Here is a 72,089-nt window from a genome sequence, read left to right as displayed (position 1 = left end):
AAAAATCTCCGATCTAGATATTGTAGTTCTCTAGAAACTTCTAATGCACGCTCAGTCTGGAACACCCTGTATAACTATTGAAACAGAAAACTTCAAATCAAAACATTTAATTTTGTTAAACATAAACATAATAAAATAGCCCATAGAGCAAATTTTATTCTCCCTACATTTTTTGGCCGCAATAATACATGATACTGAGAAAATAAAATAGGTTTAAGACCGTTCTTAGAACGGCATTGCGTCGCTGGCTGCACAGAATGAAAGTTTTCGAAATTCAGGCAGTTTGAAATGTTCTCAACTCTCATTTAGTTCTTTCAATTGTCGCAACTTTCAACGACACAAAGGAGTTCTGAGACTGGACTTTAAGATATTAAAACTATTTTGTTACAAAGTATTCTCTCCTCAAATATTCTCTCCTGGTACTCTACACATTAACAAATAGTGTAATTCATTGAATGTTACTATACAGGGTGACAATTTGAAAACGAGCAGTATTTAATATTACCTCTACCGATGATAGTATGAAAATTTGGCGAAATATATCAATTTCAAGGGGGACAATTTTTGAGGCATTTGTTGTCGTGTTACTTTCAACCCTTTGACCCCCAGGGCACCTACCCTTAAAATTTTAAATGGCAACCCCTATTTCTTTTACCATTTTTGTGTTCCTTATAAAATTCTCAAAATAATTCTATAAGAAACCTGGGGGGTCAAGGGGTTGAAAGTAACACGACAACAAATGCCTCAAAAATTGTCCCCCTTGATATGTAAATTGACGTGTTTCTCGCCAAATTTTCATACTATCATCGGTAGAGGCAATATTAAATACTGTTCGTTTTCAAATTGTCAACTTGTATGTTGCTCTGATAATATCATATCAGAGCCCATTGAAAATTGTCATTTTTTTATATAGTGCAATTAAATAAAAGAATACATCGACACCCAATAATCGGAAGAGTATAAATAAAACTGTTTGGATGGTTAAAGTCACTAAAAATCAGACACACATACCATAAAAAGGCTTCAAATGTTTACAATGCAATTTTGATTACTTTAGTTTAATTTTATTGATAAGTTTAGTCCCAATTTAGCATTAGAATCACGCGATTTCCTTCACGATTCATAATCATACTGCCAGTAGATTGTAGACGGTGTCATACTATTCATTATATTTATGGTAATATTAATACTTTTTGTATTGTTTTTTAGTTAAAATATTAATTTGTAAGCCAGTTATTTTAACGAGAAAATATACGGTTTCATTTTGTAAGTTATTCGAGATTTACATAATAAACGTAAATAATTAAATCATGTTTTGTTTTATTAATAGTGTATATGTTACGGTTAAAGTCCGATGTCCGGTTAATGTCGACATTAACATGTTAATGTTTGGGTTAGATTATGTTTTTGGTTGTTTTGTTGTGTGTTATTCTCGAGATTAAAAGGGTAATGTCAACATTAACCGGACATCGGACCTTAAGGATGATTCATGGTACACCGGGCCGTACCCGAGCCGGGCACGTTCCGTAAAGTAGGCACCGAGCCACGTCCGGGCCTTCAATATATGCTACACCGAGTGGACAACGGGGATCATGTCCGTGCCGATTATATTCTAGAAAACAGTGTTGCCGCAGTGGTACATTTGTACCAAATTTGATACTTTTAATTCTATTTGGTACAGTGGTACTACATTTTCAAATCCAGGATGATTTGAAAATGAATAGATATTTAATAATTATTGTCGTTGATATTGCATTAAACGCGCTTACCGATACCATTCGGAGACAATCCGCATTAATTAACGACGTATTATAAACGTTGTAATGTCTATAGCGTTGCCTATATTAAATAACCCGAAGAAAAAACTTGAAAATTTACTGTTTCTAACATGCTTCTATATTTGCGTTTTTTTTTAATAAAATTTAAGTTTTCCAAGTATTGTGTGTAGTATTAGAATTACTTAGATTTCTTCAACCTATACATACTTATAATTGGGTTTTCTGAATTTCTATTTCATGTTTTTCGTCTCGATTTGTGTCTTTCTCCAGGAAGTTTTTTTATGTAGAAATTTATGAAGAAATTCACAACGACTAAACCGGTTAAAGTCATTTGCAGATGTATTTTGTTGTGCTTTAAAAAATTGTACCAAAGTGGTACATTTTTAGTTTATAATGTGGTACGCGCTAAAAGTTGGGTGCGGCAACTCTGCTAGAAAACAGTCGCTATAGGCCCGTAGACAAACGAAGTATTTAGCCGCGGCGGCTCATTTATGTTTGCCGCAACGGGGCGGGACCGTAGCGGATCCGAGGAAAAATGTACACCGACATTTCTTGGACGGGGCACGCACGGGTTCCGGCGAAGCTCGGACCGTGCTCGGCTTAGCGTGAATGTATAAGTAAAAATAACATTTGACAATGTTTGGCCGTGCCTTCACCGTCGCACGGCCCCGGCCCGTCACGGTGTACCGTGAATCATCCTTTAACCGTAACATATAAATTCTTATTCCCAAAAATGATGAATGTTAAATATTACTTACACTCTGTATAGCTTTTCACTTCAAATTTAAAGTGTATAACCGGATTAATATAGGAAATCTGCCCCCGCGGCTTTTTTGACTCGCAAAAGAATCAAAATAATTCACCTAAATTTTTAGCTCTTTAACTCAAACGGTTTTCGAGATTTTCAAAAAATCTGTTTTTTAAATTTTATTTTTCCTTTTATATTAATAGTAAAATTCAAAATTAATGATGATTTTTTGATGATATTCTTAGCAGTCTAAGACATGAAAAAATAATATGATCATGATTCTTAAACGAAAAGCCGATTTTTAGCGGAGGGAAGAAAATTAAAATCTTCATTGTTTTACCTTCGTGAAATATGTCACTCACTAAAAATCGTCAGAAAATGTCTTTTATACTCTTTTACGTCCAGGAATCTTTTAAAGTTTTTTGAAGTGGTGGAACCATATGAAACAATATTCTATATATACCCCGCTGGCAAGCAAACCTTTGGGTCGGCGTTTACATGTATAGGAGTGAGTCGTTATGGCAATCTAGTAAGTCAGAGTGCGCAAAAATACGAAGTATTTATTATATAATTACTTAATCTGGCGCTAGATTCCATGCGCTTGGAAAAATACTCGCCTTCTGTCTTTATTCAATACATCTTATTTTACTAAGCGTGTTGACCATACTCTTCGTACACATGAAAACCGGCACCCAAGACCAGAAATGCCGACCCTTAGTATTATCACAGATTAGGTATCCTATAAGTATACAGATAAAAATCTTGTCCCTAATTCGTGGTACGAAAATTGTTTTTTATGACGATGAGCAAACGAGTATATTTTCTTGTGCGCAAAAATAAACTCCCGTTTAAACAGCGTAATAACGGGGCCGGTCACAAGGCTGGTCAGGCGCTGTGCACAATTTTAGAGGCCATAAGTGGGCGTACTTGTGCCCAAACTAGTAACCTAGTAACTAGTGCGCGACTCCAAAAATTGGAACCACGAAAAACAATGCTTTTGACGATAAGTTTATAATCTGTATGATCTGTGGTATTATTCTGAAATTATTAAAGGATTAGTTGCAATTTAATACATACAATGACATCAACAATGAAAACTAATTTATTGTTAGGTTACCTAAATAAGCGAAACTTTAGAGGAATATGATTGGCTGGTTACTGAAAATCCCAGTAGATGGCGTTATAATACGTCAGCTTGACGCGAATTTTTCAAAAAGTCAGCCTTTACGTAATCATTGCGTAGAAATATGATTGAAAATATGTAATAAGCAATATCATTATAAATTTGAAGTAAAAAATATTTTCTACGCACTTTTTAAACTAAAAAAATATGTTAGTTAAAACAGAAGATTTTAGAAAAAAAAGAGTTTTTAATTTTTTTCATATTGTTCCACCACTTCAAAAAATTCTAAAAAATTCCTGAGTGTAAAGGAGAATAATAGTTATTTATGATATAAATAAAAATAAAATTGAAAACAGGTTTTTTGAAAATCTCGAAAACCGTTTGAGTTAAAGAGCTAAAAATTTAGGTAAATTATTTTGATTCGACACCAAATCGATCCCCTGAGTGCGAGTCAAAAAATCCGCGGGGGCAGATTTCCTATATTAATCCGGCTATACCCTCCGGTGTATCTCTTACCAATTATTAGATACTTTAATTGCATACATACTTTAGCTTTATACAGGGTAAAATGTATTTTATTTAGTAAATTTACTCTAGAAACTAAAGTTTAGAACGTCAGGGAGCAGTAGGTAATTTTAACTAAAACGAGGTTATTGTAAAAAATAATTTACTTACCATTTGCAAATTTACAACAAGAAGCTTAAAATACGTCTGCTTTTTTATTTTATTATGTTCTTTCAAATTGAACTTAAATGAGTATTTTGGTTTGATCTGAGACAGATTTATCTTATTATCTTACGTTTAAGAAATTGTATATAATAAATATTATTTAAAATAAATTTGCGTCTAGGATATGGAATGAATTAATATAGAAAAATGAAAAATGGTAATGCCTATTGTCATAAGTTAAAAATTTAGTACATGAAAGTACTGAATTACCGTAAAATGGGGGGAATAGAAACATAGTGGTGAAAAGAAACAAAATTTCTGAAAAAAATCAAATCACGATTAAAAATATTCAAAGTAAAAAGAGTCGACATATCTAATTTTTCTATCATTGGTAATATGTACACAATAAAATGTAAAAACTATATTTTTGTCTGTGGAGCACTGTTTCTGTCAATCACCTGATCAATAAATGTGAGATTGATTTATCACCTATTTTGTATGGCGCGAAAACTTTATAAATAAAATATTTATTTTTAAAGTAATACATAAGCTGGTACATGTAAGTTGTTATATTATATGCATTGTTAATGATTGTTAAACCTAGTTAAATATGTAATAATTTACTGTTTCTAATCACCTTGTTGGAAGTAGAATAGATAAAAACCTTAACATCAATGTGTGTTTCTATTCTCCCGAATAGCAGGCGAATAGAAACACAAATGTTATTTTTATTTAATATTTATACGCATATTTTTCAAAAATCAAATTATATGTAGACGCAAAGAACAAACAAAGACCCATGTTTTAAAATATTCGGGAAAATAATACCACATTTTTATCAACCGGTATATCGCTAATAGCCTACGAAACTGTTTCTATTCACCCCATTTTACGGTACTTCAAAAATGCTATATTTATTATCAAATAAAAATAATATATCTTTAAACAGGTTATAATTGTATATTAAAACATATTCCATAGAACAAAAAAAGGTACAAGTTACGTTACAAAGGCATATTAAGGGCTGGCAAAGATTAGTCTTGGGTCGAGATTTCCGTATGTAAGAAGAGTACAATGCGTTTATAATGTACTGAACAAAGAGAAAACAGTAAAAAGGTTGTCAAACGTATGAAATAAACCGAGAAACTGTGCATTCCTAGGAGACGTGGAAGGAGATATAGCAGATTCGTCGCAGTCGATCGGTCGACCCAATCACTACCTTTGATCAGTACTTAACATTCTAAGAAAGTGTGTACATCGTGCGTTCAGCTTCACGATTTAATTACGTCTCGTGATACTTTATTTATTAACAAGTCGTAACTTTCCTTATAGGTTGTAAATTTTTAAGTTAGAAACACTTGCACTTTTGGTAAAAATAATTTGGTTGGTGTTCGACAGTGGTCGCGCTATTAGAACTCTGAATTCAAAAATCGATATCACGAAATCCATTAGAAACAATTGATTGTAGTTTTTTTTTCAAAAACCTTCTTAATATTTCCGCTGTATTTTCTTCGCAGACAGTATGTGAAAATCTTTATAAATAAAAAAGTAACATGATGCTGAAAATTGCTATGCGCACTAAAAGTAAATGGATGGATTTTTTAAAATTTTTGAATGGAAAAAAACAAGCCTATCGATTTTTTCTTATTTAAACATCTTGTAAAAGATCCGAACTTCAAAATAAAAAAAAAGTTTCAATATCTAAAGTGGTTCTTGAGTTATAAAAGTTGAGTTTTTAAATTACCGCGATTACTGACGTTTTCTCGTTATAAATATCGCTGTTTTGGCAGAACAACGAAGCAACTAATACAATGCGATTTTATAGGCATGGCGAAAAATACATGAATAATACCGTATGATCGAAAAAAAAACGGCGTCAACGATGGCTTTGAAATGAAGATCGCTGTCATTTTATATGTAAATTTATGGGAAATGCCATCGATCGTCATTTCCCAGCCAACTGGACGACGTTTTTTTTGCGATCATACAGTATCAATTTAGTGATATAAAGTTGATTAAATAGATTAAAAAATCGCATTTTTGCTAAGATATCTTAAATTCGTAAACTTCTATTTCAATCATATTCCGATCCAGTCAATATTTTAACATAAAAATATTTGAAAAATATAAAACCCTCCTAAGCTCTCACAATACAGGGTGAGTCTTAAATAAGTGCAAATATTTTTAGAGAACGTCTATGAATATTTTTTCGAATTTGTTGTGTTTTTGGGAAAAATAGGATTTTTTATAAAATAAGTTTTTCATTTTTTTTAAATATGGACACCCTAACGATAGCTTTATAATTCCATTTCAGATGGTCAGAAACATATCTAATGATTTTATATAGTTATCTTTTCGAAAAAAAGTCTTTCAGAAATAAGCGGTTTACGATCGTGCTTTTATTTGGTAGGGAAACTCTTTACTTGATAGGGAAAGGCGTACCGAAGAAATGTGACAACGCCGCAACAGCACACCGTCGCATTTCTCTCACTCCTACTTAATAAGATCGCTATGCAATTTACTTCCACACATGTAAATACCGACCCAAAAGTAAGAGCTGCCAGCACCGTATACAGTAATGTACACAAATATCACTTTACAGATATTAAGAAAAAAGAACTGCAAGTACCGTATGATCGAATAAAAGCGGCGTCAGCGATGGCTATGAAATGAAGATCGCTGTCATTTTATATGTAAAATTATATGATAAATGTCATCGATCGTCATTTCCGAGCCAACTGGACGCCATTTTTTTTTTCGATCATACGGTATAATATAGATAGCTTGTATACAGACATATTCTGTATAAAATTTGATTATAAAAAAATAGATTTCTAAATGTAAATTTAGAAGATAAGTTAATGCTGCCAACGAAATTGTTTTCTCGGTACAAAATGTACTTTCAATAAGAAATAGGTTTTTATCTACAGAATATACAATCTGAGTGTCTGTGTTATACATAAATAAATAAAATATAATCAAAATTCATTTACAATAAAAAAATCATGATATAAAGAAAATGATGCTTCAAATAAGTCAGTAACTTGTATTTTCGACTATATTTTAGATCTCTATTATTTGATAATAAAACAGAGTAAAATAACGATTGCGTCAAAAACACATCTTAAAAAACTGCTCAGATTTTATGGCAAAGTTGATAAGCAGTTTACATTTTTTAGTATTTTACTGAGTAGTAACCTACTAATTAAAATTAAATAGTTTGATCATTTTAAATCAAAAATATTTAACTCAGAATATGCATTGCTTTGCATTTTCTATCGTCATCTACAGGGTGTGCCAGAACAAAACGCAACAAATGGCTAATATTTTTATTATTGAGTTATTTAAAGAAAGTTTATGGCGGAATTTCTCTATATGGGTATTTCTATACAGGGTGTCAAAAAATAAGCGTACCTAACTTCGGTGGGTGATTCTACAGATAAAAATAAAACAAAAACTTCCTAAAACATATGCCCCAAAATGCTTCCCGAAGAAATGACTGCCCTCGAAAGATTAAATTAAAATAATATATTTTGTTTATTTTTAAAAACATTGGTAAACCGTTTTTCTTGAAATTTTAAACAGATTTTAATGCCAAAGCGAATGGCGATAGTGTAACATTGTATAACACCCCTAAAAGGGTACTTTCCACTATGATAGATAGTACTACTGGTGGTACTTCTTTTATCCTTATGGATATAGTAATTTTAATAAATGAAAATTAAAGCTGGGACTCTTTTATGTAAAAAAAGTGCTCTTAGAGTTCGAAACTGTGAACGGTTTTCAAGATATTTGCGTTTAAATGTTCCGATGCATCGATATTAGCATTAGCGAAATCAGATCAGTTTATTTAAAATTTAATAATTTACATTTTATTATTTATCATTTCACTAAAAAATCTCAATAATAAAAAACGCCACTATGACTCGATTGGTGGGCAGGGACACATAGTAAAACATTCATCTCGCTGTGTTCAGGAGTGGTTTCAGAAAAACAATGATTGGGTTCGGCGGACAGCACTATCGTTAGACCTTAATATTTATGATCCTGTATATTTATAAATTATATCTTATAACTATCAAAAACTAAAGTTTTGTCATATAAAAGTACTATACAACCTTTTGCACTTAATAACACCACTATTGACGTCGTGGACCCTGTGAAATTCTTAGGACTTGTTGTAGACAACTCGTTAAAATGGGACTTTCACATTGAAGCTCTATCAAAGAAACTAAGGGCTGCCTATTTTGCGCTAAGATCAGTTTCTAAGGAACTTAACTTCTCAACCTCTAGAATAGCCTATTATGCCCTTTTTGAGTCACATCTTCGGTATGCCCTTCCATTCTGGGGTACTTGCTGGGCAACAAAATTTGATCGTGTTTTCAGACTTCAAAAGAGAGCAGTTCGATATTTATTGGGACTGAACAGTAGAACTCACTGCCAGATTTTTTTTAAAAATTTGAAAATACTGACTCTTCGTTCTTTATTCATTTTTGAATCCGTTTGCTTAATCCGCAAGCACATATCTGCTATTCCCGAAAGGCCATCTCATAACTATCCACTTAGGAATGCAGAGCACGATCTTTATCTGCCAACCCCGAGCTCAGAACTAGTTAAAGGTTCAATACTGTACAATGCCAAAAAAATGTACAATCATCTGCCTTTTAATATCAAGTCGCTTTCATTCTTTTCCGCATTTCGCAAAGCTCTAAAATCATACCTACTGGAGAGACCCCATATGCGGTAAACGACTTTTTTGTTGATGTTTAATTATGAACAATTTTGAATTTTAAAATTTTGATCATCTCACACACTGGTCAAAGGTCAAGTATTTAATATTTTATAACTCTAAAATTATATCTATTTACTGCATACTGTTCTAAAATTGTCCATGTATATTCTTTTTGTAATTTTAAAGACTTACATTTTTTTGAATTGTATTATTTGTATTGTGTATTTTTTGTTGTTAGTATTTTTTTGTGATTTTGTTGTTTGTGAGTGCTTTGTCGATGAAGCTGTTTTGGCTTTTTGTACAATAAAGCGTTGTTTGTTTGTTTGTTTAAATTTTAGTATTTCCTACAAATATTTTTAACTAACCCGCCTTCTGCATATATGTTCTGAGGATTTTTGCTATTTGCCGCTATTTCTTTTTTCAAGGTGATAAAAATTAATCCCATTTGTTGCGAATCATTTTAACACACCCTATATATTATTATGAAAAAAAAATGTCAAACGAATAAATTGCCAACATAGATTTTACTATACTTGTGTTAAATAAAGACTACAGCTTCATTCACAACCTCGCAATTAGTGGAATACTCGTAAATTAGTGGTTTCAATTAGCGTAAAAGGTTGTTCCTTTAATTTGTATGTAAAGAATTTTGACGTTCTGAATTACATTCAGAACGTCAAAAAATTAGTGGTAGTAATCTGCAATTAGTGGAAACATTTAACAAACTTTTAACTTTTCCACTAATTATACTTCAAAAGTTGCAAGGAATCGTGGTGCGAATAATAAATGAATTTGCGATCGCTCTGCGCATTGCGTCAGCAACGGAGATTTTTCGCGCTGAGATAGACGTCGCACAGTGGGGCCGATTGCCATTTTTGCGGCCAGAACCTTATAAAACAGAAGTTGCTTTTTCAAAAAGTTTTGATGACCATAGAATACAGAAAAGACCGAAATATTATATTATACACAGAAAAAAATTTTGGATGCAGATCTGTAACCATTGAAGGGCAGTAATTTCGAAGGTTTAGTTCTACCGTGTATAATTGCAATTTGTAGGACCCGAATAATAAGTAAAATTTCTTGGTTAATTTTTAAATACAATTAATTTTTTGCATTTTTTATAAAAGTACAATACTACTTGACTATTTCTAGCTATATTTTGAAAAAAAAACTTTTTCACTGATGCATACTAAATTAATTAATAAATTAGTATAATATAAAAAATAAAATACGCTATTTAACCTTGAGTTTTGTTGAGTGCCCAAAGATGCCCAATTTATTGGCTGATGTTTTTTGAAAGATTGGACATTACCCTTCATGTATTTGTTACCATCTTGCGTAACTTTGCGCAATTTTAAAAAAAATATTTTTAAATGTAAAGCATGTCCCTTGTACTTTGAGTAATAGATACTATAGGTCTTTATGATGTATTTAGATTAAGTTCGTGTGATTTTAATAAAATCTGATACTCATGAATCGCCTGTAATCAAGCACATAGTTAGGGGGTCCAAGAGTCCTAGACCCTTCAGTCCCACCCCACCTCAAATCTACAAATTTTGTGGGTTTTAACCGAATTAATGCTTAGATCGAGGCTTAGATAATATACAATGTCCCCACTCCTTTTTTATCTTTTTAATGGAACAACATGGAGATTTGAAGTAAGACAATATGTTTAAAAATATTACGTTTTAGTCTAAATATGACAGTTTAAAATTTCAAGATGGCGGCTTAACTTATTAAAATATCCGCACGTAAATTCAAATTATGATATGTACTAAAATAATGAACCGATTTTAAAAATTTAAGCATTTAAACAAATTATTTTTAAACACATTACATTACGCTAAATTTAAAACCTTTTAGTTGCTCCAATCCAAAAATAGAAGGAGAAAAAAATTCCGGCACCCCAAAACCACCCTTCCCCCGAAATGGTTATTAAAAATTTTTGGAACCCCTCATCATCCGAAATTAATTTTTAGATGCTTGCCTGTAATAGGTACTCGAAAAATCTAGCCCATACTTTCTTGATTACGTGCCGACTACTCATTTTGAGACATGTGAGACCACGATTGAAAATAATTATTTTTTTACTTCTTCAAAACTAGAATCCAAAAACAATATTTATTTTTTTATCAAAGTTGTTGGTTACGTACGGATAAAAAAATATATCAAATAGACCGATAAACAGACAGACAGACACACAGACATCCCACAAGACAACAATATTCGAAATGGCTTGCAAGGCAAATGTATAAAAGTTTTGTCATCCGGGTATTTTTTCTCACATTATATTGATGAGCTAATATGCTGGGTATATACGTGAACTATAATTTAATTAACTAAAATTTTGAAGATTGACTACCTAGAAATTCAATTAAGCAAAAACTGTTAAATTCTATATATTTTTGGTTGATTCATATATCTTTGAAGGTTTTGGCCAACGATTCTTCAATCGGCCCCACCGTGCGTCGGTTATATTAGTCGCGTATTTAGATGTTTTTTTTTTTATAGAATCGCTAGGAATTTTGTGTAATTAAGTGTTTGTTTCTTCATATTCTCGTAATTATTTTACAAATTAGCATTAAATATTTATTAAAACTGATATTTTTTATTACTTCCGCATTCTTTCAGGATGGGAAGTATAGTATCGGCAAAATAAAATCAATTTTTTTTTCCCTTAAATCGACTTAAAATGTCTTAAAACGTAAAAATAAACCAATTTCGCAAAAAAATTGTGTCTGTCTGTTAGTTTACGCGATAACTTTTGAAGTTGATCTATCGACTTGAAATTTGGTATACAGAGTTTAGTTCTCAAGACTTTGGTTCGGATTGTTTTTAAATAAAATTCACCGACAAAAATACTCGTTGCTGACGTCACAGCGTGCCGGCTGCATGCGCGTGAGCACACCATATTATTTACACTATGCAAGGAATGTCATTTTGGCCTTTGATTGTCATCCCTCAAGAGAAATTGTGGTTAGAAATCAAAAGTTTATTGTCTAATAAACTAAATATTAGGCTTTCTCTATAGATACAACTGACTACCGCAAGCTGTTGCTAGAATATTCTATTAATTTTAATTGTGTTTGATCGTGACATTGTGAATTACCGTAAACTAAAAAGTATAAAGTGTAATTGAAACCACTAATTTATTCCACTAATTGTGATGTTTTGAATAAATCTTAACTGAAACCACTAATTTATTCTACTAATTGCGAGGTTCAGAATGAAACCTACCAGATAAAAAAAATATTACCAAACAGAGATATAAACATTTAATTTTTTAAATATCATAAATACTATAAAAAATCACAGACATTAAACAGAGACGTATGACAATAGTACATAACACATTTTTGGCGAACGATACTGACTGAATTGTATAAAACATAAGTTAAAAATCAAGAAATAATTTATAAAAATAAACAGGTTTACATATATTTCAATACGTATATTTTGTCGTTTGTACTTTACTCTTTGATCCACTAATTTTCCGGAACCTTCCATTTAAGCTGCTCGCCGATTTCGTACAGTTCGGCTAGCGCGTCGCCGACCTTGTTGTTCTCCTGTAATTCTTTGTATTTCTTGTAGAGTTGGAGAGCTGCCCTCGCGTCTTCGATGGAGTCGTGAGTTTCTGATTGAATTTTTATGCCTACAATTGAAAAGGAATAAAAAATAAATTGAAAATCTAAGCCCACGGCCACACAGAAAGAGTTTTTATCGTGAAGCGTCTTTTGCGACTAAAACAAAATAACAGGATTATATAGGAGTGGCCCGACCAAGAGCGTCTAGCGTTCTGTCTGTCTCGCAAAAAACGCAAATGAAAACAACTCAATTTGTTTTCTGTAGCGTCTTTAGTGATTTTTAAGATGAGAACCCGTCACAGGCGGACGTAATATTTAATAATACAATAACAATAAAATAAATAGTATGCATTTTTGTTTCATTTTAGGGTACTTATTATCTAAACGACGATTAGGTCAAACGACGATCGTGGAGTGTCAGTGCAGTGCCCTAACGGTTCCAAAGCTCAACTGGTTTGTGAAAGTTTTACTTTTATGAATATATTTCAAATTAATTTTGTTCCAAACCTTCGAAATGTATACTTGGATTTGGTATTTAGTCATATGCCAAGTTTAATTGTGATGGAGGCAATTGATTACCTATTGCCCACTAGCCAGCATCATCAGGCGTATTATTTTGAAATTCCTTTGAAACTAAACTCAAGTGTCTTACAATATAAAGAATTCTATTACGATTTTTCGCACGCTGATTATGCTGGTCTTAATAATTTTTTGGCGCCTATTAACTGGAACGTGTTTCTTGATCAGAGGGATGTTGATGGGGCAGTTTCACTTTTATGAAATTCTATTTAAAGCAATATCTTTGTTTGTTCCTCTTAAATGCTCAGTGAATTCAAATTTTCCGAGATGGTTTAGCCATGATCTGAAAAAATGTATTAGAGAGAAGAAGGTTAAACATAGGCTGTATCGGCGAACGGGGAGCAGGGATGCTTATCTGGAATTTGTCTGCTTGAGAGAAAGGTGCAGGGCGTTGAAGCGGGATTGCTACTCTAGGTACATCAGAGAAACGGAGTCTAATATAGCACAGGACCCCAAAAAATTTTGGAGCTTTGTGAATAATAACAGAAAATCATATGCTTGATTTGCCTAGTACAATGTTTTTCAATGACATTAAGGCTGATAATGGTAAGAATATTTCAAATTTATTTGCGGATCCCTTCTCATCTGTGTACTACGAGAGTAATTTAGTTGTACCCTCTTGCATGCCCGACTTTATGAAAACTATTAATGTAAACAGATATCCAAGAGTGCAATATTTTCTGTAGTTTCGGGCCTTCCAGCTAAAGTTAATCCAGGCCCTGACGGCATACCGAATGTGTTTCTGAAGAATTGTATATAGTATATCTAACCCATTACACATAATATTTAATATGCCTTTAAGACTTTTCCTAGGCCCTGGAAGTCTAGTTTTTTGATCCCGACTTTTAAGTGGCAATAAGTCTGATATTAAAAACTATAGAGGCATATGTAATCAGTCGGCAATTCCAAAACTTCTAGATAAGCTAGTTTACGAGGATTTGCTATGGCAATGTAAGGGCATATTAACAGACTGCCAGCATGGATTTTCCCATGGTAAGTCGACTGTTACAAACTTGGTCTCATATCAGACGGTTCTGTTACACGCCTTGGAGAATGGAAACCAGGTGGACGCAGTCTATACGGATTTCTCTAAGGCGTTTGACAGAGTTAATCATGTTGTCCTCCTGTGTTGTGTCGAGTGTTGGTAATTCCTCCTGCTTGTTGTTTGCCGACGATATGAAAATGTATAGAACTGTTTCTAATGTTAATGATTGCAAACTTTTACAGAGAGATTTAGATAGAAAAGTTGACTGGTGTAAGGTGAACAGCCTTTCCCTAAACGCTAGTAAATGTTCAGTTATAAGTTTTTCCAAAAAAAGATCACCAGGGATTCTCTTTGATTATGATTTGAATCATGTTCGTTTGACACGGGTGGATTTGGTCAATGACTTGGGTATAAGCTTTGATTGTTCTCTTTCTTTTAATGAACACATTAATATAATTGCTAATAAAGCTTTAAAAACACTGGGTTTTGTATTGAGAAACTGTAAAGACTTGTCGGTATGGGCTTTGCAGATAGTATATTGCTCATTGGTAAGATCAATTTTAGAATATGCATTTGTTATATGAAATCCTCAATACGATGTATCTAAGAAAACAATAGAAAGGGTTCAAAAGAAGTTTTACGGTATTGTGCTTTCAGACACAATCAAGAATATAGTTACATTATCAACTTAGACCAATTAAATTTAGAGACTCTGGACAAAAGGAGATTAATCTAATTTCTTTTTTTTATAAGATTGTTACTGGCGTATATGACTGTCCTGAGATACTTAGACAAATTTATTTCAAAGTTCCATTTAGGCCATTGAGAATTAATGATTTGTTCTTTATTCCTTTGCGTGGCACTAATTATGGAAAGCACTCTCCAATTCCAAGGGTACTTAATTCTCTGAACAAATTTCATGATGTTGACATTTTTAATGACTCTTACTGGGCATTTAGGAGGAAGATTAGAAATGGAAGTGGTGATTGATGGGTGGGTTAATTCTTCTTTTTACTGTACCGTTCTTCTCTAATAAGTGTTTATTGTTTTTTTTTGTATTATTTTTTAATGTTTTTAAGTATCTTTATACGATGTGAAAGAAAAAGAAAAGACATTTTTTTTTCTTTTTTTTAATATTGTTTTGTAAATTTTGTAATGTAATGGGGTTTCCCGTAAATAAATAAATAAAATAAATAAACATACTTTTATAGAGAACATCTACTGTTTAGGAAGATTCTGTTAAATTCAGAAATTTGAAGGAAATGTTTGAAAAATTAATAAATTAAAGGAATATTTTACGGGTAAAAATTACGTGAAAAGTGTTTTTTACGGGTAAAAATTACGTGAAAAGTGTTTTTTACGCGTAACAAATAGTTCATTAAGCGTAACAAATATTTTTTTACAGGTAACAAATAGTTTTATACGTGTAAAAAATAATTTTTTTATGCATAAAGAATATTTTTTTTTCCTTTAGCGAGTAGTGTTTTATGAATAACAAATAGTTTTTTACAAGTAAAAAATATTTTTTTTTTGCGTAAAAAAGGTTTTTTAACAGGAACAAATAGTTTTTGACGCGTAAAAAATATTTTTTTTACGTATAACAAATAGTTTTTTACACGTAAAAAATGTTTTTGTTGCGTAAAAATGGTTTTTTACCAGATACAATATGTTTTTGATGCGTAAAAATTAGTTTTTACGTGTAACAAATAGTTTTTTACACGTAAAAAATATTTTTTTGTTGCGTAAAAAAGGTTTTTTACCAGAAACAATAAGTTATATACGCGTAAAAAATAGTTTTTTACGTATAACAGTTTTATTCGCGTAAAATAAAAAATTTTGATAAACACGTGGACTGCTCACAAATAGCACGTTTTATAGACGCGTCTCTACGTATTTCTAAACCGTTAACACGGTTCGTTACAACTAGCTCATGTGTCAGGGCCGTCTCGCTAGCTCGTATGTCACGGCCTTGAATTTTTACTTCCAGCGCGCGTAAAGAAGTTTCACTTCCAAAAGTTTCATAAATCATATCCTAAAATTGCGTTAGCAACTAGTGATATTTACTATTCTATTATATAATTATTTATTTTATTATATTATAATTATAACAAGTAAACACAAAACTAGAACATAAGAAAACTATACACAAATAAACTGAAATTCGTAAAAATGGCAAATATTAATTGTTATTTTTACACACACCACTGGCACTAGCAGTAGATTGTGTTTGTCGCCGAATATAATGCCCCGGCCCGTCCACAATTCAATCCCAGCATATCTTTATCTTCGTCTCTTCAACGCTAACCGCGCCGATCTCGCCTATCTCTTTCTCACAGGATTGACTGTTGAACGGGCCGGGGATCCACGTGCTTGCCACGTTATTAATTATTGACATATTGATAGAAACTGCAGATCTGCCGCTTCTTTTGTGTGTTTTAATGGACACAAATCGGAATAAAAGTTTCAAACGGTAAAATCGCAAAAAGCGCTTGACACGCAAAAAACGCAAAACGCAAAAACGCTTTCTGTCGTGGACTAAAGCTGTCTTCGAAAAAATTGTGCTTCGATGAAAAAATTGGACGTCGCTAGAAAATCGCGCCCAGTGGTGTTTATAAAAAATTACGTTTTTATTTTGTAGATTTTCTTTTAGTGGCGAAAACTCCCAAAAAGATTCAAAATAACTATGTAGTGTTTTAATTTTTCTAAGTATGCTCAAGAGCATTCTGGAAATTAAAAGACAGGGTTTTTTACAATCATGACTTGAGCACAAAAACGAAACTTGCAGTGTATCGAGCAGTAATAATCCCCACCATGTTATATGGAAGCGAAACCTGGGTGCCGTACCGCCGGCACACGAGCGCATTAAACAAGTTGCAACAGAGACACCTTAGACAACTTTAAGAATCAAATGGTACCACCATGTCTCAAACGTATCAGTCCTTAAAAAAGCAAGCTGCGAGAGCGCTGAAGTCATGATTACTAAATCTCGCTTAAGATGGGCTGGCCACGTATGCAGGATGCAAGAAAACCGCCTACCGAAATCTCTTCTTTACGGTGAACTTGTAGAGGGTAAGAGGAAACGGGTGGACAACTCAAAAGATACAAGGATGCTGTTCATGAAAACTTAAAGGGGATAAATATGCAGCATCAGTGGGAGGAAGCAGCGCACAATAGAACGCAATGGAGGAGAATTGTAAATTCAGTTAATAACGACAACCAAAGAGTAAAGAGGCAACAAAGTAATGAGATTTTTGAATATCCGGAGTGCGGAAGAGAGATAACATCATGTATCGGGCTTTTCAGTCACAGAAAAGCTCATGACAGAAAACGCCCTGCGTAACCATCTTTTAATGCGTGTCAAATACTCGTCAGCGAGTTAGGGCAGTAGTAGTAGTAGTAGTTTCTAAGTATATGAGTTAAAAACCAATGACCTGTATGCTAATAGAAACAAAATTTTAAATAAACTACTCACCCAGAAAGTGCCATGCCAAAAATCTTAAGGAGACCATCCTGTGATGTTTTAAATGAAACAGTTGTACGGTGTCAGCGACTTGATGAGGCGGAACTACCAAATTTATTACCCTAAATAAAACATATTTATAGTGTTTGCTTGAAGAAGTTGAGATATTTCTTTTTACTTACCTAAAATCGTTTTTTAAACCATGACCGACAAATACGACTCCACTGTCTTGTAAATATCTTAGTTTAATGTACGTAGATTTCAGTGTAGTTAAGTGTTTTGAGCTAAAATTGGCGTCCAAATCTCCAGGTTTAATTCCCGAAAATTTGGTTAAGTAGTCTACCACTTGCTCTTGAGTTGATATATAGTCATCGATGAACGGTGTGCCTTCGCCTTGTCCTTGTCTAAACAAAATTATATATTTTAAAATTCTGTCTAATAATACCAAACTCAATTGTATCCTAGTTTAAATAAAAAAAACATACCCTCTTATGCAAGTAATCCTCGCGACAGACATTTGAGACGGTTTAATCGTCGACATTTTGCCATCGCTTCTAAGTTCGGCTTCTTCTTGATTTAGGGTAACAAATTCTGCATCCATTGCAACGAGGTCTCCCGATTTGAGTACCTCGTTTTCGTGCAACGGGGTAAAAGTTATTCCTTTGGTGCCTCCAGATCGAGCTATACAATTGTCTTCAGTAAAAACTTCCTATAAATGAATAACAATAAATCTTATAATCACACATATATTTACCAATACCCTTGTAGATGTATTTTTAAAGTAGATCAAACTAAGACGATTATGGATGTAAAGCACCAGATGGCGGGGCGTATTTCAAAGTCTTTTACTACAGAAAAATATTTTTGTTACTCTGAATTTTGAAGCGACCAATAAAAACAGAGAAAATAAAAATCGATAATTTTCGTACTGTGTCAATTGGTCGACCAATTGACCAGATACTTTTTGTCTATTAGATGTCTGGTAATTATTCAGTTCGACCATTGTAAATACCTTTTTATACCTTCTTAGTTGTAGTGTAAAATTAGATTAATTTATTAAGTTTGTATTATTTGTTTAGTGTAGAATACCAGAAGTAGTTCAGTAGTGTTTTTATAAGAGTTTGTTTTGGAGTGAAGTAGTAGGTGAAGAGAATTTGGTTATTTTTTCTTTTTGTTTGATTAATTAGTAAGTTGGACAATTTGTTCAGTGCAGAATACAAGAAGTAGTTTTTATAAAAGATTACATTCGTTTATTTTGTAGTTGAGTAGTAGGTGAAGGTATGTATTTGGGTATTTTTCTAATCGTTCACACTCGTTGTTGTAATCATGTTCATAAAGCGCACTTGTACTGTAAATAACTATTATGTTTTCAAAAAAAATATTTTCGTAAAATACTCAATTTAGAATAAAATAATCTAAGAATGAAAAGGTTCTTTTATAGACCTTGCATCAAATCAAATTAAAGTAGGTATGTAACTTTTATTAAATATTAATTAACAATAATTAGCATTATCATAAATTTTAAATAATGTACCAATATATCGAAATCATTTCTTTGTTAATATGGTTTAGAATTCTTAAAATAACAGGGGCAAAAATAATCCACAATCAACATTAAAACAAAAGTTTCGTTTACATTTCTTAATCAGCTGATCCATATTAAACTTCGCAAAAATCCGGGGCTATATTATTACATTACTCTGTGAAAAATAACGAAAATAATGATGTCTTTGATTCCGTCCCTAACCACATGTTTCATTCATTTAAAGTTTCACAATTTGTCCACATCTGGCAGCACATTTTGTCCTACCGGTTGAGTAACTTTAAGAATATATAAACAAGGAGACTACTTACCCTTGATAAAGGATGATATATGTCTGTCTTAGAACCTGATAATTCCAAAGAAGAATAATATAAAACACAAGGAACTTTCCAATCTAAACTAAACCACACGGCTTCTTGTGCTGGGACAGGACATATACTGAAATACACAACTAATTTACATTAAATATATGAAGAATTATTATTTAGTTTACCTAAAATCGTTGAACAAATACCATTTCTGTTCGGTTAACTCCTTATTTCTGTAAAACGCATTTGCCACTTTAATCAGAGCGACCAGATTCTTTTTGTCTGGAGAATGTTGATCGTTAATGTAGCAAACAACAGCACTTAGTTCATATTCTTTTGTTTCATGAACTGGACTTGATCTTGATTCACTCTCTGTAGCATTATCTTTTATATTTTCTTTCTGTTAGTAAATGTATCAAATTATTTTCAAGCTCAGTTTAGGTAATCCTAATTAAAAATCATTACATTATGTTACTATTGAGATGCAAAGAACACATCGTTCGATGGCTATTTTCACAGACAGCTAAGCAGCGCTAAAGGCGCTCGGTTCCACGGAGCTCGATTCTAGACTAGTGTGATATTGTGTGTGGTTAGGTTCGTCTAAATACTTTGGGCGAGCGTAGCAATGGTTGGTTAGCCTGGGTACCAGGGCACAGTATCGGTTAACGTAAAAGGCAGATGAAATGGTCAAGCAAGGCTCATCAATGCCCAGAACCCTTCTGCAGCGTTAAAAAGAAGTCACGAGAATGGCCACTGAACGGGTCTGGGTGGTCAAAAAATCTCTAGAATGACAGAGAAATTCACCAGGGCAGAGACAGGCGAAAAAGTTCATAATAGAACATTCACCAAAATTCACGGCAGACCTATTAAACAAAGACAGAAAGACAGACAAAGCTGTAGGTCTACTAACAGGATATTGAACTGAATGGTATCTAAAGCTGGTGAGATTGACGGACGAAGCCATGGGCAGGTTCTGATAGGCCATTGACAGAGAGACATGGAGGGTTCACATCATTTCATCGTTGCTAAGAACAACCGCAAACAAAATCAGAAATAATTTTCTCTTGTCTATATCTCTTGTCAAAGTCAGAATATTTTTTTTAATTACAAAATCTTTCAAAATCTTAACCGGTCTGATTGAAAAAATTCCGAAAAGTGTTTAAAGCGTCCATTTTCAAAGTAATTATTGCTATCTTGTGAGTTTAATTTAAGTTTTATTTATTCAAACCCGGATAATTGTGAAAAAGTGGCATTAAAAACTTAAAAAGCTGTGCTGTGAACTGCAAAAACCATCGTGGGTCGTGGCATAACGTCGGTTTCCAATGTTTTATAGGTATTTCATACATGTCCTTATATAAAATAAAGTTTCTTGTATGCAACACACTGTATTTTATTTATAAAATTAAAAGAAAATAATAATAAATTTAAATCTACATATATAAAATGTTAATGTTTATCTGTGTCGTCTCTACTGAAGTAACAATTTGCTCTAGAAAGTTGCTTTTTTTACTAAAAGATAGCTAATTCGCTCTTCTAAAAACTGTCGTCGTCGGATTTTTTGTTTTTCGTTTATTTAAAAAAAAGGGTATTTTTTTCCTGATGTCGTGGCGGATGCGCCAGGCTTCAACTAGTAAATAATATTTGGCGATATAATTATAAGAACAAACGACTTACCTGTAGGAAGTTCGTTCTGGATTATATGAGTATCCTCGTCCAAATAGATATACACCCGTAGTATCATTATCCTACTTTATCGAGCACATTTTATTCCCAATTACGTAAAGAATGCATTTTTTGTTAGCCATAGACCTTAGTCATCCGTACCCGACCGTCAGCCTCCTCATAACATTATTTTGCTTTTAAATCAAAAAAGAATTTCTTGGGAGGGCTAGTATCAGTGGGGTCGGGACCTATCTATTTGGACGAGGATACTCATATAATCCAGAACGAACTTCCTACAGGTAAGTCGTTTGTTCTTATAATTATATTTCGTATCCTCGTCCAAATAGATATACACCCGTAGATGTTGAAAGAAAAGAAATTCTTTTGTGGCATATTTTGCTATTTTTTACAACAAGTAATGTAAAAAATACATAATCGTATAGCATTACTATTAACGTATATTTAAATATAAGATGTCAAACGCACAAAACAAAAATATATATAATCTACTTCTACATACTTATTATTATAATATATAACCAAATAGCAACAAAAAATTAATGTAATATAATATGCATCACATAATTATGACTCTAAATTAGTATAAGTAATTAGAAAAATATAAAATATAGTTATTAACATTAAGAGAATAAAGAGCACCTTACTAGAGCAGTTTATAATGCACTTACTTCCTGCCTGTTTCTATAAAGTTAATTTTTTCTTTATTCAGTGGACGATTATAAAATGTTTGAAATACTTTTGATTTTGAGTATGGTATTCTTTATTTGATCAATATATTATTTGATAAATATAATATATTTTTTATACCAGTATTCTTTATTTGATCAATATTAAATCCCTTTCTGTAGGCCGCTGAAGAGGTCGCGTCCTAACCTAACCTAACCAAACTAGTATTATGAGTACTAAACAATTTTGTGTTGATTCCACTTTCGTTTAACACCTCTTTTATCCAGCGACTTATAGACTGAAAACTTGCCACCTTGTGGTGTTTTTTATCAGTAAGAAAAATATAATTCCTTCCCCTCTTAATGATTCAGTCCTTTTTAGGAAAGCTTCTAAAGTGCTGGCAACACAAAGTTCAGGGCTGTCGCTAAATTTGTTTAATTTTAAAACGGGTTGCTCTCTATTGTAATTCGAAGTTTTTAAGATATCTGTAAAATCTGTAATAGAAGAGTCTTCTACTTTATATTTTTTAGAGAAATTTTTGACAGTGTCTGAAGTCTCTGTCCAATTGCAGGAATTAGGAGAGTAGCAAGGTTTTTTTTTGTGAGCAATTCTAATGAATATTTTCGAGTGGATACCATCTTTTTATAAATTCAAGGAGAAGTCAAGGACAATCCACCATTTCCAGATTTTAGTAGTGATAAAATTAAGGTGCAATTATTCTACACCTCCCATTCTATTAGTATATGATATTCTTGGTCTCAAAAACCTCTAGCGTTTAAATAATTACAATAGGTACCCAAACCCGATTTTGATGCATCGATAACCTAGTAAGTAAGAGTATATTTACGAAGCATGACATTTTGACCTGCACATTCTATGTTTCTGAGCAATCAGTCGTAAACTTGAACACAAAGAACGCGTTATAATTTTTATTATTTTCCTTAAGGGCTTTGTATTTAGCTCATTCAAGTCTCTTAGTATCTATAAAGCGAGCTGTATTTATCTGCGGGACAAAAAGAAATTAAAGTGCCTATAAGTTGCGAACAAACCATATTATAGTTAGTATGGATACATACTATCTATATTTTTTTGAAAATTTCAGCACTAACTTTTTAATCTTACATTTCTTTGTGTCTGTAGGATACATTTCCATTAATTTTGTATTTAAGATAAAATCTAAATATGAAATTTCTTGAGCAGGCGTGAAGATACCTTTTTTTATTTTATGTTATCTTTTAATTTATATTTATTTCCAGTACATTCCGCTAAATGTTTATCTAATGAAAGAACAAGATAGTTTATTCGCAAAAAATGTTTTCCTTTAAACAGTAAATTACCGGTGTTAATTACCGGGGTTGAAAAAGATATGCATAGTGCAAATTCCAAGAAAAAGCTTAAAATTCATTCATTTTTTTTTAATTTATATTTTAAAAGTATAAGAGTTTCCGGACGACTATATGGTTTAGGTAGTCAAAAATTTTAGGTCTACTAGTTTCAGACTTCAAAGGTATTGTAATCGCAACCTTATTTATTATAACATTTTTAATAACTAAAAACAAGTTGGTTATGTGTTATGTTCAACCATTGGCTATAAATAATCAATTATACCAGCATGATTATTTTGAGTTCTAACGTGAATTATTGACCTCGAATACATCCGCCTTCTTTGGAATTCTTGCTCCCTCCTGGTTCTTTTTAAAATGACTCTTCTAGGAATTTGTCCCTTCTTATCTTTTCATTATTCTGTCTGTAGACCTTCACCTGGATCTCAAAGCACTCATTTTTAAGTGTTTTGATTTCTGAGATGAGCCTGCTAGTATTTTTTTTCCTGGTATTCTCAAGATTCTTGGCTTCTTTGCATTTTTCACTAAAACTTTACTAAAAAGCATATCATCGCTTATTTGACCAATCGCCATGCTCTTAATTTTACGATTAAAGTGTGAATTTAATAAAAAACCTTGGATGGTTACAGTAGGATGCTCCTAACATAACGGTTTCCCTAAATCTATCAGATTTTAAGGGTAACTGCAACCTGGGTTATTTTATTTGGAAAGTTCCACTAACCTTGTAATTGTTTGGTCCTAGTGGTGACATTGTTTTTCCTAAAAACGTGCTGTAGGTCTATCAAGAAAACATGATTTGGACCTCCGGATTTAACCTCGGTGCTTATAATATACTGCAACTGCTGGGGATGGGAAAAATATTTTAGACTGTCTTTCGTTTCTGTGACTCATCTATAAGAAAGATAAGCATCCACCTAATTTCAAGAGTGTCACGTATTTTAAGTTCAACCAATTGTGGATACAGAGGGGAGGGGAGGCCCATGGGGCCTACATACATCTTTCTCTCTCTCGAATTTGAATTAAATGATTGTTCTAGATTTGATTCCGAGGACGATTGAAATTAAATAAATATAAGTTTATTGTAAGTCATAATAATGTATGTATAATTTTTTAGCCAATTTATGCTATATGGCAACCAAAAGACAATTGCCAAACATGTAATTCTAAGACAAATCCTAATATAAACTCACTATCTGAATCTGTACCTTTAATAAAAGGCAAAAAAAAAAAACATTTTTGGAGAGCGTTTAAAATATTTTTTAATAAAATATTTTATCTCAGCCTAAGCCTTGTATACCCTGCTGGCAAGCGAACCTTTGGATCGGCGTTTATATGTATAGGAGTCGTTATGGCAATCTAGTAAGTCGGAGCGAGCAAAAATACGAAGTATTTATTACATGACATAACTACTTAATCTGACGCTAGATTTCATGCGCTTGGGAAAATACTCGCCTTCTGTCTTTATTCAGTACATCTTATTTTACTAAGCGTGTTGACCGTACTCTTCGTACACATGAAAACCGGCACCCAAGACCACAAATGCCGACTCTTAGTATAAGAATATATAAACAAGGGCCTAAGGTACATTTGTGTAGCAAGATGTTTAGTTTAAGAACCGATAGCGGTATTTACTTTGCATTTAGTCACGTACTCATTTTTGTAAACAAATAGCCTTGTGGTTTTTTATTAAACAGATTCAGATTCGTTTTGACCTGTCTAAAAAAAATAAAGTTCATTATTTCCAATTCAAAACGAACCATAAAAGATTTATCAAAAGTGAGCAAAAAACACACTAGAAAAAGGTAAACAAACAACAATGTTGCGTCACCCTGCCGCTGCGCTGTAGAAAAGCACTCTGTTCGGCGTTTTGTGGCCGGGTATAACATAATAATATATAGTTACCTGTTTGAACACAAGCTTTTATTTAATCAAAACTGCAAAGCAGATTTTTCAAATACAGCCACAAAATAAAGGATCCGAGATATAGATCATTTTAATAGTTCATACATCAGAGACATATTCATTTCAGAGACATACTAGCGTGCATAAGTCAAGAACTATGCTGGGTTACAATGTTTATATGAGCATATGTTTACATCCACAAGGTGGATTAACCCAAGCTAGTAAATATTAGACAGAATCATAATACTTGTCTCACCATTTTCCAATTCCAGCAGGAAAATACAGATTATGTTAAATGTGACCCACGTGTATATAATAATTATATCCACAGGGTGGGTTAACCCAAGCCAGTAAATTGACTAAAGTAAATCTACTTCTACCTCTTGTGGAGGTGGTGAGGAACCACCTAAGATAATAAAAAATATATATAATTACTTACTACTTACGCCCCTTGTTGACAAAAAATAGCTTTAATAGTTATAGCTATTACATGTAATTTGAGACTTAACAGTTATGTCTCTTTTTATGTTTGGCTTTAACATTTATAGCCAGTAACTACGAAAGTATTTAGAACTCACTTTCGTTCTCCTCATCACTAGTACTACTGTACACTCTTATACGCCGTTTTCGATCCAAAAAATCCAATTTTCTAAAGAGATGTCTTCTTTCCCTTTCCAGCCTTTCACTTTTGTCACCACTAGCACTTAAGGTACGTTTCCTTTTATTATATTTCGGCATTTTCATTTCTAACTATACTGTTTACTCGACAAAGCACAATAATGTTATGAGGAGGCTGACGGTCGGGTACGGATGACTAAGGCCTATGGCTAACAAAAAATGTATTCTTTACGTAATTGGGAATAAAATGTGCTCGATAAAGTAGGATAATGATACTACGGGTGTATATCTATTTGGACGAGGATACGAAATATAATTCCGGAAAAAGCCTAACCGCTCCCAAATTTGCAAACGCTTGGGGTCGCGACCGTTGCGAATAGCGTCAAATAGTGTTTACATTGACCTTATGGGCACGATGTTCACAATGGACTAGTTTTTGCCAATATGTAATAAGTAAAATAAGTTAAAAAAGTAAATCAATTAATTACTAAACTATTAGTTATTAAATTAAAAATAAACCGTAAAATATTTAAAAACTGATATAATAAATATATTGCTTGTCCATTTTGAATTAAGATTCATCTCATAAATCCATAACAATCTGGCAGCGCTGTCGCCATCGCTTGTCGTTCAAAATTGATCACGTGCATCGGAAATTGTTTTGCGATTACTCATAGGTGAACAAACTTACATTTTCAGTTGTAGAAATCTTCTTAACTTCCAGTTTGTCATTAACTAAAGACATCTTAATTTTATGTGGTAACCAATTGTTGCTGCAGTAGGGATTGTTTACAGGTACGGGGGGAGGAGTATTATCAAAACTGTGCCTAAATCGACAGCCAGGTCTCGAACAGTGATCGCCGTATCGACAAGGTTTTGAAGATGGCGTATTGGTGGGTGTTGTTGTTGGAGTGGACGGTCTACATAAAAAAAATAAACAAAAGTTGGTGCAATCAAGATGAGGCCATGGGTGTCTGCCATAGATAATAAAGTTTATATGTATATGGTGTCTGCGCTTAAACGGTTATGTATTTCAAATGTTTACTCAAAGTTCATATCCACATGGCGCACATACTTAAATATTTTAAATAGTTTTTTTCTTTATCCTTTGTATTTTTTTGCTTCCGACGACGGAAAGAGATAACTTTCCGAAACGTTAAGCATTTTTATTTTGCTTTGTTAGGCAAATTTGTATTACTGTAAACATAACTTCTGACAAGCAGCGTCCGTTTAGGTTTAACGCAGAAGTGTTTACAAAAAATAATTATTTTATTTTGTAGATTTTCTTGCAGTGCAGTGGCGAAATACCCATAAAGGATTTTTTTTGGAAAGATGAATCCGCCACATAGGTATAGACATTTTTTTACAAAATAAGTTTATTGTATATAATTTACCTCTATACAAAAGAGCTTCGTTTGTCCGATAGAGGGCATCAAACTTTAAAAAAATAAACACATTTTTTCAGATATTTTAAGAACCGTTATTCCGATTTGAATGAGATTTTGGGTGTCTATGTTGTGCTAGGTGCTTTAACATTTGACTTTGACAAAAATCAAGAAAAAAGTACGGAAAGGGTGAAAACTACCCCCACCCCTACATAAATCGAAATAACGGTTCTTAATATATTTGAAAAAATGTGTTTGGTTTGGTTTGGTTTGGTTTGGTTTGTATTTTTTTAAAGTTTGATGTCCTCCAGCGGACAAACGAAGCACTTTTGTATAGAGGTAAATTGTGTCGAAAGAATTTATTTTGATTCCAAAAATATTTAGTAGTTCTATGTCCACGGAATATTGGGACACCCTGTAGAACAGGGGCTTGCATATAATGTAGACAAAAAGGGCGTTGCCTACTACAGAGAAAATCCTAAAATATTTTTTTATATTCTCATTACTACTCAAAATATATAGCCATAAAAAAGTCATCGCAACTTTATTAGAATATTTTGAACGGGAAAGCGACAGTAATGGCTTCTTATGTCCCATAAGTGCTGTTAAGAACGTGAGTTTTTTTTGATGTAATTAAAAAAATATTTATAATTAATTTATTTTTGTTTCCTAAAATGCTTTGAATAAAATAAAATATATAAAAGGGGACAACGCTGTGCCGGTCAAGCTTAAGCACGTGACTAAAAGTTTATTTGGTATGAGTATGAACTGTACTTGTGCGGTTTGAAGTTTTAATCCGGCAACACCGCATAGAATAAATGTATCAACCTCAACGTTTATCTCTCTTTAATACTTTGTATTTTCATTACATTGTCTAGATCATTGCCTGGAAACTTATATGGTGAAATTTTGATAAAATAATTTAGTACTCACTAAAAACACGGTACGTCGCTAGTGGTAGGAAAAATAATTTTTAGAGGTTACTAGTTTATTTGGTTGCCTGTGATATGCATATACAGGGTGTTTCCTAATTAATCTAAAAAATAAAAAATCGTTAGAAAACGGCTTAAGGTGGGCTCTTAATAAGTATATTTATTTTTTTCTCGGCAACCGTTTGATGAACAAGAAAAACTCAAAATATCAATTTTGTTGAAAAAGGATGCCCAGTCAAGAAAAAAATATATTTTCTTTAAAAAAGCAGTAGTGTACCATTTATGTTAAGCAAAATATCGATTTTTTTTAATTTTTAACACCCTGTAGATCAGAAAGGAAGTACTTTAGACCCAATGGTTATATAAAAATTGTTTTAAGAAGACATGAGGAATCACACCACAATTTTTTAGACTAATTAGAAAAAACCCTGTATATTGTCAACTTGACAATGATTGTTGATACATCAAAAATACCTTTTCTCTGAAAAAAGCCCGATTTTCGCAAGAAAAATTTTGGTTTTTATTGAATTTGGGCCTGCGTCTGCAAATACCGGTATGTTTTTTAATATTCCATCTCTCTAAATTTTAAATATCATAGTCAGGAATAGTTTTATTATTTATTAACAGTAAAAATGGTATACTTATAAGTTTTGTCAAATATTGTGATTTACTTTCTACCTTGTAGTCAAAATTTATATTTAATAAACTGTAAAATATATATATCATTATGTTTTATTAAAATTACTCTGATATACTAATATATCAGAGTAACTTTAAAACTAAATCCTTTGAAATCAAATATAAAGATAAAAAATATTTACAGCAAAAAAAGGCGAAGGCGCTGGGTTAAACGTAGTCTCTACTAAGAACACGGAGGGGCGCTTTGACCCAAAATTTTACTATTAAGTTTCATATCTATCTTAATAGAAGATTATTTTCTTTTATCTATGGTCTAGACCACTGTCTTAAGGTGCCCATTCACATACAGTTCGCTGGCAGTTCTAGGACTGTACGATCTGAACTGAAGATCTAAAGTTTGTCAGGCCACACACAATGCAGTTACGTCAATGCGATCTTCAGTTTTGGGACTTTCAGTTTTTGAACTGAAAGAAAGCTGTGCTTTCACCACACACAAGATATGGTCAGTTTTAATCGAATGCTCTTGAAGTGAAAAATGTTTTTAAATACAAAAAATACACTTCTCGTGCTTTTGTTATTGCAAGAGCCAATTACAAAGACTAAAAAGCGTTTCTGTGTGAAAAATTGGTTGTTACAGCGTGATACATTATCTCATATGAAGTGCGAAAATTAAGAACTAGTGAACAGATGACCATAAAAACTACCTCAGAATGAATGACACATGTATTAATAAACTTTTAAAGATGTTTAAGCTCTTAATACCAAAGAAAAATACAAAAACGGTTCACCTGAACGCTTTGATTTTCGCGCTTTTTAAGTTCCATCAACAGTTTTATAAAATTCAAAGAATTTTTCGTAAGTTTTAGTTTTTTCCTGTCTGTTTGATTTAGTTTTCCTCAGACAGGGCAATTGCCTATACAAATCAATAAAATCGGTTAAAAGTCGTATTATTACTTAAATAGCTCATCTTGATAGTACAAAACTTTCAACTTGTCATAAGATGGGAAAGTACGATTAGAACTGTCGATTTTTCGACATACATTTCAGTCGGTCGTGAGATTCAAGCGATCTGCAGATTCAGACCTGTCGACGGCCTGTATATATATGGAGACATTTTAACTTGGGGTTTGAATGGGCACCTTTACAACGCTTTTAGGATAACCCGATCGATATAAAGAAAATGCCATTATGATAAAAATGATTACTTACTTTCCAAGATCAGTAGATGACATTTTAGCTACTACCTTATCCATCTGAGTTTGCCAGAACTGTTTGTGCTGTGAACTATGTAGGCCAGTGTTAATGGAGAGGACTTTTGGTAGAGACTAAAAAGTAAAGGTACTAAGCTTAAAAAGTATTGAATAAATTCTAAAGTACCTGTATAATTCTACTTTGTGAGTTGGGTGTGAATCTGAGACATTTTTCGCACCAAGCAGGCGTGGTTTGTTCAGGGCCCAAAGATCTTGCTAATATGTCACAAAAACTCCATTCGTCTTTTTCAGGTTCGGTGGTCGGATAAACCTACGCAATATTATTTTATTTCCTAACAAGAATAAATTTAAATGTTTACGTACCAAATTACATGCTAATATAACTGTTTCTTTGGGGAGTTCATTGGTACATTTGAGACAGCAGTATTTGTGCACTTGCTTCGAACCAAATAAATTACTGATTTCGGATATATCTTCACGTCGTTCTTCTTCAAGTTCGTCAGTAATTTCGGCAGCTACAACAAATAATAAGAACCACAGTAAGAAACAAGTAATATTGGAGATTTATCAAAGAAAAAAAATAATTTTTTAGCTTCATCATCATCATTCTCAGCTTATTCAACCATTTCCAATTATAGTGTAGCCTCTCTTAGACCGGGTGGTTCGTCTCAAAAGTGGCTCACCTCAAAACATATTTAGATACTCTCTTTGTAGTTGGGCCCACTGTTGTCTATTGTTGGCTATGCGGGCTTAAGTTACCCCTGCTAATTTCTTAATATTATGGTTCCATTTCATGTTTGGTGTCCCTCCAGGTCTCTTAATTCCTCGTGGATACAATGCTGTAATTTTTGAGGTCCATCTGTTGTCCGTCCTTCTTGCCAGATATATATTGCCCATTGCCACTTGAGGGATTTGGCTCTGTGGATGACATCTATTACCTGGGTCTTTTGTCGTATCCACTCTATTCTTTTACAGTTTTTCTTGGTTATTCCCAGCATATTTCGTTTCATTGAGCATTATGCAACCTACAGTTTTCTTATAATGATCCGTTTTTTTTCAGTGTGTCCCATTTTGGTTGAAATCATACAGTATCTCCGTTACTACTGAAGATAGAAAGGTGCGGTTTGCACAAAACTGTCTCACTTTTTTGTCAAATGGAAGATGCCGTAATTGTTAAAGGTATCGAGAACATGAAAACTGTTTATTGTAGAACTTTATACGTAGAATATAGTGGCGTAGTCTGTTATTAAAAGAATATTTTTAAAGATATGTATTAAAGTTATGTTTTCTTAAATAGAACAAACACCCTGTATATTTATAAATTATATGATCTGGCTTGCCATAAGTTTCTCAAAAATATTATATCACTCTATATTTATTTTCACTATTTACTACAATATTTAAAAGTTTAGTTAGTAGGGAAACTTAACTCTTTACCGCTATTTGGAAATCTTGGAAGCTACCGTATCGGAACTTTTAGATCCTAAGGCCAATTAGCTAAGGTAAATTTAAATTAGCTAAAGGAACTTCCCTTAGCTAATTTACGCGAAATATACTGTCAGCAAGATGGGGCTCCCCCTTACAACTTTGAAAATATTAGAATTTTGTTAAATTATTATTATTTCTCAAATCAATGAATTGAAACCAATGGATCCATATGATGGCCTCCCTGATTCCCGGATTTGTCCGTTCTCGATTTCTGATTTAGGCAATTTTTGATATATGAAATATATCGTGGCAACTACAACAATGTCGAACACCTAGAAAATGCTTCAATAATGCAAGCCTTTCGAAAAGCTTTTAGATATTTGCAAACTGTTATAATAAATTCAGTTATAAAAAAAAAGATGTTCAGTGAGTACAGTGGTAAAATAATTCAGAGATTCAGTGGTAACAGTTTAAAAGTAAAATATATCAATCCCAAACAAAATTTTAATGTGTATGACTATTTTAGTAAATACCATTTTGACTTTTTTGTTATTTATCACGGCTTCGCTAATAAAAAAAATGATAATTTTAAATATTGCAATAAATAGTAAAAATTAATATACAGGGATATATATTTTTGACAAGCTCATAGCAAAACGGATCATATGATTTATAAATATACAGGGTGTTCCATTTGAAGAAACATAACTTTAGTTCATATTTTCAAAAATATTTCTTTCGTAGAAAAACAGACTACGCCACTGTATTCTACGTAAAAAGTTCTACAAGAATCAGTTTTTATCTTCTCGATATCATCCCCAATAACGGAGATACGGGGGTTGTCCCAATGAACAAGACCCTGTAGCTCAGAAACGAAGAGAGCTATGAACATTTTGTTTACAGCATCTTCCGTTTGACAAAAAGTGGGAGAGGTTTGTGCAAACCGCATCCTTCTATCTATGATTTCAACCAAAATAGAACGCCCTGTACTTATTTCTATGCAGGAAGAAAACATATAGAATATCATAACAATAATGTACTGTTACGTTTTTCGTCGGTTCCGTGTGGATAGAAAGTAACAATTTATTTAAACACAATTTATTCTACACTAATTCCAGTGGAACTCGATTGTTCTCGAACGTTCGAATGAATCATTACGGTGTCTATTCTTTAAGGCAATATTTAAGGTCATATGGGGGCGGGACATATTAGTTAGGTTATGCCGAGTTCACACGGGTCCGCAACACTGCCCTCTTCTTAGTCCATACGGATCCGCAACAGTACAATCCCAGAGAACCAGATCTCAACTAACAGCCACAGCAGACGAAGATGGAGATCTTTAAGACCCTTAATCATATATAACGCTACCTCAGCTGTGTGGTCCATGGTTTTTTAGTTAATTCGACGCACTGTGTTGCCATAGGGACAAGAAAGTATATGTTAAAAGTAAGTAATAAAATCACAACACCAGAGGAGTTTGCAGAGATGCATTACATTTTTAAGATTGTGATATTATTACATAAAATAAATTAAAAGTTAAATGTTTAATAATGTGTTAAAAAATGTGTTAAAGAAGCTAAATTAAGAAATTTACCCAACATTAAAAAAGATACTTATGACAGATGGATGTAACTGTGACAGTTCTCTTTTTCGATATACACTTAACTAAAATACACTTCACTGTGCTGCTTTACTTGTACATGCTGTAGTTATTATAATAACTACTAAAATAACAGTCCCCATTTTTAACACATTATTTTCATATAGACCTCATCACAATTTGAATCACTGATTTACAAAACACCTTGAAAAGCACACATTACTTTGAATACCTTTCTGAATGAATAAATGTTGCGAATTATTGTCTCTTACCGCCACTTTCCGAACTACTTTCAATCTAAGAAAATACATGTTTCACTCAACAATTTTAAATACGTATTTTGTTTTTATTTATTCTATTTTTTCTATGTATTTCAACAATTCCATCGACAACCCAATCGTCGCGTCGGCCGCCGGCCAAGAGAGCGGGCCATCACTGGTAACTGCTCCTTTGTCGTGCCGCCGTGTCGAGCTTGCGTCATGCGAGGTTGCCGTAGTTTCAACAATCTCAAATTCAAGACACTCGCAGCAATCAAATTCTAATTAAATTTTAAAAATAAAACAGAAAAACATGAAAGGAAACAAACAAACCACAAATGAATTGGTTATTGATAAGGTCACAAAAAAGAAATTTCTAAAATGTTTATCGTAATTCAGAATTCAATACATCGAAAACAGCCCGACGAATAATCAATTCATTTTTGTTTTGTTTATTTCCTTTCATGTTTCTCTGTTTTATTTTTAAAATTTAATACGAATTTGATTACTTCGAATGTCTTGAATTTGAAATTGTTGTAACTACGGCAACGTTGCTTAACATCGTCGTCTGACGCAAGCCCGCCACGACGGCGCGGCGCGGCGACCGGCGACTCAAAGTACCAGTTCACACGCTGCGGTTCTTGGCTCACGGTTAGGCCAGAGAAGAACGACCGGTTAGGCTGTCGATGAAATTGTCGAAATACATCGAAAAAATAGCGAAAAAACAAAATACGTTGTCAATAATTGTTGAGTGAAACATGTATTTTCTTAGACTGAAAGTAGTTCGTAAAGTGGCGAAAAGAGACAATAATTTCTCAACATTTATTCATTCAGAAAGGTATTCAAAGTAATGTACGCTTTTCAAGGTGTTTAGTAAAAGAGTGGTTCAAATAAAACAGAGAAACATGAAAGAAACAAACAAAACAAAAATGAATCAATTATTCGTTGGGCTGTTTTCTAAATTTCTTGAATTGAATTCTAAATTACGATAAACATTTTAGGAATTTCTTTTTGTGACCTAATTGTGAATACTATGAATCATTTTATTAAATTTATTCCAAAATAAAGTTATTTTGCAGCATAACAAAGATTTTCGTAAACGTCATAAACGTAATGTTTTAGTTAATTTTCGGTGGTTTTGTTAAGTTTTCATTGAAAGGGTAAGTACTAAAAATAATTAATGTTTTTTTTCTATAATTATTAATAATGAGCACTGATAAAAGATTAAATTTAACATTCCTAATTTTTTGAGTAGAAATTTGTCTATGCATTTATAAATGTAGAACTATGTTCCGCCGAACTATGTAGAATGTGGATAACATAGGAGGTTGCAACACTGCAAGGTTTAGATACACCGTAGAGAAATCTCAGGTAAATAAACAAGTGGCACTAAAAAGTTTTTTCAAATTGCCCGGAAAATGTCAAGAAAAATTTTAAATTTTCAACATTTTTTTTTCGCAAAAAACCTCATAGGCGTGTTTCTGGGGTTGAACTATACTACCAGTTAAAATATTTGCACTTATTTCTGGGACACCCTGTATAATACATATACATGTAGTAAACTGATCATTTATGAAATTCATTTAAATTAACTAATTATATATTTTTTCTTGCATTTTTGTTTTTATTTACTACTTGTCAAAGATTAGATGTCAAAGAATTTAGATACGTTAATTTGACGTTGAATTCATCAGTAGCGTATTGGATGTTTGTGTTAATAAATAATTATTATAACATGTATTTTTAATAGAATTATAGATTTTTATAAATATATATAAATACCAACATTTATTCACAACGTAAAATAAAACAAGAAATTATTGAGTCTACCCCACGTCTACCCTACATCACAGTTTTACACTTTTTAAATAAAATTAGAACGCACTGATAAACGTATGTAACTGATGTAAGTCGGCCATATTTGAGTCCCATCGCGGTGGATCTAATATTTTTGATATGCTCCTTCCTTAATTTCATATCAAACCAAGTCTGGAGGAACCGTTTAAAACCATTTTTACACTCTAGGAATTTCTTCCACCGATTTGTCTAATTTGACTGGGCTATCGAGCATTATAAAATAAAAAAATACCTGAATGTTTTCTCTCGTTTTTGTTTTTCTCTTTGGAAATAGCTGGAAAATCAACTTCTTTGTAAATAAACGGTTTGGGTGGCTTTCCTTTCTTTTCTTCATTATATTTTCTTGTATCGTTTAGTTCAACGTGCATTTGATGAAGTATGAACCTGTTCCAACTCTAAATAAACGTAGGTAAACAGTAAACATATAAAACATTTTTTTGCAAAAAAATATTTTACTTGAATTACTTACTTGGATTAGACCTCCTAAGTCGATTTTTTGTTTAGCTTCGGGTGCAAGATCGCTGAGTATCAACCCCAAAGCGGATGCTTCAGGTACCGTGCGGAATGCCCTTAAAAAATTTCCTGGTTGACAGGGTTGATTTGGAGCACTGTTACACAACATGTAAAATAAAAAGCCTAATTCACACGATAAGCAAAATTCCTTTGCACATATATGTGATAGCAAAGCTGCTCTAAGAGGTTCGATGTGGTAAAGAACCTGAAATAAAACATACCTATATGTTACTCTGAAAGCTCCAAATGCGGTGAATGTCAAGATACTCCAGTGAATGTCAAGATTCACAAATTTGCTGGGGGCATATCAGAAATATTGGTCAAATATCATACACCATCTAATGTCAACATTCATCATGCAATATCATAAATCATAGTGTATGTTGAAAAGATCATTTTTTAGTAAATGAAAACGAAAATTACACTCTATACAGGGTTGTTCACCACATACGACACGGAGTATTGTAGCTAAACGAATAGATTTTTACAAATTGTAAGTTTTGGGTTCCTTGAAGGACTACAGTTTAAAAATATTTTTAAAAGATAGAGAGTGTCCCAAATAAATAAAAAATATCAAAGTTGTATTCTTTTAAATGGAACACCCAGTATATTATTACATTTTTAGTTTCTACGATTAAAATAAAGGTAAATTTGATTAAGGTTTAAACCTTACCAAACCAAACCTTACCGTTTCTGAAATATTTTCAATTTTGTGAAATTGCAGTAAAAATGTTAAGGCTGCATTTCTCTAAGGGTATCAAAGTTTTTAATACTAAATATTACTGAAGTTTTTTAAAATATATCATCATTATTTCCGCCCAAATATTAATTAATTACAAGGGCGGATACAGAAATTTATTTTAGGGGGGGGGGGGGCAAATAAAAAGTGATAGAATAATAATGCTAAATAATAGAATAGAATATGCTTTTTAGAGCGCCATTTTTAACCCAAGAGCCTAATATTTAATCCACCTCTGTATCCGCCACTGATTAATTACATACTTAATTGTTATAGTTGTTATAAGTTATTGTCGTTTAAAGCTAATAATTATTTAAAATAAATTTTTAGACACTCTGTAAAAGGTAGTGTAATTTTTATTATTGCACCACAAACTTTAATAAATAGAAATACTTCAGTACAGTCATATTTGGTTTTAAAAACTTAAATACGCCTAGAGAAATAAAGCATTAAAATTATATCTGTATTTTGACAAAAACCTAAATATTTCAAAAACGATAAGATTAAAAAGCGGCAAACCTTAATCAAATTTACCTTTATTTTAATCGTAGAAATTAAAAATGTCATAATATACAGGGTGTTCCATTTAAAAAAATACAACTTTGATATTTTTTATTTATTTGGGACACTCTGTATTTTGTAAAAATATTTTTATATTGTAGCTCTAATAGTCCTTCAACGAACCCAAAACTTACAATTTGCAAAAATATAATCGTTTAGCTACAATACTCCGTGTCGTATGTGGTGAACAACCCTGTAGATAATACTTAATTATAGTAAACGCCACGAATGTTTGGGAGTGATTCATAGCTTGATGAAGTTAGAATGGACACGCGCGCTATCATTTTTACATTAAAAACGTAAATTTTTACCGCAGACGTAGGTTTTTAAAGGCCCGGTCTAATCATCTGCCTGCGCTCCTCCTACTTATTCTAAAATGTTAGCGTGATTGACAAAGACGATACTATATCGCGTTTCTTTGATTGATTCGTTTTTGTGCGTCAGTCCATTGGTGTGCTTGCAAATGAGGAATTCCATTTTATATTTATAACCAAATATATGTTTTGACAAGACTTTGACAGTTAAAACAACAAATTACAACAGATTATATATTGATTATTATATGAGTTGAAACACCACGGCACTGGAATTAAGTTTTACTTGACCTGGAACAGATTAGTTCACATGGTAGCGACCGATGAATCACTCCCAAACATTCGTGGCGTTTACTATATTTATTACAGTCTGTGAAACGAATAACTTTGAATCTGACAGTTCCCGCGGGCTTTTCTAGTGTTAATTTTATTAGGTTGGCAACTTGCGGCCATGCTGACGCAATGCCGTCTCTAGTATAACATCCTAGGAGCGAGACTTATGACGTCACGCTAGTTTGATACTTGATAAACCAAGAATAAGTGCGGTAAACCTAGGATTTACCAAAAGCATTAACTAATTAGGTTAGCGTGATTATTTGGAAGGTGTTAATGCATTGGTTAGCCTGGTTATTTGGAGGGTCTTAATGCATTGGTTAGCCTGGTTATTCAGGGGGTGTTAATGCATTGGTTAGGTGGTTATTTGGTGGGGTTGGTTGGTTTTTACTACCACTTGCTTTTGATAAATCCTAGGTTTTACCGTATTTCGGACATTTACAGTAACATATATATTTAGAATATTTTATATGTAATTTTTTGGATTATATTCGACACTATTTTTTTCATATCATTTTTAAAATACAAACCAAAAATACGAGGAATAATTATGTTTTCCATGTATTCTACAACATATTTATTAATCCGTAGTATCTAACTAGCGTGACGTCATAAATCTCACTCCGAGGCTGTTCTGTTAGAGACGGCATTGGTTTGATACTTGAAAATGTCAAAAGCTGATGACATTTTACTTTTGACAATTATGTCATTTCGTGTTGATTTTTGCAAGAAGAGGAAGAACTGTCACTTGTTTTATTATTTTCCTTTTCTATTTCACCAAAGTAAAAAGAGTTACCTATCTGATTCGTTCAGGCACTCAATTATATATATAAAGAATATCAGTAACTTTTTTGACAGAGGGATTTTATATTTGCCATGTTGGTAAAAAATAACGTTCAAAATTCAAAGTTATTCATTTTATAGACTATAAAATATGGAAAGGGTTTCAATAAACACAAAGAAATGGAAAGAATAGTTTTTTTAGCTTTAAACACAAAGAAATTGCAAGCACACGCACGCTATCAAACCTTACGTCACACTGACGCCAAGCCGACACATAGGGCATAGCAAACATACCTGAATAACTGCATTACAATAAGCATTCGGCAACATCGACTCTAAGCCAGCTAGTCCGGTTTTATTATAGTTGTCAAACTGAAATTCGTCTTGTCCCATTTTATTATACTTGACATCGACTTTCCTATAGCGTTTTGGAATTGCAATAAAATTGGAGTCGTTTTCGTGATGCTGGGGACTCTTGTTATGCGAATTCGTCTGTCCGTTTTGTCCAAACTCATACATAACCTGAAAAAATATTAACCTATATCTAGATTATTTCATTTTTTAATAAAACATTCTAACTGAATAATAAAATAGTACATACTTAAAAGCTTAGAAAAAAGTAGGATAGTGAGACTAATCCAGAAAAGAAGCTTCTATAAGATTTGAGTCCCAAGCACACACCTTAAACAAGCCGTTGTATATTTTAAGACGTTTAAAGAGGAGATTAGAATAAAATACAAGAAATAGTTATAACCTGAACAGTTTTATTTTATCACAGCGTTCAACAGTCCAAAACAAAAAGCACTAATTATTTTATAAAGATAAATATTTTCAACATAATAATAGAATACCGAAAGAAAAAAAAACATTATATATTCATAAGCTTAATAATATATGTTATTTAATAACAAAAAAATATTTTTCCTTAAAAGAGAAAGAGTCATAGAGAAAGGCCCCATGTCTTCTTTGTATTTCTAGATTCTATTAATAATAAACAGTTTGTAACTTATCGGTTCTCACTTGGTTTCGCCGAGTTAGCTTCGGATTTGGTGCATAACCTATAGGTCCCTGCATTTTCATGGAGCGTAGTATTTCTTGGTCTATCGGAACTGGTTTCCTGAAAATTTAACGAAATCTACACAAAAAAATTAAATAAAAACTAATATATTGAATAATAAAATACATAATTATTTAATCTACTAAAAACGATATCATATTTCAGATTAAAGTTTGATTTTCGTGCATCCGTTGTCTAATGATACGATGATACGATATTAATTTTATTGGTTGAATTTAAAGACTTCGATTGGTTTACCGTTTCTAACCAATTGAAGTCTTTAAAGTCAACCAATAAAATTAATATCGGACCATCGTATCAACGGATAACGGACGCATGAAAATCAAGCTTAAGCCTTCCCTTCAATATACAGGGTGGCGCATCTCATATGATGCGGAGGCTCCAAGGAGAACGACAGTTTTTATTGATATCATATTTTGTGAGTTTAGTAGGTTAATTCATAACCAACCCAACCCAGAAAAAGTTACACATCGAAGTTGTGTTTTTTTGTAATGGGACACCCTATACTAAGGGCTAGCAAAGGTTAGTCTTGGGTGAGTCTTGGGTCGATAATTCTGTATGTAAGAAGAGTACAATGCGTTTATAATGTACTGAACAAAGAGAGATCAGTAAACACGTTGCCAAACGTATGAAATAAATCGTGAAACTGTGCACATTGCTAAGAGACGTGCAAGGGGATATAGCAGATGTGTCGCAGTCGACGGGTCGATCCAATCAGTACCTCTGTCAGTACTTAAAGTTCTAGGGAAAGGTGTACATTGTACATCATGCGTTCAACTTCACGATTTAATTACGTTTAGTGATACTTTATTTGTTTATTTATTAACGAGTCATTGTAATTTTCCCTATAGCTTGAAAAATTTTAAGTGCAAGTTCGAAACACTTACATTTTTGGTAAAAACAAGTGGAATTGAGTTGGTGTTCGACAGTGGTCGCGCTATTAGGACTCTGAATTCAAAAATCGATATCTTGAAATCTACTAGAAATAATTGATTGTAGTTTTTTCATAAACTTTCTAAACATATCTGCTATATTTTCTTCGCAGACAGTATGTGAAAATCTTTATAAATAAAAAGTTACACGATTACTGAGAATTGCTATGCACTAAAAGTAAATGGATGGGTTGTTTAAAATTTTTGAATGGAAAAAACAACCTTTTATCCAATTTTTCTTATTTAAACAAATAGTAAAAGATCTGATCTTCAAAATAAAAAAAAATCAATATCTAAAGTGGTTCTTAAGTTATGGCGTGTTATGTGTTAAAAATAGAGTTTTTAAATTATCGCAATTACTGACGTTTTCTCGTTATAAAAAAAATCGACACCTTAACGATATCCTTATAATTCCATTTCAGATGCTCAGAAACATATTTAATGATTTTATCTAGTATCTTTTCGAAAAAAATAGATTTTAAAAATAAGCGGTTTGCGATCGTGATTTAACTTTACTTGACAGGGAAAGGCGCACTGCCAACGCCGCAACAGCACACCGTCGCATTTCTCTCACTCCGACTTAATAATATTCCTATGCGATTTACATCCACACATGTAAATATCGGCCCAAAAGTAACAGTTGCCAGCACGGTATATTAATTTTTGGATTGTGGGAGAAAAATAAAGGCGAGTTTCCTTAGAGAAGTACATGACTAAAATGTAAGGATTTTGACATATTTAACATTTCCTAAAAATGAAGAATAAATTTTGAATTTCAATAAAAACTACTTAAATTGGAATTTACTCGGTATAGCATAATATGTAGTTAAAATAACGAGTTTTTCGAGTTTTTGTATTAATCCTAATAAACTATTTTGAACGAGAACGTGACAATGAAGGTCCTTGTTACCCTTTTGACTGCATTCAGAGAGTTTGATAGGTAAGCAGTTTGATAGGTAAGCACATTATACCACTTTCAAAGTCATTTCTACTTATTTCAATATGTAGGTAGTATAGCTGCAGCCTTAAATTTAAATATATTTCTACTGTGAGTGTTAGTGACTACTGTTAATAAATCAATGAATTACTAAAATATTATTTAGTAAATTAATTTAATTAAAAATAAAACGTAAAAATCTTTAAAAAATGATATAATAAATATATTATTTCCCAATTTTACATTAAGATTCATCTCATAAATTCATCACAATCTGGCAGCGCTGTCGCCATCGCTTGTCACTCAAAGTTGATTACGTACATCGGAAATTGTTTTGCGATTATTTTATTGTACTTTCCATTAAGTTAAAACTTGACGCAAAAAGTTAAAAAAAAGTTTTTCGTTCGCTGGCGCTACCGGTATTGAGTGTTTGTTTTGTTTTGTTTTATTTGAACTTTAATTGAATTTGCGTTGTTCTCTGTTTTGATGTACTCTAGTAACCTGACAACGTGACGACGTGCTAGTTTGCGTATTCTTGTTTGTTTTAAATTTCGACTTGGTATTGATACTATAATGGTATAAATAAAGGTTAATGCTTTATTTATAATTATTGAACTTGAACCTTACAGCGCGGCGTGCTAAGTTTGGTTGTGCGTGTGTTTACTATATTCGGTTTATTTACCTAATCTCTTTTCTGTTCCGCTGTCATTGACTTTTATTTAAAATTGTTCATTGCTACTATCTAAATGGCTGAGTTTAAGTGTGATTCCTGCCAGAAAGTCGTCTCGGAAAAGGACAAATATAAACTTCGTTGTAATGGGGAATGTCGCCGGAACTTTTGTATGTCCTGTACTGGGTTAGATAAAACAACAACAAAAATACTCTGCCAACAAAAGTTCAACAATATCAGATTTTTCTGCAATATCTGTGACTCACCCACGTTAAAATATCTTCATGACAAGGTAACTCAAGTTCAAAAATCGCAAGCCTCTCTAGACACTGTCGAAGCTCTGGGAACCTGTCTAAAGAAGAACAATGATCTCCTTCCGGTCATTAGTGAGATGTACGATATTTTGAGTTACCATGACTCCAAGTGGAAGTCCTTGTACCGGAAAGTGCATGACATTCACAGCCTCCATACCAGTTTGTCCGATGGTAGACAAGAATCTTTATTCCATTCCATCAGGGACATGAAGCAAGATATTTTCAACTTGTCATCTATTTTACTGGACAATCATGATGAGTCTATTAAGGTCCAAATTCATGACTCATCAAAGGAAGACTTATCAAAGGAGTTGGGTGATTTGCGTTTGAGTGTAAATAAAATGGCACTCATGTTGGAAAGGTTGGCCTCCAGCGAAAAGACATCCAAGAACATTCCTCCAAAGAACATTAAAAGTACCAAACCAAACCCACAAATGGAAAAAAAATCTATTTCGACGCAGACTGACCATTCAGATAACAAGGATACAGTGGGTATTACCTGTCCCAATACCATCACACCCACACCTCATGGATTGTCCCAGAAAGAAGACTGGCATTACCTGATAGTGTCCAAAATCCCACCTCCTTATACAGCAAACCAGCTTGCACACTATGTCAAGGAAAAGCTTTGAACTACTGACTTTATCCGATGCTTTCCCTTGCTGAAACACAAGGACATTTCACACTCTGACTTCAAAATTGGTGTGCAGAACAAGAGCCACCTTGAGCAGCTGAAGGACATAGGTATGTGGCCGCCAGGTACTGAAATAGTCACTGCCAATTCTTTTACAATACCTTTAAAGTTATCACCGCCAGCACCAGGTACTTCGTCCACAGGCTCTAAACAAATTTTATCAAACACTGTTGACATCCAAAGTCTACCACCTTGCTCTGACTCGACATTCATGAATATACCGAGGGAGGTTAAATCTGCTAAGATTTGTTCTGACAAGGAGGCTATTGCTGTCTGTAAGTCTCTTGGGCTGAAAAATGTGGAAATTGTTGTGGAAGAGAGTGCGAGGAGGGATGGTGGGCTGCATATGGACCCGTTGACTCCGCCTGTGGTTCGGATGACGCAGAATTCGGATGAGGCAAATGGGCGTTATTTGCTTGCTAGGCTGAGGGACCCTTCCATATTAAAGCCTATTCGGCTATTCCTCGCCTATCTCCATGATCAACCCTCAAGTGTGTGTTTTGAAGGGCACACCAACACCACCATCAAATTATTTATGGCATCAGATGGACTTCCTAGTGACGCGGATTCCCTGCGCAGGCTGTATTATCGCTTCCACAACGTTTATGGTATTGACTCAGCTGAAGTGGATGCGGATCTTTCTGCCTTCAGGTCCTTCTTTTCAACGGAAAAACTTCAGCAGCTTCAGAGAATTAGGGAAAGTCATACCAAGTATTTATCTCCAAGTAAAACTACAAATTTTTAGGTGAAATGACGCGAATAGAGGATCAAGCACCCTCTGAAAAACTAGACGATAGCAAGCTTAGTGTTTTTTTAATTAATATTCAGTCCTTAAGACATAAAACGGATGAATTATATCTTTTATTAGAAGAGCTCAATTTTCCAGAAATTGTTGCCATAACTGAACATTGGTTAAATATGTATGAGTCTGTATTTGTCAAAAAATACACTACATTAACTAGATTCAATAGAACTAACTCATCTCATGGAGGTACTATGATAATGTCTACTAACAACGACTTTTCGGCGAAAGTTCGATACTCTAATATCCGAAAAAAATTTTGAATTTTCCGTCGTTTATCATAATGCTTTTGACCTCTATATTATTTGTATTTACAGAACACCTGACGCTGACGTACATATTTTCAGTCAAAAATTGCTAAGCTAGCTTGAATCCCTACCTGTAAAAAGTAAATTAATTTTGTGTGGCGACCTGAATATTGACTTTTCCAGTGTGTGTGCAGCTAAGCAGTCTCTCCAGTCCATTTTTCATTCTTTTGGTATAATCATGCATGTTGACTCACCAACTAGAATAACTAAAACTGGCTCTAGTACTATAGACTATGTCGTGTCGTCATTTGACCCGGAATTCATTGACTGTAGAGTCCTTCACTCAGGTTTCTCCGATCATGAGGCAGTATTGACAAAGTTTTTGCCAAAATCTAAATGCAAAAATACCTCCCGCAAATTGGGCCGTATTTTTTCGGATGAAAATTTTCTAAATTTTCACCACCTATGTCTCTGTCTCTCCACCTCTGTCCGCTCGGCTGACGTCGATTCCGAATTTTCTAGATTTATGGATACCTTGACAAATCTAGCGTACAAGGCGTTTCCTCTTAGGCCTATCAAAATTAAACAAGGTATGCCCTGGTCTCCTACAGGCTTGCGTATATCTGCAAAGAACATGCGCTCATTATCTCACCTTAAGAAATTCACGGACAGCGTCTTCTTTCATAATTACGTGAAACTTTATAGAAAGGTTTATCGTAAGACTATAAAAGCTGCCAAGGACATTTATTATAATGCGAGGCTAGCCAAAGCCGGTATTGTCGCTAAGGAGACTTGGGCTATTGTAAATGACTTAAGGAATAAGACTTCTTCGTCTGGCACAGTCTTTAATTACCTGAAGATTTAAACACTTACTTTGTTAATGTGGCTAAAAATTTAGTGAACACCATAACTCCTTCCCATGATTCACTTTCATATCTCCCTAAAGCAAATGAGAATTTACACAGTTTCTTCCTCACGCCCGTAGTATTAGATGAGCTCCGTAGTACAATTAATAGTATTAAAAACAAATCCTCATCTGGGACTGATGGGCTTACTCTCAAAATGTTCTCTGAACTTCCTGAATGCACATTAAACCATCTTACTACTTTAATTAACGAGTCATTCCAAAAAGGAGTTTTTCCAAACTGTCTTAAGACAGCAATAATTATTCCTCTGTATAAAGGAGGTGATAAAGATGAAGCTTCGAACTATCGCCCAATTGCACTCCTGCCCACATTATCTAAGATCATTGAAAGATTGGTTAAAAAAAGGTTTCTATCTTTTCTCCTTAAATATAAAATACTTACTACCCATCAATTTGGATTTCTAAGTAACAGTTGCACAAATGATGCTATGTTCGACCTTTTTAATAATGTATACTCTAGCCTGAATAACCATTACTCTACAGCTACAATTTTCTGTGATTTCTCTAAGGCTTCCGATTGTGTAAATCATAATATCTTAATTAACAAATTGCAATACTATGGTTTCAGGAGAGTGCCGCTCGAATGGCTTAAGTCGTATCTTGGCAACAGAAGGCAGCTTTTGAGGATTGATACGTCTATGTCTTCTTGTAAGCCTTTAGAATGTGGTGTCCCTCAGGGTTCAGTACTTGGCCCTATTTTGTTTCTGGTGTTTATCAACGGCATTGCAAATCTAGACATTAGCGGTAAAATCTGCCTCTTTGCGGACGATACTAGTTTCACTTGGAGCGGCCGAGATGTTGCAGCAATATATGATACTATATCCAGTAACTTACGCACCATTAAGTCTTGGTGCGATTCTAATCTCCAATGCCTCAACCTATCAAAAACTAAAGTTTTGTCATATAAAAGTACTATACAACCTTTTGTACTTAATAACATCACTATTGACGTCGTGGACTCTGTGAAGTTCTTAGGACTTGTTGTAGACAACTTGTTAAAATGGGACTTTCACATCGAAGCTCTATCAAAGAAACTAAGCGCCTGCCTGTTTTGCGCTAAGATTAGTTTCTAAGGAACTTTACTTCTCAACCTCTAGAATAGTCTATTATGCTCTTTTTGAGTCATATCTTCGTTATGCCCTTCCATTCTGGGGTACTTGCTGCGCAACAAAATTTGATCGTGTTTTCAGACTTCAAAAGAGAGCACTTCGATATTTATTGAGACTGAACAGTAGAACTCACTGCCAGAATTTCTTTAAAAATTTGAAAATACTGACTCTTCCTTCTTTATTCATTTTTGAATCCGTTTGCTTAATCCGCAAGCACATATCTGCTATTCCCGAAAGGCCATCTCATAACTATCCACTTAGAATGCAGAGCACGATCTTTATCTGCCAACCCCGAGCTCAGAACTAGTTAAAGGTTCAATACTGTACAATGCCAAAAAAATGTACAATCATCTGCCTTTGGATATCAAGTCGCTTTCATTCTTTCCCGCATTTCGCAAAGCTCTAAAATCATGCTTACTGGAGAGAGCCCTATATGCTGTAAACGACATTTTTGTTGATGTTTAATTATGAACAATTTTGAATTTTAAAATTTTGATCATCTCACACACTGGTCAAAGGTCAAGTATTTATATTCTATAACTTTAAAATTATATCTCTTTACTGCGTACTGTTCTAAAATTGTCCATGTATATTCTTTTTGTAATTTTAAAGACTTAAATTTTTTTGAATTGTATTATTTGTATTGTGTATTTTTTGTTGTTTGTATTTTTTTGTGATTTTGTTGTTTGTGAGTGCTTTGTCGATGAAGCTGTTTTGGCTTTTTGCACAATAAAGCGTTGTTTGTTTGTTTGTTTGTTTGTTTGTTACACAGGGAGAGTCAAAATTAATATTGAACATTGATCACATTTGTTTCACAAGTATGCTACTCTTTTAATTTAAATGGAACACCCAGCATTTTATACCGATATTCAATGGGGAATTCATGTCTCTTCAAAATACTATCAAGGTTGCCTACCCCTCAAACAAATATTTTCCTAGATCCTATCTTCATTTTTGTGATTTAGTGTTAGTAGATCTTTATTGTCTGATAAAATCTAGGTGGCTGTAATATGACCGACGATACTTCAACATAGCTGTCAAATTAGTTCAACTTTAACAACACATTTTGTGTCAGTTTAAACAAAAAAAGAATCTCAGAAATTGGCCGAAAATGAAAACTTATCCTATATCAGAGACGATATGATTATATTAATTGGTTACTGCAGTGAATTCACCAATTATTATTAGAATGCTTAAATGCTCCTGTTTTATCTAGTCGACTTTTTTTTTATGGGGATATGTTAAAGACAGTATTTACAAAAACTCGACCAACTATATTGTCGACAACATGGTTGTGGCTACTTTTTGAAGCAGAACATATGCCTCTTAATACGAAAAGATCTTTTAAAAGAGGATCATTTTATGCAGTGTACAGAAAAGGAAGCATTTTGAGAATTTGATTTCATCTAGCTAATTTTTTCACATAATTATACGTTTATATCTAATTTTAATTCTGTAATAATTAAAATATGTTTTAAACGTGTATCTCTTTATTGCCGTTGAATATTTTACTCTACTACCTTTAATTTTTGTTAAATGAACGAAAGGTGTCTCACAGCCACCTAAATTTTATCAAATAATAAAGATCTACTGACGCAAAATGATATAAATAAAAATATCTAGGAAAATCATTGTCTAAGGGCAAACCTTAATAGTATTTGAAAATATATAAATTCTTCAATTAATATTGGAATAATATACAGGGTGGTCCGAATTGTATTCCGGAAACTTCGGCAGCATATTCTGCAGATAAAAATAAGTAAAAAAGTTCGTATAAATGTATCCTAAAATGCTTACTTTCAGAGATACAGGGTGTAGAAATTTCATTTTTATTTCTCCGAAACCGAAACTAAGCATTTTAGGACATACATTTATACAAACTTTTTTACTTCTTTTTAGCTGCAGAATATGCTGCCGAAGTTTCAGGAATACAGTTCGGACTACCCTGTATACTGTGTGTACCATTCAAAATAAGAGTAACTTGCTTTGAAAAGTGACCAATGTTCAATAGTGATATTAGTATTTCAATTCTGTCAATGTATTTGAAATCCAGAAAATGGTATTAAATTTTTAAAAATTTAATACCATTAATATACAATAACATTCCCAATTAAAGAATATCGTCTGTTGATCTTGATAACAAAAAAAAATGAAATATACCACACATACCTGTAGACATACTGCATCAATGGAGCTGGCCAATCAGAAGCCAAAGGTACGTCAGGTGGAACATAAGGCATTGGTATAGAAGACAAAGGTGTGTTATAGTCGTCAATGCCAAAACTGGGATATTGAACTACAGGATCTGGAAATTCGGTTGGCCGAGAAAAATTGTTGAACACGGGCTCTTCAGTGGAAGAAAATAGGTGAATTTGACCACCGCTATCTCCAAAAGCGATGGCTTGAGCGGTGCTACTCATGTCGAAAGTTAAAATCATGGCTCCTAGAAAATGATAAGGAATTAATAGTAATAATAATATGGGCGAAGTCTGGCTAGAGAGCGACTCAGCCTTAACCCATATATAAATTACAATAAATGATACGTTTACTAACTAAGGTATCCGATAACTAGTAACTAGTCAATAACATCTAGTCATAAATTTAAAGTTATCTATTTTACAAATTTAATTTACAAAATCAAATTACGGTGAAATAACCATTAAATCAGCACATCAAGCAGTAGTAATTGCAGACAAGGCGCAAGCTTAGTGTCCCCTAATCCTAACTACACTACTATAAAGTAGTAGTGTAGACAGCACAATAAATTACATTTGACAATGATAAAATCATAATATGTTGACCACTTAAGGTATGCTGGATCCACAGAAACTGCTGTACCAGTTAACCGAGCTAATACAGGCAAACCTGGATAGCAAAGAAACAGCACTTTGTGCCTTATTAGAATTCTGAAGGGGCGTTTGACAATATACCTCACAAGGTGGTCAAGCGATCTCTGGAAATAAGAGAGGCGAACAGTACGATAATTTGCTGGTTTTGGGAAATGCTCTCAACACGAACAGCAGAGGTTGAGATAGGTACCAAAACTGTGGTTATTAAAACGCAAGGAACTCCACAAGGTGGGGTGACCTCCACCCTACTGTAGAGCTTGGTAGTGGATGAACTACTAGAAGAATTAACTCTAGTGGGAATACACTGCATATGGTATGCAGATGACATAGTCATGATTGCACTGGGCAAACATGAAGGCACCCTGTGTGATATTACCCAAAGAAGACTCCGCATCGCTGAGAGATGGTGCAGGACTGTCGATCTGAGCATCAACTCAGATAAAACCGCGGTAGTGTCATTCACCAGACAGCAATGTCTGAAAAACTTAAAAAGAATCCATCTAGATGGAAAGGAAATACTGCCATCACATGAAGTGAAATATCTAGTAATAACTCTGGACAGTAAACTTCTCTGGAATAAGCATATTAAGAGCATTACCAGCAAAGCCACAAAGACTCTCATGATATGCAGAAGACTGGCGGGAAATAGGTGGGGCTGCGCCCCTAACATTTTGCGCTGGATGTATACCGTGATAGTAAGACCCATGATTACCTATGGAGCAGTTGCTCGGTACACAAAACTAGGGCAAGGTGCAGCAAGGCAAAACCTGTGCGAAGTACAGAGACTGGCATGTATCTGCATCATAGGTACTATGAGAACATATCCAACAGCAGCAATATCGTCGGTAGTTATGCCAATGCGACAATGATTAGAATGGTCATTGAAGGAAACAGTACTGGGAGAATTTTCAGGATAGGGGCTTTCAGATCAGGGGCCTTCAAAAAGAAAATTCCACTTCTCCAACTCCCAGTGGATAACATACCAAGAATTTACAACTTTGAGAAACACCTCACTGTAGTATTGAGTCATAAAAAGGATTGAAGGGAAGAAACGTTTGCTCAGCATGCAAAAGACCATACCATAACGTGGTATACTGATGCTTCCAAAACCAAAGCAGGGACAGGGATAGGAGTATTTGGGCCGAAAACTAAATACTCCGAATCAATGGGCACCTACCACAGCATCCTTCAGGTAGATATTTACGCTATCGAAAGATGAGTACAATTTATCTTAGATAGGAACTGCCGGAAACAGGAAATTATACGCCATCTTATCCGATAGTCAAGCAGCACTAAACGAGATCAACTCAGTAACCATCAATTCGAAGTTGGTCAAAGAATGCCTAGAGAAGCTCAACAAATTGGGCAAAGAAAATAAAGTCCTCCTACTCTCGGTGCCTGCTCACCAAGGGATAGAAGGCAATGAACAAGCAAATGGACTAGCTAGAAAAGGAGCGAACACTCCACTAACTGGACCAGAACCGTTCTGTTTTCCAAGTGGAAACCAACTGAAAGCGGAACTGAAGAATCTGGAAGACTCCATCCGTAACCTGGAATGGGTGCCCTCCAACGGTCTAAGACAATCGAAAAAGTTCCTCAGAACTTACGACAGAGAAAAATCAAAGGCTTTCTTTGATTTGAGTAAAAACAATCTTCGGATTGTCACGGGGTTTCTAACAGGACACTGTCTCTTCAACAAACACCTCAGTAGGATGAAGCTGAGAAACAACCGCGAATGCAGATTCTGTGGGGAAAGTGGGGAAACACCAGAACACTTTATCAATCCTCTCCTAAACATCATTGCCTGGAAACTTATATGGTGAAATTTTGATAAAATAATTTAGTACTTACTAAAAACACGGTATGTCGCTAGTGGTAGAAAAAATAATTTTTAGAGGTTACTAGTTTATTTGGTTGCCTGTGATATGCATATACAGGGTGTTTCCTAATTAATCTAAAAAATAAAAAATCGTTAGAAAACGGCCTAAGGCGGGCTCTTAATAAGTATATTTATTTTTTTCTCGGCAACCGTTTGGTGAACAAGAAAAACACAAAAGATCAATTTTGTTGAAAAAAGATAGCCAGTCAAGAAAAAAATATATTTTCTTTAAAAAAGCAGTAGTGTACCATTTATGTTAAGCAAAATATCTATTTTTTTTTTAATTTTTAACACCCTGTAGATCAGAAAGGAAGTACTTTAGACCCAATGGTTATATAAAAATTGTTTTAAGAACACATGAGGAATCACACCAAATTTTTTTAGACTAATTAGAAAACACCCTGTATATTGTCAACTTGACAATGATTGTTGATAAATCAAAAAATACCTTTTCTGTGAAAAAAGCCTGATTTTTGCAGGGAAAATTTTGGTTTTTATTGAATTTGGGCCTGCGTCTGCAAATACCCGGTATGTTTTATAATATTCTATCTATCTAAATTTTAAATATCATAGTCAGAAAAAGTTTTATTATTTATTAACTGCAAAAATGGTATACTTATAAGTTTTATCAAATATTGTAATCTACTTTCTACCTTGTAGTCAAAATTTATATTTAATAAACTGTAAAATATATATATTCTTATGTTTTATTAAAGTTACTCTGATATACTAATATATCAGTGTAACTTTAAAACTAAATCCTTTGAAATCAAATATAAACATAAAAAATATTTACGGCAGAAAAGGCGAAGGCGCTGGGTTAAACGTAGTCTCTACTAAGAACACGGAGGGGCGCTTTGACCCAAAATTTTACTATTAAGTTTCATATCTATCTTAATAGAAGATTATTTTCTTTTATCTATGCCTAAACATTCTACATTTTAAGGTATGTTAACGTTTCACTGGTTTTTCATTGTTACCTGTTCAGTTTTAATTTAAAAATAGATGCAGTTTTTATTAAATTACTTAAAATCGATTTGCCCAAAATCTTTGAAATTTGGCATGTGTATTTAGCATAAGCATGGGCCTTATTAATATTTACACCTTAGCTGTAAAATTAATAGGGGTGCCAATATTTGGCCAGACCAAAATTAGCATGGGATTTCCTACGTTTCTAATGACGATGTACCACCCGGTATATGGGTATATCTATATATATATTTCAATGGGTTGTTTCAGCTGCATTAAGATTAAATATCAGTTTACAGACCATGAAAAGAATCAACGTTAACCAAATAGATCTTTACAATTTTCACCCTTCATTCTTTTTATTCAGCTTAAACTCTCTCTTCTAAAGCTTCATTCCTCGCAATTAGTGCAATAAATTAGTGGTTTCAATTACACTTCATATTAGTTTACGACAAAGTTTACGATCATTCACAATGTTTAAAAAACACAACTAAAATTAATAGAATATCCTAGCAACAGGTTCATAGACAAACAAATAAAAAGAGACTGACAAATCTCATGGTAAATAGTGGGACCGCGTTCCCGTAGCGCAACTCAGAATAACAATTTTGAAACAAATTAGCAGGACCATGGCAGGACGTACGTCTTTATTGCTATCTTTCTTTATTATGTGTGCTTTATATGAAAGAGAAAGAGATAGGTATAAAACGTATCGTAAGACATTATCGCACATTCTGACTGGCAGAAAATTTAAATTAGCCATTATTAGTAGTATTCTTTCATTCTGAAACTGAAAATTTTCACTTAAACTGATTTATTCCCTATACCACGTAAAGGGAACGTGGTGTAAGGAATAAATCAGTTTAAGTGAAAATTTGCAGTTTCTTTCAGAACGAAAGAATACTACTATTATAAGGGAAATTATAAAAAAAGCAAAATTTGTACTGTTTTATAAACATATTTATTTGTACATAAAAATAAATACTCGTAATATTTTTATATTAATTACTTTTTATAATATAATAACAAAAAATAACAGTGTTTATTCCAACCACCTACCAATTTTAAATGCAGAAGAACTGACTGTTGCAGGAAACGATCGCCCAATTTTTTATAGGGCATTAAAAATTTCATTTTCGAAAAAGCTGCCTAATTGCAATAACAAAGTGAATATCCAAGCAAAGAAGACTTTACGAGAATCATGATCCTGAACCATTTTCAAGTCCACTTTTAATCCTAAAACAAAAGTAAAATAGGTATGATAGATTAATAAAGTTTCTGGTTACTATAAACCAGCTATAAACTACCTACCCAAAAAATGAAAAAAATTATTAATTTGTCATGTTAAGAGAGGTTCGAAATATTTTTGATATTTTGAAAAATATTTTACCGGGTGTCTTTAACATATCTATCACAGAAAGGGGGCACCAATACATATAGAAAATAGATGATACTGGCTCCTGCAGCAAATAAAATAACAAATACGAGTAGTATAACCTAAAATTATAAGTAACGAATTTGTTCCCTATCTATATTCTTAAATCAATAAAATGGAGTTTAGAAAAAAAGGTAAATCACCAAAAGAAAAATTAACAAACATGACGAATTGTCATGATGTTGTCATCTTGGTTGTCATGATGACGAAAACGAAAGGCGATTGTTCTAATTTCTATATAGAAATTACGTTTTATATGACTGCTTCTTTCTCTCTTGTTATATTAGAATGAGATAGTGGGCCCAATAGACGCAATGCGCAGATCAACATAAATAGAACGAAATTTTGCGTTCTGCGCTACGGGAACGTTGTCCCTCTCTTTGCCATTTAATTTGCCAGTCTCTTTTTATTTGTTTGTCTATGCAACAGCTTGCGGTAGTCAGTTGTATCCATAGAGAAAGCCTAATATTTAGCTTATAAAACAATCAAATTTTAATTTCTAACCACAATTTCTCTTGACGGATCAATGCCGTCTCTAATAGAACAGCCTTGGGACGAGATTTATGACGTCACGCTAGTTAGATACTACGGATTAATAAATATGTTGTAGAATACATGGAAAACATAATTATTCCTCAGATTTTTGGTTTGTATTTTAAAAATTATATAGTTTCCATGAAATATACATAATATACAGTTAATAACTACAACATATATACCTATTTATAGTAATAAATACTTTGGCAAATAAACTATGAACCATATAAATGCTGCAAATGTTTTACTATATACAAATAATGTATATGATATATAAGATATTGGGTAAAATGTAAATATATTTTAAATTTTGGCATTTGAAAATCGATCTAATTTAACAAAAACCATTCAATATCTACTAATAGTGATGTATTATTACTTGCATTCACAAAATTTATATGTATATTTTGCAAGTATCAATGTTCGAAAAATTATATTTACAAGTAATACAATATCATCTAAAAAAAGGCGTCAGCGATGGCTATGAAATGAAGATCGCTGGCATTTTATATGTAAAATTATTCTAAAATTTTTGATTTTCTTGGGATTTTTAGGTTCGGGAAAAACGCTGATTTAAGTTCTCATTTGGGTTTTCATTATTTTTATTTGGTTTAAAAAAAACGTTTCGGCTAACTATAGCCTTCATCAGTGTTGTGTCATATGAAAAAAATAGTGTCGAATATAATCCAAAAAATTACATATAAAATATTCACACCACATAATGTTTACTGCAATTAATAAACTAATATAAACTTATCAAAAGATGACCACATATTTTTTAAAATTATTATTCTTAACACTAAAATTATCTACATTGACTATGGAGTACGCAGTAAACATTATGTGTGTGGTGTGAATATTTTATATGGAATTTTTTGGATTATATTCGACACTATTTTTTTCATATGACACAACACTGATGAAGGCTATAATGTTAGCCGAAACAATTTTTTTAAACCAAATAAAAATAATGAAAACCCAAATGAAAACTTAATCAGCGTTTTTCCCGAACCTAAATCCCAAAAAAATCAAAAAATTTGGAATATTTAGAAACAAGGTTCAAGAATATCAAATTTTCCAAGATTGTAAAATTCTAGTTAATTATTTTATGTTTACAGTTATTTAGGGAATGTCATTGATGTTCATTTCCAAGCCAACTAGACGCCGATTTTTTTCGATGATACGGTATAATTCTTACGTAAAATGTAAATAAATTAGACCAATTAAAAAAGAAATATGAATTTCTTAGTATTTTTAGTAACACCTTTATTCTTAAAACTTAATTTTGTATTGCAAATATACCAATTTTATTGTTATTTTATTCATATTGTATTCAGCCATCACTTAAATATTTGATATTAATTTGGTATTATAAATAATCAACACTATTCAGTAAAAATTACTGAACAAATATATGTTATGCTTTACATACATTATATTATCAAATAAAAACACATTCTTCTTTTAAACTTTATCATTCTTGTCTTTACAAAAATCTTTTTTAATTTTGAACTCAAAATAATAATCTTTTTCATGATCTTTAATAGACATATTCTTTATTTTTCCCTAGATCATAATACCTACTTACGTGTTTATCTTGCGTGTTTGAATCCATCGAAGCTGAACCAACAACACTTGGAGTGGAGATTCCACAGTATGAATAAAATAAACATAATTGTCCAGTTTTCTTTAATACCATCCTGGGAGAATATTATTTTTAAATTTATTAAAGATATTTTCAATAGAATTCTCTTGATTTATAACTCGTACCCACTTTTCTTGCTCTTCCAGACATTTTAGGCTGCCTAGTATAACTATCCTTTCCACCAGGAACACAACAAAGATGAGGCATAGCAACAAAAACACTTTGCTACACTTAAGCTTTATTGATGAATTGTTAGAGTCTTTAAAAACACACACAAAAATCACGATAAATAAAAAATTTATGCATATTAAAGCACTTAACAAAACGTGTAATATTTCGTGTTTTTTATGAGAAACAGAGTGACCATCATAGTAACCATATATCTGGTAGTAGTTTATGTCACTTAAACACCAAAATAATTAGTTTTTTGCACTATAATAACAAATAATACCAAAAATCAACCGACAAAATATGAATACAGAATCTAACCCAATATCTAAGTATGTACAGCTGATGAAGTAAACAAAAGTCCGCCCGTGGGCTGATCTTTTATAGAAGGCATTGGACGGATAATAATCAAAGACGAAAATGACATTCTTCGCAAATTTTGAAGTATAATTAGTGGAAAAGTTAGAAGTTTGTTAACTTTTTCTACTAATTGAAAATGACTAACACTAATTTTGATGTTCTGAACTTACATTTAAATAAGAGGAACAAACTTCTAAGCTAATTGAAACCACTAATTTATTCCACTAATTGCGAGGTTCTGAATGAAGCTTAATTCAGCAAAAAAAAATAATTAATCAACATTTACTCACCTGGGCACTCTACTTGCAGTAAACATATCTTTGGCTCAGCTAAGGCAATCGTATCAAGCAACTGAACTTGCCCAGCCGCAGATACAACGGCCAATCGTGAAGAGATCGATGGCAAAAACCTTAGATACAGGGGATCTATCACAGTTTGCATTGGAGAGACCGCCCTTAACATTCTTAAGTCATAGGCCATCAAGAATCTGTCTACCGCTAGATTACCTAATCTGAATTATGCAATATATAGCACCACTTTATAAATACAGCATTTTCCGTATATTGTTATACCTATTACTGAATCCGCAGGTTACTAGTAAGTTGCCTTGAACGTCAAAATCGCTCAAACTGCCAGTATGCGTATCAAGTGTATGTTCTAGTTTAAAATTATTTGGATCCCTTAACTCTACCGATCCAGTAGGGCCACCGCAGCAAACGTATCTTGAATGGGGTCTAAGCATTACAGTTGATGAATCTGTAACGCTAATCTAAAAAAAGTGCTGTAATAGTATGTGAAAAATGAAACTACGAACAGAACATGTACTTACTACTTGGCTCTCCTTACAAACTTGAAGATTAAAATCAACTAATTTGTCTCTATGGCCGCCTATTAATACTCTGGTTGGAGACATTGGCAGTAAACATTGCATTTCGTTCATGTTAGTTGACCTAAAACATCATAATGAGATCCAGCAATTGACAGAACAATTTACTTCTGAATTAACAGGGCAGAGAACAACTGTCACTGTTATACATTCTCTCACTGTACAGGGTGGTCGAAATTGGTCTGTTTTAACAGAGAAAACCTATTTCCTGACTAGATAGAGCAAAACCGTCATAGATAACATGGGCTCGATTTCCGAGATATATTTAATAGCGTAAACCGCCTGTTGATATTTTCACTGCTAACAGAGATACGGGGTCTTTTTGAATTTTTTACCATTTTGAAAATTGTCCATAACTTTTTTATTTCGCGGAATAATAAAATTCTGTAAAAACGTTCTTAAGGCACTTTTTTAAGCACAGTCCATCCAGTGGCGTACTCGTTTTTTTCTATGCTTGCTCTTTTTGTCAGAAATAATAAAAAATGTAATTTTTTAAATGGAAACCATAGTTGGCTATGAACTTGAAAAAATGCCTTTCCAACGGTATAAAGTTATAGGTATCTATTTCTAAGAATGAGAGAAATAATAGGTTTTTTATCTTTACATCGAAGCGGGCTTTGATTTTGTGTTGACCTATTTGTATAATTATTTTTAATCACAATTTAATATTCTCCATTATTATTTATCTGCATAATTAAAGATTTTTGAAAAGGTAAATTAACATTCTATTATTAGTAGTAATGGTAATTATTAGTATTAGTAATTACAACTGAAATCGGCACAATAAGCAAAGAGCAAAACAAAAAAAAACTATTTTTTGCGTGACGATTATAGTTCAAAAAAAAAAAAAAAATCGAAGATGTTCAAACTGAGCACTTCCTTATTGAATACACAATAAACATCTTTTGAGCACAGGGTTACAACAATTGATTAGACGAACTGCTGTAATAAGTCCAAAAGCTTGCCTAGTAGCCTTCAGCAATTATTCTTCTCTCGTCCCAATGGTTCTTTCCTTATATAATAAGGTCTATTAATTCCCCCTATAAAAAAGTCGAAAGGAGTTAAATTGCAGTACCTAGCAGGCAAAGATATGGGCACCTTGTTCCAGCCCAATTCTCTCTAAATTCTCCATTTAATAGTTCAGTTGTAACCCTGGTGTTTTAATTGTAACTAGTAATACTAATATAGAATGTTGATTTACCTTTCCAAAAGTTTTTAATAATGCAGATAAATAATAATATAGAAAATTAAATTGTGATAAAAAATAATTAGGCAATAGATCAACACAAAACCAAGGCCCGCTTCGATACAATGATAAAAAACCCAATATTTCTCTCATTCTTAAAAATAAATACACATAACTTTATATCGTTGGAAAGGGTTAACCGCCGGCATTTTTTTAAGTTCATAGCCAACTATGATTTCCATTTAAAAAATTATATTTTTTATTATTTCTGACAAAAAGAGCAAGCATAGAAAAAAACTGAGTACGCCACTGGATTGTCCTTAAAAAAGTGCCTTAAGAACTGTTTTACAGAATTTTATTATTCCGCGAAATACAAACGTTATGGGCAATTTTCCAAATGGTAAAAAATTCAAAAAGACCCCGTATCTCAGTTGGCAGTGAAAATATCAACAGGCGGTTTACGCCATTAAACGTTTCTCAGAAATCGAACCCATGACATCTATGTCGGTTTTGCTCTATCTAGTCAGGAAATAGGTTTTCTCTGTTAAAACAAAGCAATTTCGACCACCCTGTACAGGGTCAAATTGGACTCTTTTAAAGGGAAACACCCTTTTCTATAGGAGATAGACGAAAACTAATATCGTGTGGAGGAATTTTTAACAGGGTTGGAATGATTTAAATCAAATGATTTAAATCATGATTTAAATCAAGTGATTTTTTAAATTTTAATCATGTGATTTAAATCAAAAAATTAATTTTATTGAAACTTTATAATAAATAAAAAAAATAACTGTAAAAGTTATAAAAATCAGTCCTAGAAAACTATAAAAAATATTTCTATAACAGATAATAAATCGAAAAATAATTCTAAATATTATAAAACTATATAAAAATATCTATTCATCAATTTAAATGTTGAACCGATTTTTGAAGTAATTTCGTGTGAATCCATAAGACCGCTAAACGCAGGGATTTATTTTAAAATTTATGTGTAAATGACAAAAATTCGCTGTTCGAATACGTATCATTCGCAGACTAGTGCAGAACTAGGTTCTTCTGATATAGAGACTATATCTTCATTCCCAAAAATTTATAATCGTTGTCAGAAAATATGTTGTTTTATTTTTTTTTTTTTGAAACGTTGGTATGTTTCCAAATTCTTACCGATATTTTGATTTGCAGTAAGTACTTTACACTTTGACATTAGAGAATACTAATTTCATTCTCAACTTAAGACTATTTCCGAACGATAGTGTATTGTTTTATTAAGAGTAGACGTTATACGTTATACTCATAGACTTAAAATAAAATATAGACTACACTATTTACATCTCAACGCGGACAAACAACCTTTTCTGCACACATGTTTACTTCTGGGTACAGTCGACCGAGCCTTCCTCATCCAGCCTATGTTGTCACGTCTTTAATATTATCAATATTTTTTTTCTTGTTATACACATATATTGAGATATTAATACTACAGTTTAATAAAGTAGGTTTTAATATTCCATAGATGTATTAAATAGTCCTTATACTACTAAATTATAAGTCGGATACTGTTTAATAAGGATTAATTAATAAGTCCTTTACAATATGACAACACCGATTAGAGGCGAGGGAGCCTATTCATTCATTTATTACCTTGTAGTACGTGTCGCACGTGTGCGGTAAAGCTTTGTTGCCGCTATCTCCCCGGCTGTATTAACGCATTTTCTTAGCTTGTAGTCCTTAAGTGTTTATTTTATTGACTTTTTCTGTTCAAGAACTATAAAATATGGTTCGCCAGTGCCAAATTTGCAAGAAATTTGACTTAAATAATCCATTTAAGTCTTGAAACGACTTTTGACCGGTAGGCAACTCTCAATTTACCCATTGGGAGTCAGTGGCGTTGTTGTAGAAAGGCGCTTATTTAGATAATATTTTAGTAAAATGTAAAATCTGAATTTTTTCTCTTACATTACATTATTTACTTACTTACATTGTAACAAAATCATAATTATAACCCTGTTAATAATTAATAATGTTTTTATTAAAAATATATTCCGGTTTATTCTAAAATTATCTTCAGAATCTAAAATAACATACAAGAATTTTAAAATGATATTACATTATGAAACAATATTTTTTAATATACCGGGTCGTCTCAAAGTGGCACCCCCTATAACTTTTTTATTTTTTCAGATACAAAAAAAAATTGTATGTTAGTAGGTATATGACATAAATTAGGATTTATTGACGTATTCAATTGTTTTTGGTCTCTTCCTGTTTCACCGAAATGATTACATCTTTTGATTTTTAAAGGCATCCTCGGTATATTGCTACTTTATTCTAGAATGACTATAATATGTCAACTTTTGACATTGTCGCTTAAAAACAAATCGTATTTTAAATTTCAATCTAGGGTGCCATGGTGTTGTTAAAAACACTAAGTTTTAATCAAGGAGCACCGGAAAAATATTTTTGATCGTCTAATGGGTTTCGTGTCTTGTTTAGGCCGGTTAAAAGATGTACAAATCGTAGTTTTAATCATACATATGTCAATTTTTTCAAATGAAACAAGGGAGACTCATTAGCATATTTGGAAAAATCATTTTTTTATGAATATATTGATACCACACACTTGGTATTTCGAGTCAAATTGTCGTTATGAACCGCGTGTTACAATTACAATTAAACCATATGCGAAAATGTCAAAAGTTGACATATTATGCTATGTCATTCTATTCAGAAATCAATATTATTATTAAAAATTAAATTGTTATCATTTTCTATCGAATAAAGTAGAAATATACCGAGGGTGCCGTTTAAAAATTAAAAGTTATCATTTCCGGTGAAATAGGAAGTCACCAAAAACAATTGAATGCGTCAATCAATCCTAATTTATGTCATATACTAACATAACATAACTATTTGAAAATATAAAAAAAATTTGAGGATGAGCCACTTTTGGAACGCACCCGGTATAATAAAGACAGTACCGTGTTAAATAAATGTAGTTTTCATATTATCCACTTCCTATCACCTTCCTTGCTTTAATGGAACAGATTTATGTTTTCTCTAATTTACATAATAAGACGTCACTTAACCAGAAAAAAAAATTACAAAAATCATATTTTTTCTCTCCCCTGTCGCCGATTCTATTATATCTGTGAAATAGATCCTGTTTTGATTAATATTAGGGGTTGTAAATGTTTGACTAAAATTAATAATTTATGATTAATTTCAAAAATTACGTAATTTCGTTAATAAAATTTCTTCTATAACGTGTATTTTATTATTTTTATCCTTTTTGGACTCTAAGACGTTTTTTTCTAAACTTTTATTCCAAAAACCTGTCCTAAATCTTAATAAAATATAAAAAGTTTAAATACGATATATTTTTAATTTCAATTATAGCTTCATTAAAATAAAAAAGTTACCCGGCTATGATACGGAGAGTTCAGGTGTACTTGAGAAACGAAAGACAGTGTTGTGTTTCTCGGCAGAGTCGTCAGGGAACGACCGTTATGACAGAGACAACCTATCTATCGCTCGTGTCGCACTCGTTATAACCTAAAACAATAACACAACAATAACAAGACGTTGTCTGACTGCATGTTCCAGCTATTTATGAATGAGATGCTCAGTCTATATTTTATTTTAAGTCTATGGTTATACTATTTTGACGATGCTGTACATTGGAAAGACCATCGTAAAGCTATTCCGACGTTAGAAGGAGGCACAAACAGTACATTTTTACTCCGAATAAAATAACTATTGTTTTAAAACATTACAAATAATTTTTTAATCAATTTCAAACATTGCAAATAATAAATAATACAAACAGTAATCGAAAAACAATTTGTACACTCGTTGAATTTGACACCTATTATCATCAGATTATAATATATTTTTGTACTTTTGTGCTTAGGTGTAACAGTGCTTTACTTTTATGCCTAGCCGTTAAAATGACAAAAATTAATACTTTTGAGACGTTTTTAAGACGACAAAAAATCCTTTTGATCTGAAGCGAGGGACTTTTTTTGCGGAATAGATTGGTGACCGATGTGGAAAAAGGCACGCGCCGTAGAATTGTTAATGTTATCGGTATCGCTCAGAGTTATAAAGATTTAGCTATTTAGGATAGGACTTTAATTGCAAATAAGTCCTAGTCATTTGGAAATCCGATTTAAATATTGTTTTGAATTAAAATCAAAAAAATCTGATTTAAATTAAAAAAATCCGATTTAAATAAAAAAAATCCGATTTAAATAAAAAAAATCTGATTTTTTTGATTTTTTTTTAATCATGATTTTTTCCAACCCTGATTTTTAACAAATCGCTGTAACTTTTTTACTGAAAATTTTGTATTTTTGTGAAAACATTTCCAAAGCACTTTTTTACGTAGAATTTAATGGTTTAAGTATATATTTTTTTTAAATTAATTATTTAAGAATTATGAACAGAAAACCTGATTTTTTATTTGGGACACCCTGTATATTTTTAGTTAAGTGAAAAGAACTTAAAATTACCTTTTCAAAAATATAGCACACTTGATATTTTGTATATAGTCCCCTTCAAAATACAGAATTTTTATAAGTTCGCCACTTTTAACTAGTAGGCTTTGGACCCCTTATTGATGATCTTCCCCTAATGAAACTCGAAAACATATTTTTCTAGCAAGACGAGGCACTGCCTCAGAATGCAATTTTTGCAGCCAATTTCGAGAATAATTGAAATAATTGAACCAAGATCCTAGCCGTTGGCCGTCGAGGCCCCCGGACTTAATGCCTATGGATTTTTATCTTTGCGGAAGAATAAAGGTTCTTATATTTAAATTGCCCGAATAAACTAGACAAGAATTAGAAGTACTTAGCGGTTATGCGAGGGTATCTTTCACCCCCACTGAGTTAATGAATTCCACGAAAAATTTACACAAACGGCCCCGTCTGTCCATAACAGAAGACAGTCGTTATGTCGAACACCTGTAGCAAAATCTCATGTCTTGATTTGCTTTTAATTTTTATTGTTATTAGATATAGTTTAAATGTGTTGATGTTATTAAAGATAGTTTAAATTGTTATAAAATTCTGCATCTCTCATTGCCAATATTATTTTCGTTTTAATTGCTGCTCACAGCTAGAATTTTGTTGCATTACAGCCGGCGTCGTTCAAAGCCTACTTATTCAAAGTGGCCGAATTTTTAAAAAGTCTATATCTCGAAGAGGAATCGAGCAAAATATCAAGTATGCCATATTTTTGAAAAGATAATTTTAAGTTCTTTTCACTTAATTAAAAATATACGGGGTGTCCCAAATAAAAAATCAGTTTTTCTGTTGATAACTCTTAAATTATTAATTTTAAAAAAATTATACTTAAACCATTAAATTCTACGTAAAAAAGTGTTTTGGAAATGTTTTCACAAAAATACAAAATTTTCCATAACAAAAAAGTTACAGCGATTTTTTAAAAATGCACATTTTTGAAAAACACTCCGTAACTTATAAACGGTAACAGATATGGATGTGCGGTTTTCATCATCATGTTTTTGATAAAAATTGGGCTCCAGACACCGATATAAGTTTTCGTCTATCTCCTATAGAAAAGGGTGTTTCCCTTTAAAAGCCTCCAATTTGACCCACCCCGTGCAGTCAGTTGTTTTCTTCGGTGGAACGGCACAACAAAGTAATGTTTAGTTTATTTAAATTACGAAAGCAGCCTGTGGTTCTGTGGGTGAGGCGGCCGCTTCGGAATCAACGAGTCCGAGGTTCGAATCCCACAAATATAGATTCTTTTTTATTTTTTTTACAGCTGTCTGTAATAGCAATCAAAATACGCGGTAGACGTGTTTTAAATTGCGTTGGTTAGTCTCTGGGGTAAGTTTTTTTTTGGTTTAGATTGCACGCGAAATACCCGACCGAGTAGGTATCGTTTCTGCGCATGCAGAACTGCGCGTTGTAAAGTTTCGGGTAGAAGCAAATCGTTCTAACAAAATAAACCAAATAACAATCCAGCTTTGAAATAAACCGCAAAAATAAACGTCTTTAGTTTAGCTAACAATTGAAAATCATGAAATTAAGGGACAACAAACGGCAACATTGTTGGATGCCTGAGTAGACTAGTGGGACCTCTATGAGTGGGACGGAGTATTATTTCTCTTTAAAAAATAGCTAAATATAATAGAAATATAAAATCGAGAGAAATAACACACTTAAAAAAAATTAAAGAAGTATTTAAATCTACACTTAAGTCATAATATTCAGTACAATATGGTTATTGTTTGATGAATGTCTGTGATATCGCCAATCCTCTTTTAAACATATAAAATATTACATTAAACTAGTGTGTGTAGGTGTCACCCTTGTATCACTTATAATTTATTGCTTTTTGTTACTGTTTTCTCACCTAGAAGCCTTGATACACACACAGCTAGTTTAATAAAAACAATTATTATTGAATGTTCCATGTCCTCATTTTAGTATTTTGCCCTCATTTTAGTATTTAGTATTAGATGCATAATATATTGTAAAATATTATTCAAACAGTTTTTTTATATTTGATACAATGCCGTATGATCGAAAAAAAACGGCGTCCAGTTGGCTGGGAAATTATGATCGATGACATTTCCCATATAAATTTAGATATAGGTACCTAAAATGGCAGCAATCTTCATTTTATAGCATCGCTGACGCCGTTTTTTTTTCAATCACATGGTACTATAACCACAACTATAACTTAAAATGATTAAAAAACTTGAAGATGGACTAATAAAAATTTTAATGTTCATATTATTTACTTAAATGTTTTTGGTATCTATCTATTGGTATATTATGTCAAAATAGGAATTGATAAATGCAGAAAAATAAAATGATTTTTTTAAATGATGATCTAATTAATATTTAGATAAATATTTTAAAGAAATTATAAAAGCCTATAAAATATACATTTATAACATACTGAAATAAAAAGAAATGCAACTTACGTATGGGTAAAAACAGGTATCCCTCTTCGGATCTGACATCTTAGACTGCTTGCTGTTAATGCCAATAAACATTCATCTAGGGGCAAAATCTGCCTTACTTCTTCATGAGCATGAATTTGAAATGACGTATACTTAGACATTCCACCCATATAATAGGAAGTGACATGACCCTAAAGGATTATCAATTTTATTACTAATATTTCAAATCAACTCGAGATTATGTACTCCTTGATTTCCCATCCATAGCAGTTCCTCATGTTTATCAAAAGCCAAAGATGCTACACCAAATCTATCTCCACCATCGGCTAAAACACATTGGGTCTGCATATATTCGGAATCCATGCCAACCAACCCTGGAGGTGGATCTGGAGAGCTAACAACAGCTAGCTGCAAATTTTCAAATAAATTAATTACTAACAAACAGCATAATTGACCTAAAAACAAATTTCTACACGTAGATTTTCAGTATGAAATAACCTACTTTCAACTAACCTAAATACATTTCTAGCTATAATACTTACCCCTGTATTGTCAAAATACATTTTATATTTATAATTTAGTCGTTTTATGAAACCATTAACAGTTTCTTTGAGCTACTAAAAGAATAATTTGTACTAGCAATAATTGATCACATAAAAAGCCTCCGGTCGCTTTTTGTTATGATTTTTTTATGGCATTGCAAATGTCACTGTCAAAGTTTAAATTCAAAATTGTCCAAAATAATGAATTCGGCAACCAGAATAACACATCTATTCCATCATATTATATTTCTAAATATATGGCGAATGAGCCAGGCAAGGAATATATGACCATTTTGCTTTATATTTTTATTATATTAGTTATCAGAGCTGTAACAAGTCAGTTTTAAAAAGATTTAAGTCAATACTGAAATCAAAATGATTTTAGTTTTAAGTCAATTTCAATATAAAGTTCAAATGACTTAAGTTTTAAGTCTTTGACTTATGTCAATTTTTTCAAGTCATTTTTGTAAAGACTTAAATCAATATAACGTTATTTAAGTCTTTCTTTTTTTTACTTAAGTGTTCTTTCGACTGAAGTCTTTTTTAGACTAGTCTTTTTTTTTACTTAAATCGTGATAATCTGCAAGTTAAGTCAGTAAAATGACTGAAATCAATATAATTTCCCTCAAGTCAAGAAAACCAGAATTCAATTTAAATACCTATTTTTTAAATGTTAATATTAATTTTCTTGTATTATCGGTACCTTATTTCATTAGGTACCGATTTTTTTATTATCTATATTAATTTATGTAGATACAGATAAGAATAAAATATTATATAAAAAACTAAAATAAACAATAAAGCAATAAAATCGCATCAAGGACATAAAAGCACACACATAAAACATCAACAATTTAAATAAAATTAAATTTCGTGATTTCGTGGTACTTTGTACAGGTTGTCCCATATGAGAATTGGTAAAATTTTTTATTTTTAACTCTATGGGTAAAAAAATACGGTTTTCACAGTTGCTACTTTTTATGAAACTAAAGATGAAAACCGCATTTACCTACTCATAATCGAGAAACCCAGTAAAACATACGAAAATGTGTACAAAAAAACACCCTGTACCGGGCGAGTCAATAATACAGTAAGTCCATTATCTCGTTTGTTTCAAGATTTACAAAAAAATGATAAAGAGAAAAGTTTTAACGTTTTCCAAAAAGCGTGGTAGATATAACGTTTTTTAAATGAAAATATAGTTTGCTATGTAAGTTCAAAAATACGTTGTGGGTATCTATTCCTAAAAAATTCTAGAAATAGGCGTTTTTACAGGCATTTTTTGAAATTAATTCGCTAACTATGATTTCCATTTAAAAAAAAAATATTTTTATTATTTGACAAAAAGCGTCATTATAGAAAAAAATTAATGAAGCCAATGGGCTGTGCTTAAAAAAGTGCATTAAGAATGTTTTAACAAAATGTTATTATTCCGCAAAATAAAAAAGTTATCAGCACTTTTCAACATGGTCGAAAATTTCAATCTGTAAATATCAGCAAACGGTTTAAGCCTGGCTTAACAAATGGTTTAAGCCGTGTCTCAGATATCGAGCTAATGTCATCTTTGTCAGTTTTGCTCTATATAGTAAAGAAATAGTTTTTCACTGTTAGAACAGTGACTGAATTTCAGAGTCAATCTTTTCCGAAATCAAACTGCCGCGCCGCGCCGTGGTAATTGAATTTCGCTACATATTCTAATAGTTCTTCTTCAATTTTTATAGCTTAGGAGTGCACACAATTTTAGTTTTATCGATGTTCAACTTAAGGCCCATAGCCTCGTATATCGTATGCCCATGTATACCTATGTGTTCAGCATTTCTAGTAATTGCTGTAACATATTGCTGAGTATTGAAATTCTGTAATGAATTTTGTACATGTTTTTGCCCTGAGTCTTTTTATTAAAGTGCATCTCTGTTTATAGAGTCGAAGGCTTTTGTTAGGTCGATAAACGCGACATACATTTTTTTCTGTAAATGGGTGACGGAGAATATAGAAGCAACGGTACAACGGTTGGTGCCAAAGCCCGTTTGTGATTCTAGGAGGATTTTTTTTGCAACAGCTTTTCCTCCGATAGCCAGTAGTGAAATTCCTTGGTATTTGATAACGAGGTTGGTAGTTTCCGCAATCTGATGCACTTTCTTTGTTTTTAAATACCTATATTCACTATATTGGCGTTGCGAAAGTTCTATATTATTATTCTTACACATTATTAACTAATAATGTTTAACTTATTATTATATAATAAGTTAAACATTATTAGTTACTAAACCATCCCATGAATCCCATAAACTAAACTTGTTTTATTTCCTAAAACACCGGGAAAGAGTGTCCTCGAAATTAACAACAAGGTGGTAGAATAAATATCGTTCATAAAATATCTAGGAGCTCTCGTTAACGACGCTTGCGATCCCAAAACTGAAATTTTGGCGAAGATCGAACAGGCCAGACGTACTTTTGCTTCCATGAAAACCCTCTTCTCCAGCCGAGATCTAAGCCTCGAACTACATCTTTCCAGTATTTCTCTACGGCTCTGAGAGTAACTGTGAACACTCAATCAGACATTGGAACACCGCATTAACGCTTTGAGATGTACTTGTATCGTCGTATGCCGTATATTCTGGATGGGTAGAGTGACAATTGAGGATGTGCTCAGGCGGATTGGCAAAGATAAAGAGCTGCTAGGAAAGGAAGTACATCGGTTTGGTTTGGTTTGGTTTGGTTCACCCCTCATGATGTGAGGGGTGAACGATACGAGGTGCTCAGACTGGTCATTGAAGGCAAAATTGAGGGCAGGAGATTATTGGGAAGGAGGAAGAAGGCAAAAATCCTTTTTTAATACAATCTAATAAAAATAAATGTATTGCTCATGCATCTGTACCTAGATGTTAGTAATGTATGGCAATCGCTTCTTTGATTTTAAAGAACATAACATAAACAAACATACGTAAAAATTAAAAACAAATTAAAAATAATCATGCACAAAGTTCGACGCTTTTTGGTTTTACCTTATTAAATAATTGTTATCAGGTAGTAATTGGTAATTTTGAAGTTTAACTTGATATAACGTCGTTTTAACAGAATGTCAACGGTTTTTGTAGACGTCCAAAGGACGTATCTGCATGTTTAAAAAAAAATTGCGCCGAGAGGCACGTATAGCCGCCCCAGTATAGTAGTATATTTTATATACTAAAATATGTTAATAAAAAGTTGGTAGGCAGTTCTTTTAGTTTCAGAGTAAAGGAATTTTTTCAATTTTTTCATAAACTGCGACTTTGACTGTTTTTGATGTTATTACAAATTTTTAGGTTTAGCGGTTTTTCAGTTATCGTGTTACAGACGGACAGACGGACAGACAGACAGACAGACACCATGAAAATATTTTGTATTTAGGTCATTTATGGCCCAAATAAGTTACTGGCAGCAAAGATTCGTATAAAGTTAAAAAATGTTGTAAGAAAACCAAGATCAAATCAGATGGAGATCCCCGACGTAACACATTTCCAACAAGAACTACTGAAAACATCGTGGAACATTAACGAGAACACCCAACCCCAACAGATTTGGATAGACTTTAAAAATTGTCTGAGTAATGCCACTTCTCGACAACTAAACAAAAGACAAAAAAACAAACATTGGATTTCTGACAGCACATTGCTAAAAATTGAACAAAGCGACCATTAGTGCAAAGTGGTATAAAAACACAAGATGAAAAAGATAAATATAGAAAAATAAATACAGAGATCAAACACAGTTGCACCATCGACAAGAACAACTACTATGAAAAAATATGCCAGGAAATAAAATCTCACGCTTTCACAAATCAACCAAGGGACCTATTTAAAAAGATAAAGTACCTCACAAGAGAATTCAAGCCAAAAACATGGGCAATAGAAGACGATCGAGGACAACTTAAAACCGAAATTAACGAAATAGTGGAACGATGGCGAACATACTGCGGAACACTGTATAAAGAAAAAGATTTTCAGCCTAGTTGCTCTTTCCACAGTGATATAATTAATGAAGAACCAGACATACTGAATCGCAGCAATAAAAAAACCTAAAATGTTCCGGAAAGAAGACCAAGAGGCCGCTCGCCCTCCCGATGGATAGACCTGCTATCAAAGATCACCCACAAGCCACTGCACACGCTTGTACATGAAGCACAAGACAGGGAATTATGGAGACAAACAGAGAACAAACAAAAATAGAGAGAGAGAGAGAGAGAGAGAGAGAGAGAGAGAGAGAGAGAGAGAGAGAGAGAGAGAGAGAGATGACCCAAATAACTCATTTCGAGTGAAATTAAAAAAAACAAATTTGCCGATCTTAATAGTCTACCATACCTATTGGTATGGTCGGCTAAAAAACTATAGTGTTCTCGAATAGGTGCATTTAGATATTTTAAATAGTTTTTTTTGCTTCCGACGACGGAAAGTATACTTTCTGAAACCTTAAGCATTTTTTGTCCGGTAGACAAATTTGTTTATTAGTAAACCACTGTTGACAGTCTCCACTGGATTAACGCCAGCCAGTATTTACAAAAATAATTATTTTATTTTGTAGATTTTCTTACAGTGGCGAAATACTCATAGGACTTTTTTGGATAGATGAAACCATGCTTTGTCATTTTTGGACATTTTTTGTTTCAAAATTTTGATGGTTCTTGAAGTCCAAAAAAGGAAGTTCAATAAATTTTTATTTAAATATTGGTTACGCGATTGCGATCATCTTTCAGCGCGCACATCTACACACTATGGTTAAAGTAGGGTTGCCAACCGTCCTCTATTTCAGAGGACAGTCCTCTTTTTGATCTCACTGTCCTCTTTACTCTGACGTATTGAAAAAGTCCTCTTTTTTACATACCAAACTCAAAATCTAAAAAATATTCGTCTATCGCCACAATGCTTTAAAAGATTGTTAATCTGTCTTTCGCAATTCCCCTCGTTTGTACAGAAAAGAAAATGGGGAAATTTATATACAAGAAATATTTATGAAAGCGATAAACATATTTAACTATTTTATGTTTATTACCTGTTAGCTTATGTTTTGAAAAAAAAGTTTTGTTGAAAATGATTTGTTTCATTTTAACAAGTTTTGAGTATAATATTTTTAAGAAAGTAAGAAAGACCATCCGTTGACATAACTTTTTGGTAAATTCTAGACATTTGGGCAAGGTTTCAAACAACGTTTCGCCTGTGGCTCTTTTTTTTCCCTCTCGTCCTCTATTTTTTATTTTGAAAGTTGGCAACCCTATCTTAAAGTGACCATCAAGGTATCTAAGTAGAATGTTGTGTGGGATATTAAAATACTCCACGCAAATATAGAGGGTTAATACAAATTAAATTATTAGTTTACTATCAGAATTTATTTTTAGGTCTTATCTATTTAAAAACAAATCTCAACCAAATAATTCGAGAGCAGGTGAGAAATTTCTAATCGATTTGTTCAAAAAGCAATTTAATTAGTGTTATCTAACAGAGTTATATTAATCATAAGCCTAATGACGATGAGCCAGTGTTTTTCGCGGTAAAATGCCCAAAATACAGGTGACTTTTCGGAAGCAGATGTTTATGGCGTGGGGTTGCCTCCGTCCGTCAATGCAGATGTCTCGCACCTGTATGATACGGCGGTGAAGCCGCGAAGATCTTGTTGTCCACCTGTGCGCCGAAAACCGTTGAACGGTAATCAGGTGGAGCAGATCCAAAATGGGTGAAGTTTTTTTACTTGAAATCTATACTAATATATAAAATCCTTAAGTGACTGACTCTAGGCGCGTTCGGTATTCACGTCCGACTGCTCGGATCGATCTCGATCGTTCGTTTATGACATCCAGATGTAGTGGAAGTAAATCTGAACCGTCCGGTAAATAATATCGGAGCAATCGGACGGTGATATTTTTGCTCGGAAAATCTTGACGGACAGATTAATTTGTTAGTGAGGTTAAATTTCCAAGTTGTTGTCAAGTTTTAAATTGTTTATTTTGTTGCTTAATGCAAAACCATGTACAAAACTCAAAAAATAAATTACTGGTCCTTTTGTCTTTGAACGTTAAAAGATTTGAATTGGGAATTGGGATTTCAAACTTGTCACTTTTCCCTGAGGGGTGTCTCACTCAGGTGAAAAATGTACATGTACTGCCAAAATATAATTTTGCTGCCAAGCGACTGCCAATGACTGCGAAGAAGACTGCCATGTAATTATTATAGGAGACTGCCGTAAGACTGTAAATGACTGCCAGCGACTGCCAAGAAAATGTACAGGTAATTCCAATAGTGAGACACCCCTCGCTTTTCCCTCAGCGATCCGAACATTCCAAACCGTTCGGTAATTTCAGGTTACTCCATCCAATCTGTGATCACGTGACAAAATATCCGTCGACATCTCTGGATGTGATTACCGAACTTGGCTACGGATTAACCACGATCTTGCTCAAACCACTCAACGTAAGAAGCTCAATTTTGGCATACGGATTGATTCTAGGGTGTTCGATAAGAAAGGGATTTTTTGAAATTCCAGTTCCAAGGGGGTGAAACAACCCCTCAAATATTACAATATTTTTTATTTAAAAAACGGCCAAGTTTCCAAAAAAAACGCTTAAACACGTATATTTTATTTAGTTTTTTTACATATTTTAGGATTTTTTAAAAATGTATACAGGGTGTTCCGAAAAATCTTATCATTGATTAATCACGATCCTGCTTAAACGGATTGACT

At 32.8% G+C, this 72,089-nt stretch overlaps 1 protein-coding gene across 1 annotated transcript; it reads right to left on the bottom strand.

The window, feature by feature from the left end:
• Nucleotides 1-12,296: 12,296 nt before the first annotated feature.
• On the bottom strand, nucleotides 12,297-65,537 carry LOC115885806 (PAN2-PAN3 deadenylation complex catalytic subunit PAN2). The gene is made up of 21 exons (XM_030904828.1): nucleotides 65,379-65,537; nucleotides 65,083-65,244; nucleotides 64,858-65,027; nucleotides 56,654-56,774; nucleotides 56,397-56,593; nucleotides 56,115-56,335; nucleotides 48,152-48,425; nucleotides 39,294-39,390; nucleotides 38,568-38,795; nucleotides 35,500-35,748; nucleotides 35,263-35,425; nucleotides 30,252-30,403; nucleotides 30,055-30,198; nucleotides 29,887-30,002; nucleotides 26,413-26,641; nucleotides 19,695-19,909; nucleotides 19,513-19,639; nucleotides 18,144-18,367; nucleotides 17,841-18,062; nucleotides 17,671-17,780; nucleotides 12,297-12,702 (listed from the first exon to the last, which is right to left on the bottom strand). Exons 1-21 carry the CDS (start codon nucleotides 65,397-65,399, stop codon nucleotides 12,536-12,538), a joined length of 3,609 nt encoding a protein of 1,202 aa, XP_030760688.1. The 5' UTR covers nucleotides 65,400-65,537; the 3' UTR covers nucleotides 12,297-12,535.
• Nucleotides 65,538-72,089: the final 6,552 nt, after the last annotated feature.

The sequence above is a fragment of the Sitophilus oryzae genome, unplaced genomic scaffold (genome assembly GCF_002938485.1).
Source record: "Sitophilus oryzae breed Bouriz unplaced genomic scaffold, Soryzae_2.0 scaffold_41_pilon_pilon, whole genome shotgun sequence".
NCBI classification, from domain to species: Eukaryota; Metazoa; Arthropoda; class Insecta; order Coleoptera; family Curculionidae; genus Sitophilus; species Sitophilus oryzae.
This window is presented reverse-complemented; position numbering and strand designations above follow the sequence as displayed.

Bases quoted from the DNA above. Each gene is read 5' to 3' on its own strand.
- LOC115885806 (XM_030904828.1), bottom strand. From the start codon at position 65,399: ATGTATTTTGACAATACAGGG. The intron at 30,003-30,054 runs GTACTTTAGAAT...TTTACTTTTTAG, and splicing joins CACAAAGTAGAATTATACAG to TCTCTACCAAAAGTCCTCTC. The intron at 26,642-29,886 runs GTAAGTAATCAT...TTTTTTATGTAG, and splicing joins TCATCTACTGATCTTGGAAA to ACCGTCCACTCCAACAACAA.